The 71,442-nt window shown below is 36.8% G+C and overlaps 5 protein-coding genes across 7 annotated transcripts; 4 read left to right on the top strand and 1 right to left on the bottom strand.

The window, feature by feature from the left end:
• The first annotated feature begins 5,082 nt into the window (after nt 1-5,082).
• On the top strand, nt 5,083-7,815 carry LOC140015979 (uncharacterized). The gene has a single exon (XM_072068816.1). It carries the CDS (start codon nt 5,083-5,085, stop codon nt 7,813-7,815), a length of 2,733 nt encoding a protein of 910 aa, XP_071924917.1.
• A 12,970-nt stretch (nt 7,816-20,785) lies between these two features.
• LOC113714819 (probable L-ascorbate peroxidase 6, chloroplastic/mitochondrial) lies at nt 20,786-29,311 on the top strand. Of its 2 annotated transcripts, none has more exons than XM_027238908.2 (12): nt 20,786-21,031; nt 21,117-21,269; nt 22,936-23,056; nt 23,128-23,228; nt 23,305-23,392; nt 25,703-25,770; nt 25,855-25,941; nt 27,696-27,770; nt 27,862-27,939; nt 28,034-28,138; nt 28,748-28,822; nt 28,947-29,311. In XM_027238908.2, the coding sequence occupies exons 1-12, from the start codon at nt 20,825-20,827 to the stop codon at nt 28,950-28,952; spliced, it is 1,164 nt and encodes a 387-aa protein (XP_027094709.1). In that variant the 5' UTR covers nt 20,786-20,824; the 3' UTR covers nt 28,953-29,311. The 2 variants fall into 2 exon arrangements, with proteins under 2 accessions (XP_027094709.1, XP_027094708.1); XM_027238907.2 differs by having other exon boundaries at nt 20,793-21,031; nt 29,099-29,311.
• A 12,947-nt stretch (nt 29,312-42,258) lies between these two features.
• On the top strand, nt 42,259-48,949 carry LOC113713467 (uncharacterized). The gene is made up of 4 exons (XM_027237194.2): nt 42,259-44,490; nt 45,556-45,770; nt 47,147-47,370; nt 47,858-48,949. The coding sequence occupies exons 1-4, from the start codon at nt 42,741-42,743 to the stop codon at nt 48,654-48,656; spliced, it is 2,988 nt and encodes a 995-aa protein (XP_027092995.1). The 5' UTR covers nt 42,259-42,740; the 3' UTR covers nt 48,657-48,949.
• Nucleotides 48,950-54,345: 5,396 nt separating this feature from the next.
• On the top strand, nt 54,346-60,542 carry LOC113713482 (protein disulfide-isomerase). 2 transcript variants are annotated; one of them, XM_027237209.2, is made up of 11 exons: nt 54,346-54,634; nt 55,424-55,454; nt 55,563-55,850; nt 55,985-56,173; nt 56,266-56,391; nt 56,927-57,064; nt 57,145-57,264; nt 57,538-57,655; nt 58,257-58,369; nt 58,941-59,150; nt 60,177-60,542. In XM_027237209.2, exons 1-10 carry the CDS (start codon nt 54,441-54,443, stop codon nt 59,127-59,129), a joined length of 1,506 nt encoding a protein of 501 aa, XP_027093010.1. In that variant the 5' UTR covers nt 54,346-54,440; the 3' UTR covers nt 59,130-59,150; nt 60,177-60,542. The 2 variants fall into 2 exon arrangements, with proteins under 2 accessions (XP_027093010.1, XP_027093009.1); XM_027237208.2 differs by having other exon boundaries at nt 54,348-54,634; nt 60,171-60,542.
• Nucleotides 60,543-60,695: 153 nt separating this feature from the next.
• Nucleotides 60,696-61,860, bottom strand: LOC113713483 (protein DOG1-like 4). Its single transcript, XM_027237210.2, has one exon. The coding sequence runs from the start codon at nt 61,732-61,734 to the stop codon at nt 60,811-60,813; it is 924 nt and encodes a 307-aa protein (XP_027093011.1). The 5' UTR covers nt 61,735-61,860; the 3' UTR covers nt 60,696-60,810.
• Between the last annotated feature and the right edge of the window lie 9,582 nt (nt 61,861-71,442).

Here is a 71,442-nt window from a genome sequence, read left to right as displayed (position 1 = left end):
CATGTGGAATTAAAATTGTATTAATTCCACGATTTGGTTTACTTTTCTTGCTCTCGATTTTTCTTTTTAAAATAAAAAAATTTTAAAAATTTTATGCTCAATTTGAGATAGAAATTACATCCCCTATAAAAGTAGAGTAATGATATTCTTACTAATTTAATCTAGAATTATTGGCAATCCGTCCAATATATTAATGTACTTGAGTTACAAAATAAATCTAACGAAAATAACAATTAGTAGAAAAGGCAAAAATTGAAAATCTAATGCCAATTTTATAGACTGTCGCATTAAATTAAGATTTTTTTTTCTAGAAGCATTAGAATAAGAAACGCATTATGCTGCCAAAAAAGAAAATCAAAAGAAATGAATGGAGTAAAATAGCATGTTTTAATAAATTAAATAAATTGTGATAGTTGATAAGATTATAATGGCTTTTGTGTCTACCCATAGAAGTGTTTTTAATCGATTTTTTGGACTTACTTTAAGCTTCTTTTCTAGAAACTTTGCTGTGTAATAAAAAAAATTTGTCATATAATATTCTCAATTTCCTTTTCTCTTTAATGAGCTTTTGATTCTTATAGATCCCCAAAAACAAAAAACCCTAACAAGAAGTTACAAGATAATTGTTTTTGTTTATATTGTTTTTGGCCTTTCAAAGTAGCTTTTACAAAATAAAATCCGAATCATAAACTCATTTATTGGCCTTAAAAGCCAAAGGTCCTAAACAATTTTAAAATTTGAAATGCCATTAATGCTACTTATAAAATATAAGAAATCAAATATAAAATATTCTTAATACGTTTACGTGTTTGACCGAATGTGTAGTAGCTCTTAAGAGTTCCAAATCCTTCGTAATCTTAAACTAAATCCGCGTCTTTCTGAAGAATGAGAAGCGGTCCCGGATAACAAAGTTTAGTTAAACAAATCTCCAATGTTCATCATAATGGTAAACTTAATAGCGTACCCCGAACAACCCAACGAGGTTAATTCGGATTATAAGATTATAATTGTTTAGGATTAAGGAAAGTGACATGAGGAAAAAAAAAATGTGTTTATAAAGTTTTAAACTAAGTGCAAGTACGTATGTGTAAAGTTATGATGACAATTGGTTGGATGGAACATGAATTAGGTGGTAATGGTTAAGAATTTATTAATTGGTTAACTACTTATCGAGAAAAAAAAAATTTTCTTTTATACTAACAGGTTTTGAGCATGCAAAATATGACATGTAATTATTATTGTTCGTCTTGAAAACATTAATCCAATCATAACACAAAAAAAATGTTTAGTACTACTGTTGTCTAGACCATTACATTAAAAAAGCCTTTTAGGTTTTTTTTTTTTTTTAAAAAAAACGATTTTTGTGCAATCAAAATAAGATTATAAAATTTCAAAACTATCCTCCTCATTAATTTTTAACCTTTTTTTTTTCCTCGAGTCAAGAAGAAACAACACACACACAGTTAGATTAAACACTCAGCGGGAACCTTTACAGGTAGATTAATTTTTAGCCTTTACAGGTGGTTTGGATCTATGTGGAGTTTTGTTTGTGCAGTAATTTACCAGTTTGGATATTAATGAAATGGCCGTTAGGAGATCTCTAGTTCGACTTTCAAATTCTTCCCTTTTTTTCCTCAACTATCAGCTACATAATTCGAATGACAAGTAGAAAAACTCTAAGAGCCCGATCTCTAGTTCGACTTTCAAATTCTCCCCTTTCTTTCCTCAAATTTCAGCTACATAATTTGAATTACAAGTAGAAAAACTCTAAGAGCCCTTTCGTGGCTACTGTTATATCACAGTTATTGCCTACTTTTTCACTGCATGCTTTATTTTACCTCCCACTACTTCTTTCTTTGTTCCTCTGAATAGTTATTGCCTGCTGTTTTGTTTTATTGCATGTTTTATTTTACCTCATTTTGTTTTATTCTCAAAATAATACTACTATGCTTTATGGCCCGCTTTTGAAACCTTCATTCATGCTTATCTTTGTCCAAATGCCTGTATATCACTTCCAATCATTTTTCATTTTCCACGTACGGATTAGTATTAGAACTATTATATTACACTTTCCTTTCCTTTTCAGCAGATGCAAACATGCCTTAGGCAGTTGACGGAATCATGCGGAAGATGCTTGCGTGTTTCGTTTAGTCAACCATACGCAACGGCTAGGATACGCCGTAGACGGCAGGCGTTGAAATTCATGCCACCAAGTCCATGAAGGTGGCGTTTGGTTGCCAGTTTTTGCTGAGGTTAGGTGTTTTTGTTGGGACCTTTCCCTGTCGGTGATGTCAAGCTGGTGTAACGAACGGATATGGAATCTTTTCCACGCAACTAGATGCTTCTGTCAGATAAATATCTACATTTTTTTGTGAAGAATTGATTTGGTGAGAAATTATGTGATGTAAACTGACTTGTATTCTGTTTTTTCTAGTATAGGATATTTAGATATGCTTTATCATGACAAAAACTAAACACTAATTGCTACGTGGAGTGAAAGGAACCCAAAGATGGATTTTTAGGGATTTTGCCCTTCAATCAACTTGGACAACTTCATATACGTAGAAGTACAATATATAGAGTCCATATGGATTAAACATCTAGGATTGTTATTTTTAGAAGTTTTTGTAAATAATGTATTATAACAATTTTATGTATCTGAGCTAAAAAGATTATTGGAAAATATGCTCACAGAAAATGTATAAATTTTTTTTGTAAAAAATCACAATCCAAATAAGCAACTGAAAATATTGAACTCTAATGCTATATTTTAGGCACTTTATCCCTATGCTGAAAGTTTTCTTACACTGTCAGCGTTGGATAAATGACAACTATATAAAATTTGAATTTAAAATTCAACTTTTGCACATATATTATGCATCAAACGATAATAATATATATACTATCAGTGTATACAAGATCTACTTTTTATTTTTTTTTCCTCACTCTAATAGTGCCAAGAGAATAAGAGCCAGAGGGATTCTTCATCCTTTTTTTTTAGTCTTATTAATACCAAGAAGCATAAGAGAGAGGGAGGGTGAAAACTCAATTTTGGAAGGAAGAAATATAAGGTAGATTACAATGTTCTCATCATTATAAAACCACTCATTACTCTTTCAGCTATCATCCGGCTCCAATTTCGAGTTTTGACTACCATTTTCATTCCTTTTACCACCTCTAGAAATTGAGCAATGGAGGTGATAAGGTCGTCTCAGTTAGAGTTGGGTGATAGATGGAAAAGTAAATACTAGTCATCTATATCTATATGTATTAAAGAGAAGGTTTTTGAGGAGAAGCTTTCACAAGTGTAAGAAATCTGAATCCCTTTTTACTATAATTTTGGATTTATTTTAATTTAATAATCCTTATCTTCTCCTTATCCTTTCCCACTCTTCAATTTACGTGACCCACTAATCCACAAAATCAAAACTCCTAAATTTTAACTAACAGATGATAACCACTCCTACAAAATGATATGTGCAAATTATAATTCTGGTCTCATATTTATTATTGACACTTACCATATCACTGATAAAAATAACTAACTGTTATTTTGTTAATTTAAGAAACTCACAACTAGAGGTGGCAATATGGATAAATGGTTCATAATTGGTTTTGACTTAATGGATGGTGGATGAAATTTATCCAATCCATTTAGATCCATTTAATAAATGGATCTAAATGAATGGATCTAAATGGATTAAATAAAAACCAATTATCCATTTATAATCCATTTAAATATTTTTGTTACTTTTTTTTTTGTATTACCATTTCTTGTAAATTCAAGCCACAAAATACCACGGATGTAAATTCAAGCAAAATGAACCTTCATTTCACTAAAAAACTATCTGAAATTATTATTATTATTATATATATGTATATATATTACATATTACAGAGTAGCCATATATTGCAAAATTGCCCAAACAATAGAAGTCCTGCATAGACCGTATGTAGGGTATCTACAAAAATACCAACACTAGCTTTTATTCGTACTCACACAACATTTGCAATGTCTACTACTAAAGCCACGGATGACTTTTGAACTCAACATCTAGTAATCAGGTGCATGTGCATAGGTGTACCAAGCAGGGCATGTTCCCTTTGTCCTGAGCAATCTGATAAACGGTGAATCAGGCATTCTGGCTCTCTCTTCTTCTTCTTCAACGTTCTCAGGGGAATTTCATCAAGCGCTTCATAAACATAATAAGCAGAGTGCTAGTCACAACACCTTCATGAATTGCTAAACAAATTAGTCTTGTTTAATGAATCCCGACCCCAAATAGATATTGCGAGCTTGTAATATAAAAATGTAGAGTGAGGGTGTTCACCTCGGCCACCCCGCGTGTCCGAGGTGAAGTCACCTCGTCCCTCTTCGGAGTCCATCTGTCTTGAGCACAACCCCAGAGCTCGGCTTCATCCCTAGTCCACCGTGTAGGTGACCTCGGCACATCCACCTCGGCTGCACGCTGATGATGTCAACCCACCTGACATCATCCAGGACCAGCACTTTATCTGAAAAGCACTGGAGGCACTTAATGGCACCTGCACCATATCCTCCGTCATCACTCCCAGGCGGCTACAGTGTCAGAGTCAGACCTCCTGACAGGAGACAGAGCCGTAATGCCAGAGAGTGGGTCCCGCTAGCATGAGCCTTCCGTCTTGACCACCTCTCTTCTATAAATACCCCAGACACACTCCCAACAAGTAAGCATACACTGTTCATTTGCTTATACTCTTATTATTCTCGTTCTCATACTAACTTGATCGTCGGAGTGATACCAGGGGAGAAGCCCCGCCACTCACTTCGGACAAGGAGGTTCACTTCGGACACAGGAGTTCACCTCACTTCATCTCAGAGAGGACTGATCCAGGTCGGTCTAGTTACCAACCAAAAATCGCCTCTTCAATTGGGCGCCGTCTGTGGGAACGAGATCACTAAAAATGAGATCCACGCGTTCCAGAAGCGGAAGAGTTCCCTCAAACGGGGCTGGGCAGACCTCCGGAGCCCAGCAAGACCGCATCTCTGAAGAACCAGGGTCCCAAAGGACCCAGCCAAACAACGATGATGCCATCGCCAAGATGGCCGAGTTCGTATCGCACAACCCTACCATTTTTGAGGAGCTAGGAAGGTACCTCAAAAGACAGGGGAAAGAAAAGGCCGAGTCTTCCAAGAGGAGGCCGATGAAGTCCCCTGAGGCACCTTCAGATGAAGACTCCGATGAGGGGCGTCTCTCTCGGAGTACCTCCAGGCGTGCCTCCTCCAAGGCGACCTCTAAAATTGCCTCCATCTCCCGAGCGTTTTCTCGAGGACTCCTAGGGAAACTGGCCGAGGACCTACCTCGGCGCCCCGGGGGCCTAGCTTCGAACTACATGAGGGCCCCGCCCTTTACGGATGACATCAATGGGGAAAGGGTACCCCCGAACTTCAAGCTTCCAAACTTGCCCACCTATGACGGCCGAGGTGACCCCGAGGATCACCTCCGCGCCTTCATCTCTGCATTCCGACTCTATTGCGTCCCCGACGCCGTGATTTGTCGGGCTTTCTCCATTTTCCTACATGGGACTGCCCGGAAGTGGTTCTGGAGTTTGGAACCGGGGAGCATCTCCTCCCTGGATGAGCTGATAGACCGGTTCATCCACCGCTTCATGTCGTCTCGACCAATCACGAAGACTTCAGCTTATCTCTTGAACCTTCAACAGGGTCAGGGCGAGTCTCTTCGCTCGTATGCTCAAAGGTTCAACGAGGAGAATGTGCAAATACCTGATCAGAATGAGCAGGTAACTCTCGCGGCCTTTACCAACGGGTTGGTGGCCGGACTCTTCAATACCGAAATCCATCGGGATTACCCCCGTACACTTCACGAACTCTGGGAAAGAGTGGACCAGGGAATCCGAAGTGAAGATGTTAATCGCATGAAGCGAGAAACCCAAGCCTCTCGTACGGGACAAGATACCCGGAGAAGGAAAGACATCGGCCGAGGTGAACCCGGCCCAAGTGGCACTTCAAACCAACTCCGAGACCGCCGGAGTGTCTTTGATCGAATAGTGAAAGGGAGATCGTCCACCTCGGACGCCGAGCTGACCCCGCTCAATTCTAGTCGGTCTCACGTCTTGGCGGTGATGAGGCAAAATCACCTCGGTCGAACACCTCCTGAGATCCCTGGGAGGAGAGATAAGAGGAACTCCAACCTCTACTGCGCCTACCACCGAGATGTTGGGCACGAGACTGAAGATTGCAATGATCTGAAGCGAGAGATCGAAAACCTGATCCGACAAGGATATCTGAAGCAGTTCGTCCGCAAAGACGGAAGCTTCAACCGAAGTACCTCCCACCGGGAGAGCCGAGGTCCTCGCCGAGAGGACAGGCGGGACACCAAGCTTAATTGCCGAGGTCCTGAGGACCACAAGGGGGATCAGAGACCTCCACGTGACGGATCACCAGGCTATGGCCCAAACATAGCCGGGGTGATCAACACCATCTCAGGTGGCCCCACGGGAGGAGACAGCCAGAACTCTCGAAAGCGGACCTACCGCCAAGCCGGCATGGATGTGGCCGAGCCGAGCTCGAGGCTGTCCGAGGTGATAACCTATGGTCCCCGTGACCCTGTCTCCGCTGCCTCCAACAATCACGAGGCCCTCGTGATTGAGGTTCTCACAAACAATTATATAGTCAAAAAGGTCTACGTTGACTCCGGAAGCTCGGTAGACGTCCTGTACTACCGAACTTTCGAGAATTTGAAATTGACCCGGGAGCAACTCACTCCGGTCAGAACTCCCCTTGTTGGCTTCGGGGGACACGTCGTCCACCCGGAAGGCATGGTGAGTTTAATGGTGACTATCGGGCGTCATCCCCGTTGCCGAACTGTGCCTGTCAGCTTTGCGGTGGTCAAAGCGGACTCTCCTTACAACATGCTGGTAGGCCGGCCGACGCTCAATGCCTTGAGAGCCGTATATTCTACCTACCACCTGAGTTTCAAGTTTCCAACTCCAGAGGGTGTGGCCGAGGTGAGCAGCGACGTGGGCGCCGCCCGAGAATGCTATCTCGCCACCATCCAAGACGCAGTCGGACCTCAGCCCCCGCCAAGGTCAGAAGAAAAGAGGCCGGCTGTCCTCTCCATAGACTGCATCGACCCTCATAAGGCAGGAGAGCCCAGCAGGCTTGAGCCCGGGGATGAAGTGGAACAAGTGGTCTTGGATGAAGCCAAGCCTGACCAAGTGGTCCAAGTAGGGGCTGGACTCCCTTCACCCCTGAAAGAAGAAGTGATCTCCCTGATCAAGGACCACCGAGACATCTTTGCGTGGTCCGCAGATGAAGTGGTCGGAGTGCCACCCGAGCTTATGACTCACCAACTTAACGTTAACCCACAGGCCCGACCTGTGCGGCAGAAGCGAAGGCACTTCGGCCCCGAACGCAGCAAGGCCATATCGGACGAGGTCGACAAGCTCTTGCCGGCCAAGATGATCCACGAAGTCCAATATCCGACCTGGCTGTCCAACCCAGTCATGGTCAAAAAGGACACCGGCGGATGGAGAATGTGTGTAGACTACACCGACCTCAACAAGGCCTGTCCCAAAGACTGCTATCCCCTCCCGAGGATAGACACCCTCGTCGACTCGGCGATGGGGTACGAGATCCTTTGCTTCCTAGATGCCTTCAAAGGGTATCATCAAATAGGAATGAGTGAAGAGGACCAAGAAAAGACGGCGTTCTACACCGACCAAGGTGTTTATTGCTACACCACCATGCCATTTGGGCTAAAGAACGCCGGGGCGACCTACCAAAGGCTGATCAACCGACTCTTCAAGAATTAGATCGGCCGTAATGTGGAGGCTTATGTGGATGACATCCTCGTCAAAAGTCTCGCCACTTCATCCTTCCTGTTAGACTTGAGGGAAGTCTTCGGGGTCCTGCGAGACTCGAGGATGAAGCTGAATCCCAAGAAGTGCGTCTTCGGCGTCACCTCGGGAAAATTCCTGGGGTATCTGGTTTCCCACCGGGGAATCGAAGCCAACCCCGACAAAGTCAAGGCCATTCAAGATATGTCCCCACCTCGGAACCTCCGAGAAGTCCAAAGACTGAATGGACGCCTGGCCGCACTGAACCGCTTTTTGTCTCAATCAGCTGAGAAGGCCTTGCCCTTCTTCAAAGTGCTGAAGAAGTCTGATCAGTTCGCCTGGACGGAGGAGTGTCAGTCTGCTTTCGACCAGCTGAAGCAGTACTTGCACCACCTGCCCACTCTCGCTTCACCTCGGCCCGAGGAAAAGCTCTACCTCTACCTCTCTGCAGCAGACGAGGCTGTCAGCGCTGTGCTCATCCGAGATGAGGGCACCCAAGTGCCGATCTACTACGTCAGCCGAGCTCTTCGCGGGCCGGAGACTCGATACACTCAGGTGGAGAAACTGGTGCTGGGACTAGTCCATGCCGCTCGGCGGTTGAAGCCCTACTTCTTAGCCCATCCTATCTCGATCAGGACTAACCAACCCATTCGGCAAATATTGGTGCGACCCAAAGCTTCTGGTCGCCTCACCAAGTGGGCTGTCGAGTTGGGAGAGTATGACTTAACATACGAGCCTCGCACAGCTATAAAGGCACAAGCCTTAGCCGACTTCCTCGCCGAGCTGACCTTCACGGAAGGTCCGGAGTCCGCCTCCGCCGGAGCTGAAGTGTCCACTTCATCCCCATGGACATTGTATGTGGATGGATCTTCTAATGGAGATGGCAGCGGGGCCGGACTTCTTCTGGAAGGACCTCAGGGAGAGGTGTGCTCCTACGCCCTCCGCTTTGGCTTCTCGGCCACCAATAATGAAGCCGAATATGAGGCTTTAATTGCTGGACTCCAGCTGGCCCGAAGGCTCGGCGCCCAGCAAATCCACGTCCGCAGTGACTCCCAACTTGTTGTGCGCCAAGTTCTCGGTGAGTATGAGGCTAAGGATGAGACCATGCAACGATACCTCTCCAAGGTTCACCATCTCACCGTGTACTTCGAGTCATTCGAAATCCAAAGAATCCCCCGGTCCCAGAATAAGCTAGCCGACGCCTTATCCCGGCTGGCCTCCACTTCATTCTCTGACCTCAACAAAACGGTCTTAGTGGAAGTTCTGAGTGAACCCGGATATGTGGAAGAGCTGGCCTGCCCCGTGCACTCCGAAGATACCTGGATGACCCCGTTCATCCTTTTCTTGGGTCAGGGAACACTCCCTGAAGACCGAGCCGAGGCGAGAAGAATACAACGCAAGGCGGCTCGGTACGCTCTCCGCGATGGAGAACTGTACAAACGCTCTTACCTCGGCCCATGGCTGAGGTGTGTCACTCCCGAGGCCGGACGTCACGTCCTCCACGAGATCCACGAAGGCCTGTGCGGAGCTCACGTCGGCCACAGGATGTTAGCCAAGAAGACTATGCTCCTTGGATATTTCTGGCCGTCACTTCGGCAAGACTCCCAGGACCTCGTCCTCGACTGTCCTTCCTGCCAAGTCCATGCACCCGAGCATCACCAGCCCTCAAATTTCATGGTCCCCATCACTTCACCTTGGCCATTCGAGCAATGGGAGACAGATATCATAGGTCCTTTCCCTAAAGCGGTCGGGGGCTATACCTTCCTGGTGACTGCTGTGGACTACTTCACTAAGTGGGTCGAGGCCGAGCCACTTCGGACCATCTCGGGGCTGGCCATTCAAAAGTTCTTTTGGAAGTGCATTGTCTGCCGCTTCGGCATACCTCAGATCATCATCTCGGACAATGGGAGACAATTTGCCGAGAATCCATTCAAAACCTGGTGCGAGAACCTCGGCATCAAGCAACACTTCACTTCGGTTGGCCACCCCCAGGCCAATGGTCAAGCAGAAAACTTCAACCGGACTCTCCTGCATGGCCTCAAGACCCGACTACACCAAGGTGGGTCATCTTGGGTGGAGGAACTCCCCAGTGTCTTGTGGTCATATCGGACCACGCCGAGGTCAGCGACGCAAGAGACCCCATTCTCCCTGACCTATGGCGCCGAAGCTGTCATCCCGGCTGAGATCCTTACTCCCAGCCCTCGGCTGGCAGCCTATGCCGCCGAGGTGAACGACGAAGAGAGGCAGTTGGACATCGACCTCGTCGAAGAACGAAGGGACCTCGCCTCAGCCCGGATAGCTTCATACAAGAACACACTGGCACGCTATTACAATGCCCGTGTCAGACATCGTAGATTCCGTCCTGGAGACTTGGTTCTCAGGAAAAATTCAGTCAGCCGAGCTGAGCCGCAAGGGAAATTACGCCCGAAATGGGAAGGTCCTTACCGAGTTGTGGAATCTGACCCTAAAGGGTATTGTAAACTGAGCTACCGAGATGGCTCATTAGTGCCGAGGTTTTGGCACGCCGAGAACCTTAGGTTGTATTATGCTTGAAGTTATGACTTCATTCGGTTATTTCATCAAAGTTGGCTCTATCCAGTTATCTTGCCAAGCTATGACTTCGGCTATTATGTTATTTTTCAACATCGTTATTACGCAGTTAAAAAATAAGGGGGACAAGCAAGGGATGAAGTCAAAACAAGAAACAAGAAATTAAAGAGCTGAGATGAAAAGAAACAGACTTTCATTCAATAGAAGTATTACAAAAAATATAAGGCCGAGGTCGGAGTGCTACTAAACACTTCACCTCGGCCACCCCCTCGAAGCATATGAGCCTAGACCCCCGTCTCGGCTCCATTCCCGGTCTTGGCTCCCTCCTGGGCAGCCTCCTCTTCGGCCTCTTTTCCGCCGGGGTGTTCATCTTCAGGCTCTTTGCCGATGTCCCCTCCGACTTCGTCCTCTCCGGATTCGTCTCCCCCGGCATCCTCTCCAGCTTCTTCCTCTTCAACCTCCTCGAGCACCTCGTCGAGCTCGGACAGCCATTTGTTGAACTCGGCCTGGACCTCGGTCAGGTTCCTTCCAGCTTGGAGGCCCTCGGCCATCCGGTCGCACAACTCCTTGGAGTCCTCATTGTAGCTGGCATGGTTTTTCAGGGACTCCAAGGCTTCGGAGGAGAGGTGAGCTGCAGCCTCATCTATGGCCGATGTGAAGCCAAACATGAAGTTCGGCGTGAGTAGTTGGCCGAGATCCCTGGTGAAGGCCTCAGACCTCCGAAACGTTTCCACTGCCGAGGTTCTAGCACTGTCAAGGGCTTGCTCGTGGGACTTCTTCACCTCGTCCCCCCTCTTCTGCTCCTCCTCGAGGGCTGATCTCAGACTATTCATCGTAGCCTCGGCCTCCTCACCCTTAGCTTCAGCCTCTTGAAGTTGCCTCTGAAGCTCCGACTTTTCGGATTCGGACACCGCTAGTTGTTTCTCCAACTTGGAGATCTGAGTCTGCAGCTTGCCGGTGTCCTGCTCCTCGACTAGAGCACAGTATCTGTGAGCCATCTCGGCCGCAAAAGCTGAGTTGGAAGCCGTGGTCACCATCAGACTTTGAACCAGCTCAGCCGGGCTCAGTTTCTTCATGAACTCCAAATCCCTTGGCAGAGTGGAGTGCATTACTAGCTCTTGAGCGACCCGAGGATGTTGGCACCTGTCGTTGACCGAAATCTTCCAGTTCGGACACCAATGATTGCCGGAGTGCGTCTTCTCGTCTCCGGGAAACACTGGGGGGCTATGGAAACGATTCCATAGCGAGGTCCCCGATACCGGATTAACTGGAGGCTTCAGCTGCTTGCCTCGGCCAGAAGGAGGTGTGACTTTTGTAACAACTCCAAGGGGGACTCCCTCTGGTACAGACGAGGTGGACCCAGTAGCCGCAGTGGCCGAGCTGCTCTGGCCAACCTTGGTGGGAGTGCCTTTAGGCGCCGAAGTCTTAACGGCTGGTCCTTGTGACTTCTTCTTCTTTGGCGGAGGTGCTGAGGTCTCGTCAGTGCTCTTCCTCTTCTGCCTCTTGGCCACTTCAGACGAGCCAGAGACGACGAGGTCGGACAGTTTAGTCACTGCATAAGAAATAAATATTATCATATGCTTTAGCCGAAGTGAAAAGAAAAGTCATGAAAGAAAATTACAAGGCTTCTCAAGTTCAGTGGAAAAGAAGGGAGCTTTGGTAGTATTGATCACGGCTCGACTTATCCCCCCATCCACGAGCACGGCTTCGGGGTAGTCATGGCTGAACAGCCGAAGTCCCGACTTCATCAGCTTCTGGAAGGACTCCTCTTCGGCATCCCCCGCTGAGGGGTCGGCCTTCGCCTTAATTGGCCTCCACCAAAAACCCCTCGGAAAGTCCACTCCGGACACGAAGAAGTAGTCGCGCTTCCAGTTCTTGATCGAGTTGGGAGCACCGATCACCAACTTCGGGATGGCATTGTTCCGGTTGCCAACATAAAACCATCCCTTATCAGTCGCGTGCGCCTTGAGGGTGTAGCATCGGCGGAAGAGATCGACGGAGGGAGTCACCTCCTGATGTCGGCACAGCATCTCAAACCCCACAATGATGCGGATCGCATTCGGGGTGAGTTGGGTGATTCTCACCTGGAAGTGACGAAGTAAGTCCCGGAGGAACCTCGACGTCGGCATCCTCAGCCCGGCCTCCAGCTGTTGAACGTAGACGGCCACCATGCCAAAGGGGGGTTCCGCGGCTGTGTCATCCACCTCGGGCGGCAAAACTTCATACCACGGCCGGAAGGGGTACTTGTCTACCACCTTCTCGGCCCTATCCCTTCCCACGCGACTCCTAAACTTCGGCATCTGACCGAAGTTGATGTTGGCTACGTCCACTGGAGCAACTGGCTCCGGCACGCCCTCGTCATGGGGTATCTCGGTCCCGAGCTCGGTATTGTACTCGACCTCGGAACCACCCTCGCTCATCTCAGACGATTCCAATCCCGAGCCTGCCTCGCCGACTCTCACTTCGGTTGATCTTTCTTCAGAACTCGGTGTCGACCCCTCCGAACTGGATGTCGTCGCTTCTTCTTCCGGACCCGGCCTCACCTCGGTCTGGTATCTCGGTGTCACAGTCTCCTTGTGGGTTTTAGCCGTTTTGGCCATGAGTAAAAGACGAGATAAGGAAGAAAAGGGGTACTTACTATTGTCTACGGAACTGGACGAAGTGGATGACTTCGGTTGTGATCTCGGCTGGCAGGATTGATCTCGGCAACGGACGAAAACTCGGCACGTCCCAGGCAGAAGAAGGAAATGATGGGCCATGCGGTGAAAAAGACCACCTATTTATAGGGGATGGCCAGAATCTGAAGAGGCGGCAAGAATACGAAAAGACGACCACGATCGAGTTCAAAACGCCATGCCTCCCTCTCTCCTCATTGATGCCCCGTCCTTTCGACTGACACCTTCTGCACGAAACGTCCCACTACTTCACGACGCGACGGTTATCGGTGACCACGTCCTATCAACTGATTCGCCCACGTGTCACGTCCCCGCATCTTCCGGAGTAGTTTTGGGACCCCGACTCTTCACGACTTCGGCACAAAGAAGCCTCGGTACCTCCCTGGCCCGAAGCCCCCGAGGCTTGGGGGGCTTATTGAGGGTGTTCACCTCGGCCACCCCGCGTGTCCGAGGTGAAGTCACCTCGTCCCTTTTCGGAGTCCATCTGTCTTGAGCACAACCCCAGATCTCGGCTTCATCCCTAGTCCACCGTGTAGGTGACCTCGGCACATCCACCTGGGCTGCACGCTGATGATGTCAACCCACCTGACATCATCCAGGACCAGCACTTTATCTGAAAAGCACTGGAGGCACTTAATGGCACCTGCACCATATCCTCCGTCATCACTCCCAGGCGGCTACAGTGTCAGAGTCAGACCTCCTGACAGGAGACAGAGCCGTAATGCCAGAGAGTGGGTCCCGCTAGCATGAGCCTTCCGTCTTGACCACCTCTCTTCTATAAATACCCCAGACACACTCCCAACAAGTAAGCATACACTGTTCATTTGCTTATACTCTTATTATTCTCGTTCTCATACTAACTTGATCGTCGGAGTGATACCAGGGGAGAAGCCCCGCCACTCACTTCGGACAAGGAGGTTCACTTCGGACACAGGAGTTCACCTCACTTCATCTCAGAGAGGACTGATCCAGGTCGGTCTAGTTACCAACCAAAAATCGCCTCTTCATAGAGAAAAAAGAAGGGAAGGAAACGGAAGGAAATGAAAAAAGGAAGTGGGAGGCTGAACCGCAAATTCTGTGGTGCCAGGTTACTATTCACGGGGACGGCTTTCACACCCTAACTGCAATTTTAGGATGGCTCCTTTTTTAGTCATTTCCTTTCCCTCTCTTTTATTTGGTTTTTAAGTAAATGGATGTATATGGTTTTTGTGGATAATCCATATAAATCCATTTAATTTAATGGTTTTACTTTGGTTAATCATTTAAAACCAATACTATAAATGGATAATCCATTATCCATTTAATTATGGATTATATGGATGGATAAATGGATCTCAATCCAAATTGCCGCTTCTACTCACAACTATGAAAATCACATATCCAAAATTTAAGAGCCTGTTTGAATTACAATTTCCGCAATTCTACATATTTTATTATCATAATGTATTTTACTCTCATAATTATTCACAAAACTAATGATCACTAACCCATTTTCATTTGTCATTACACAAATAAAATACAGTGAAAAAAGACTATGTATCATACTCTCACCATAGATGAACCCACTTACAAGCATTTCAAACAATGACGAAGCCAAGATTTTCTTTTCTGGAGGGGTTAAAATTTTTCCTAACATAATTATTTTTATGTGTTATATTAAAATAATTTTTATCTATTTAAATATATGACATCTAAAAATATCAAATTTTAATTTTAATTATAAAGGGATGTAAAAAATAAATAATTTTTTTAAAAATTAATTCAAAAGTAGTAATACACACACACACACACACACACACACACATATATATACATATATATATTCTTATAATATAAACTAAAATTATAAAAAAATTAGGAAGGCCAACTTTGTTTTACACAAATATTTATACAATATGAATTAAAATTTTTAAAACTTAGGGGGAGGGCTATGACCTCCATTGGTTCCATCATTGATTTCAACAACGTTTCAATTATAAACATGCAAGATTACAAAGGAGAAAAAAAATTATCACAAAACAAATCTTACACCATAGTAATCCTATTGAAATATTTTAAAAGGTTCAGCAAGTTCACTTTCAAGAAATACAAGTCTCACTGAACATTTTTTTTGTAGTACGAACTCCACAAAATTCAACAAAATTAATTAAACCACCAATATTGATTTTCACACTAAAAGTTGATTGATGTAAAAATGTTTGCACCTTTATACAAAATTATCAAATTGAATGCATAATGTTTGTAAGTATTTCATTTGAAATAATTTTCATCTATTTAAATACATGACATCTAAAACATCAAATATTAACTTTAATTATAAAGGGATGTTAAAAATAAATAACTTCTTTAAAAAAATTAATTCAAATGTAGTTAATTCACATACATACACATATACATATATATAAACTCTTATAATATAAAGTAAAATTATAAAAAATTAAGAGGACCAACTTTATTTTATACAAATATTTACACGATATGAATTAAAATTTTTAAAATTTAGGGGGGCTATAGCCCCTATTGGCCCCTCTTAGTTCCACCATTGATTTCAATGGCGTCTCAATTTCAAAATTGCATGATTACAAAGGAGAAAACAACTTATCACAATTTGAATTCTATACCATAGTGATTCCATTGAAATATTTTAAAAGGTTCAGCAAGTTCACTTCCAAAAAATACAAGTCTCGCTGAACATTTTTTTGTAGTACGAACTTTACAAAATTCAATAGAATTAATTAAACCACTAATATTGATCTTCATACTAAAAGTTGATTGGTGTCAAAAATGCTCACACTTTTATACAAGATTATCAAATCGAATGCATAATGTTTGTAAGTATTTCATTTTGAATTCAAATTACCTATGCAATTACTTTTATTTCTATCCATATATCATTCATTTTATAATATAAATTTTTTTTATTATTTCAAGATCCATCTTCAACAAAAATGCAGTTCCTGAATGATCTACACATTTTGTCATACTTTGAACTACTATTAGACAAATCTTAGATTTTAATTGTGTTGGTACAATTTTTTAACTTTTTTCAAATTTACCCTCTTTTTAAATTTCTGTTAATAACGTAAGTACTATGCGTAGGACGGGTATTCACACTAGTTTTAAAGTATTATAATTAGACTAAATCTTTCCTACACTATTTGTGTACCCTAAGTTTACATTGAGGGCGCCGCCTCATTAATAAGAGTGGGTAACTTCTTGTATCTTTTTCCATTAAACAAGATTTGGAGATTGATATTAAATAAAACAATTAGCATAATTAACTTAGATGCGTTTCATAAAATTAAAGTCTAAAGTTTAAATTCCTTAAGTTGTTGAATTGTTAAGTATTAAATTTAATACATTTGAGTGTATATCACATTTAGTGATAAGTGAATAGCTTATCACTTAATTTTGGAACAAGTTTTGTCTAGAAAATTTAGTGTTACCTAATTAATTCAGATATTCAATTTTTTATTATTAAACGGTTTGAATATGTTGAAATCTGAATTCATTAATTTTAAGTACTGAATTGAATTATCAAATAGGGTGTTAGAGTTTAATATCATGTGAAATTCTGGAACTAGGAATCTATACAAGGGTGCGGATGATTGATGAAGCTTTCTTCCCCAAAGGACCTCCAACTCTCTCTATTCCTCTTGTTCTCCTTTTATTGGTTGAAAACCATACCACTTCTATCAATCTGAACCCTGTCTTAGGTTCCGTTTGATAAAACTGAATCTAAATTTTGAAATCTGAATTCTGAAACAATTAATTTGCTGAATTTTAAGTACTGAAAAGAAATATATGAATATCTGAATTTTAATGTTAAACCTATTTATACGGTTTGATAAACATTTATAACTGAATACTTAATAAGTTGAATTTAACAAATTTGCCCTTATATTTTTTCATCCAAAAAAAAAATAGAACCTATGATTTGATTAGCTAAAAATGTTATGTATGAAAATGATAATATATATTTTTAAATCAAATTAATATAAAAGATAAAATATATTATATGAGGAATATGAATAAAATGTGAAAATCAATCAAAAGGGAACAAAATAGAAAATCATTAGATAGAAAATATTATATTGTTTAATTAGATAAGAATTTTGAACATAATTAACAAACAAGGGTAGATTTGGTAGATAAGATAAGGTAATTGAAGTAATTCTATTGATTTTTATCAGAATTAAGCATTCAGTTAGGATTTTTATGCTGAAAAAAAGATACACAAGTTCAGCATTACTTAACAAATTCAGCAAATGGATTTTCATTTATCAAACACTCAAAACATCTGAATGTCTGAAAAAATTCAGATTCAACACTTTTTTATGTTATCAAACATACCCTTAATCACCAGATTTTTTTCTTTTTTCACATCCAATTATAAAATCCTAAACTCCTCCAAATTTCATAAAAATGGGGGTAAGTTAACTCTCCTAAAGGAATCGGAAATGGCTGTTTACACACGTGGATGTACATTGACCTGATTGGTACACCTATCCAACTTCTTTACATCAGTAGGGTTGGATTGTTAAGTATATATTAAAGTTGGGAACAATTTCAGGAACCTCAGATTTTCAATCTTGATTTTTGCGTCCACCAATCAGGTTTCTTTACACCAAACTTCTTCTGGATATATTTTACATAGTTTGAAAACAAAATCACTTTTCCCAATCGAAACCCCAAATCCATGCCCACATGAATCAGCAAAATTTTCTTTTTTTACACCCAATTCAAAACTTCAATTTCGTTTAAATTTCGTAGGAGGTTTTATTCAACACACTTTGATTGCAAAAAGAACATTGCTTGAGATCTACTGGGGATTTGGGAAGAGCAAAAGTAGTAGTGAGATGGTTGAGGCAGGAAAGTGACGGAGAAGAAGAAATCATTTGAGAGATCAAGGAATTTTATGTTATTTTTAAGGATTCTTTATTCAAAATTAAATAATTTTGATAAGATAGTAAACTGGCTAGAAGAGGTTACCAACTTCTATTAGTGAGGTGGCGCAATATTACACTCACGGTGCATGAGAGATTTACTTTTAAAACTAGTTTTGTACCTTAAACGGGAATCATCGAAAAATAATAAACTATTTAATTAATTTTATAAAAATGTTGATATAAAATAAAAATTTAATGTATAATCTATTATAACTTATCTTAAGTATATTACTATGTGCGCATTGTAATACAAAGTATTCTTATAATATAAATTTGAACATCTAATTCAGTGAATAATAATTCAAAAATAAAAAAAAATATCATTCAACAATACCATAACATTAAAAAACTTAAAAATAAATAAAAAAGTGTATTAAATAGTGTCAAATAATATTCTATTCTTCATAAACTTGTTTTTGTTTTTCTTCTGTTTGAACATTCTCCTTGATCTGTCTGTGCAAACCAGCATTTATTGATTTTCCATTATCGCTGCATGATAGCAAAGCAGGATAACTAAGTAATGGAAAAAAATGATTTATCGCATTCAAAGTTGTGTATAACAATACGTAAAGATTATAATTTAAGAAAGTAAAATAGTATATTAAATCTACCTTCGCATGCAAATCTTTTTATGAGCATCAATATGTTAAGATCGAAATCTATTAAGTTTAAGTATTGAACTGGATTATCAAACAAGGTCTAAAAAATGAAAAAAGAGAGCAAAAGAACCCTTTTCATTCTCTTTCTTGGCATTAAAAAGAGAGAAAAAGAACAGAAGAACCTTTTTAGCTTTTGTATTTTCAATATAAAAGAGAGAAAGGTACTTTTGTCCCAAAAAAGTTTTAACATGCCTGTTTAATTATAGTAAAGTGGCTAAAAATAACATTAGGGATAAAGTAATGGTAGTGTTATGTTTTATCAAGGTAACCACATGAAATGATTCACAAAGGTTAGTTTCTCCCACCATTTAGGTTCACAAAGATTAGGGGTGCGAACGAATCGAGCCGCTCGCAAGCGGGTCGATTCAAGCTCGACTCGAATTCAAAATATTAAGCGGCTCGCGAGCTCGAGTATATATATATATTTATTATATTTTTTATTTTAATAGTAAAATTACATAAATATCCTTAATATTTTATTATTTATTAAGAAAAAATATTATTTATTTATTTTTTAAAAAATAAAATAATTATTTTTTTTTTTTCGAGCTCGAGCTTCAAAATTGTCAGCTTGTTGAGCTCGAGCTCGAGTTTGAATTCGATGAAATTAAGTCAATGCTTGACTCGATAAAGGCAAAACTCAATTCGACTCGCTTCGTTTGCAACTCTAATAAAGGTATAAATGGGCTGATGAGCAAATAAAGAATGTAGACATAGGTCCAATCTACAAAGCATGATTCTAACCAAAACTAGAGCATTACACAATTGGAATGCGGGCATGAGCAATTATATATAATTAATACATGCTATATACACTAGGTTTGGACCAATTAATGGATCTAAACAGTTTGAAAGATCTACTAGCACTCATACCAGTGGAAGCTATGAACAAGTAGTTAATAGATAGTGCGACAATTCTTTCTTTGACTTAAATAGCATTAGATTCTATGGATAATGCTATGCTTTATCATCTAGTACTAGTGATAGTACTGACTATGGAGGGTTTGAATACTATTATGATGTTCAGGAATTTACAACTAATCCACTACTTCTTATGCATTATAATTATGAAATATCTAGTCAATCATTACAATCAACAAATGCAAAAGATAAATCTTGCGTGTTTTCAAGATGTTGTTTGTGGTGGCATGATGGGAAATGATTAAAGATAGCCACCGTTCTGAATATAGGTAAAGTTAGTACATTCTAGTAATTTATTTTTACTCATTTTGTTTGTTATTTTTGTTTTGCATACTGCTTTATATTTTCAATAAATTTTCTCAAATTTTAGAATAACTGCTACTGATCTGCAAAGAGTTATATGGAACAATATTGATAGCCACGATTGCAACCATGAATTTGAACGTTGATTACAATGGGATGAGAGGTCACAGAGGTTGGGCTGCCAAAAGACGAGGAACTGTGTTGTCGAAGGAGGAGAAAAGAAAGGGATGTCGATTAGAAAGAAAGAACTAGGGTGTACCTCCATTCTAGCTTTCCTCAAGTTGATTTGAGCAATGTGCCTCAAATTCAATTCTTGAATTATTTTATTTCATTGCTGCAAGTAGAAGTTTAGACTCTTTAAGGAACAAGTTTGAGATAGAGAATACTAGTTCAATGAACCACTGGGTCAATGGCTCAGTGGCCATCAGGGAGGGGCTTAAGTCCCTCCTTGGGTTGTAGGTGAGGGGCTTAAAAAATCTAAGAGTTGTGTCATAGCACTTCTTTAATCTAGTTGGATCTGTATACCCACTAACCCCCTACCACAGCCTCTTTAGGCTTCCCCTCCCCCCTAATTAGGATAGAGTATGTTATATACAAATGTATCGTTGCTGACAAAAAAAAAAAAAGAATAGTTCAATGGACATATTGCAATTAACCCTATAACAATTCTATGAAATGGACATCTCTATTGCCAACCAAATTAAGGCAATATTGGGTACAAAAACAAAATTTGTAGGACGAAAATATCTACAATCCGAAACCTTATAGACTACATTGAGATTTGATAAACATTTGAAGGAGTAAGACGTAAAATGGAATTCACTGGCGCTTCGCCATTGGCCAAACCCAAACACCAAAAGCTCTTACGCCACGCACGCTCCCTAAATCCGAATCAATTCAGCAGACCCGACCATTTGGATCATTTTTGATGGCTCAGCGTCTCATTCAGTTTCCACTCACTTATTCTTCCTCTCCTCATTCGACGATGACGTCTCTGACTCTCGGTTCCGCCGCCTCCCGCCTCCTACCCTCCGCCACCGCCGCTACCTCTGCCGCCAAACTTTCCCTGTCCTCTCCACATTCTGTCAAACTCTTTCGATCCTCTCCTCTCATCTCCCACCTCTTCCTCCCTCAGGTTTTCCGCTTTCTGAATCTTATTTCCTCCCGCATTCACATCTCTTATCGTTGCTTTATTGTTTCAAAATTCTTTGGTTTTGCAGAAAGGAGCTGCGGCGGCGAGTAGATTGTTGCGGAGTAGAAGTTCAAGTTACAGCACGGTGACGAAATGCTTCGCTTCGGACCCTGAGCAGTTGAAGAGTGCCAGAGAAGATATTAAGGAACTCCTCAAGACCAAGTTCTGTCATCCTATTTTGGTAATTTTACATCTGCTTCTAGTCCTTTTTTGTTATATTGAGTAGTTTCTTTTTCTCCCTGAATTCTTCACTGTAGTCTGCTTAATTTTCATTGGCGTTTTGTTCGCGAATTGAATGTTGAGTACATTTTGTTGGATCAATTTGGTTTTAATTGAGTTAGTGTGTTTTAAATTGTTTGTTTTGGTTAGTTTTCTCTATTTTTTATAATTATTGATTTTTAGTTTCCCAATTTTGGCGCTTTATTAGAGGTTTATTTATCTAAGTTGAGAAAGCACCACTCCACTGTGAAGCCATAAGAATTGAATAAATTTGAAAAAATTGGTTTAAGCACGTAGTGTACTATCTAATGCTACTGGCACGAATGGATTAAAATAGCTCAGGATTATTTTCACTGTTCAACACATGACTCGTAATTAAGTATGTCCCTGCCAGCGAGCTGTTTTGGCTTACTTAAGCTCTTTGATTATCAAATGAACTCTTGCTCTAGTGATTAGTTCTGAGTGCAGAAATTTCCTCCCTCTGCTTTGTGCTATGTAGACTTGTGCAGCTTGCATAGCTTATTTACTTTTAAATAGGCAGTTAAAACGTTATGTATGTTAACTTCATCTAAGTTTTCTTAATATTCATGGAGAAAAGTTTTCTCTCTTTTTTTTTTTGGGGGCTGCTGCAGCGGGAATTGGGAGAAACCTTTCAGTAAATTTGCAGTTGAGTTCTAGTCCATATACAATCAAGTAGCTGAAATTTAATTTTTTTAGCAAATAAATTCTCTTGGTCGGCAAGCAGTATATCAACAGTTTCAACATTGTAATTCTACTATAAACATGCTAGTTAATGGGAAAAAAAGCATTACAATTTAGGGACCAACTTTCATAGTTCAACACAACAACATGGGGAAATAGAATAAAAAGGAAAATCAAGTTGTGGTTTTGCGTTGTCTACTATCCCAAAGAGGTAAAGATGTTGTAGCTGGAGTGTAGAAATATGAAGAAGGAGAAGTAAAAAAATATGCACAAAAAGAAAAGCTTTGGGCACCGGGAAAAGGGATTGATATGGCAAGTCCAAAAGTGAATTAAAGAAAGAAGTATTGGTTGATGTTTAGTTGCATAAACGAGGAGCAAAGTGAAATAATTGGAATAGTGAGTTGAAAATCCTGGAAGTCGGCGACTCTAGTAGTTAAGCAAATGTCAAGATCAAAGAATATCCTATGATGAGGTAACCACCAAAATGAGTGGTCAAGAGCAAAGTAGTGCATATCTGGTTCTTAAGAAAATGTCAGTGTTTGTAAAAAGGTTTCAAAATAGTTGCACGCTTTTTCTTTATGCTTGTTTTCTCAAATCTGTGAACTTTAATGTACTTTGCTTTAGGGGGCAGAAAAGTGTGTTCGACTGCTTTTTGTACTTTATGGCTGCCTCTTGATGATTCTGTTAAAGCTAAGAAACCTAACTTCCCAACCGGAAAACAGGACAGGGAAAGAGCGAATGGCAGGGAGGAAAAAAAAAGGTTGGAAAGCAAAAGGAGGCAAAAAAAAAATCATGAACAGATGTAAAACCCTTTCGGTCATCTAATTGTACTACTCTGGGGTGGTTTGAGTTTAGTACTAATATTGTGAGGACAGTTCAGAGTTATAGATCACTGAAATCTAATTCTTAGGATTTTATGTGAAAAGGTTCGCTTGGGATGGCATGATGCTGGTACTTACAACAAGAACATAGAGGATTGGCCACAAAGAGGTGGAGCTAATGGAAGTCTAAGATTCGAGATTGAATTGAAACATGCTGCAAATGCTGGTATTTATTCTTTTCTCTTTCATGTACTTTGCTACATCAATTGTATGTTTCCTTACAAGCTGGCGATACAGGACTTGTAAATGCGCTTCAACTGCTGCTGCCTATCAAAGACAAGTACTCTGGTGTCACTTATGCAGATCTATTTCAGTTGGCTAGCGCCACTGCTGTGGAGGTAATGATTATTATGATTGCAAGAGTAAAACGCTTACCAGATTGATTGAATTGTCATGTTGCATTAAACTATACAGGAAGCTGGTGGGCCAAAAATTCCAATGAAGTATGGAAGAGTGGATGTCTCTGGACCTGAACAATGCCCAGAAGAAGGAAGGCTTCCGGGTAAGATGAGTGTTTCCATTGCAGATCTACTTGTGATTCTTATTTGTGTCGAATAAGAGCGTCCTGCATGACTTAACAATGAAATGTAGAATATAGGCTTCTCCTATTCCTAATTTTATGATGATTAAGTTGATCATTATCAAGTTGACAAAATATTTCCGTGTTGAAACATGATGGCATCTGATGGTTGGGTATGATCGGTGATTATCCATCCATTTGTGTTAACTTGTTCCAATGTTCTTTTTCGTTCTTTTTGAACACTGCAATTGGAATGACTGGATGACCTGGCTGAGCATTTTATACTAAAGACTTGAAGACTTTATATTATCCTCTGTATTACGTTGCACATTTTTTTTCTCCCCCTTTTCCAACTGAACTATGCTACTTTAGGGATAAATAACTTGAAGGAGGTGCCTGGACAAGGTCATATATTTTTCTTTTACAGAAACTAAAACAGATTTAGAAAGATTTTGGTGAAAATTAAGCATTGGGAAGAAAGAGGATAGGACAAAGTAGCAGGGGAATGTATGCTAATTATACATTTTCACAGGCAAAGGCTTATCATATTCAGCTGATACTATTGCTATCCCCTTTTACGAGCATGGGTTAAGTACTGTAGCTAGTAGCTTGTGTTCCTTGGTATATTCTAGTTTTCATTTGCCTGCTAAAGAACCAATTTTCTCCTTTCTAAATCAGTACACATTCTTTGGTACGACCGGCATCTTCGAATGAAATTTTGCAATCCAAGTCAAATGCTGAATGTCAATTATTTTACTCTTTCTTCAATTTGAAATTTTGCAGACATTGATAAGGTTTTATCTTTAGCGGGGTGAATTATTTCAACCTGGTCGTTCCCGTAAACAAGTCTGTAGTTTGTATCGCTGTATGTTTTGATTTTGTTCCTCCTTTGCCTTGTTGGTTTTGTTTCATGAAAATTAACCTTTTATAACTAGTCTTTTTGGGGTATTTAGATTGTCAAAGGTCCTGAAGATTATTAACCAAATTATTCAGGTTTCATGTGTTCTTTTCTGTCAAATACATTGTGTGAATTCCAGTGAAATTGGGCTGAAGTTTTTGTTTGTTTGTTTATTTTATTTTATGGGATTAGGATAGAGTTTCATTTTCTTGGCAATGGATATCCTGTTCAAGTATAAAGCTCATCACCCACAAATTTTTTTATTTTATTTTTCCTATAGAAATCCCCAAGTTTTATTAAAAATTTGACTTCTGGATGAAAATTAACCTTTCATAACTAGTCTTTTTGGCATATTTAGATTGTCAAAGATCCTGAAGATTATTAACCAAATTATTCAGGTTTCATGTGTTCTTTTCTGTCAAATACATTGTGTGAATTCCAGTGAAATTGGGCCGAAGTTTTTGTTTGTTTGTTTGTTTATTTTATTTTATTTTATTTTATGGGATTAGGATAGAGTTTTATTTTCTTAGGCAATGGATATCCTGTTCAAGTATAAAGCTTATCACACACGAAATTTTTTATTTTATTTTTCCTATAGAAATCCCCAAGTTTTATTAAAAATTTAACTTCTAGATGTAGAATCTTTATTTTGTCGCTATATTGCTGCTATGTCATAGACCAGAGAATACATATTGCTTCTGTCTGATTGAAGTCCGTAGGATGTATTCTGCTTGAGAATTTTCTTTGCAGTGTTATATTGAATTTTACAAGGATTTCGTTCAGGACCCTGTTGATGGGCATTTTAATCACAGAAGAAGGGGATTTTCATTTTTCTGGACAAAAATTAATGGGTGTTACAAAATCAGCTTACTGCTGGAAGTTATCTCTCCAGCATTTATACCAATTTGTGCAAGCAATTGCAAGGATGACGGTGTCTGTTCAAATTCTACATACTTGGTGCGAACTTGATATGTATTGGATCGATCCAGCTCAATTGTTTACCACACTGGAAGGAAATAGACAGAAAACTGTGTTGAAGAGTCAGAGCGCACTTTTTAACCTTTTTTTAAGAAACTTATTCAAAACTCTTCTGAAATAAACAGCAGATGAATCCTATTTAACAATATAGTTACTCTGAGAAGGATCAGAAAGCCTGGTTTCAGCAGTGTGTGATAGGAATGCAAGTATTTTGGATAATATAAGCAATGTTCAGTTGGACGTATTATCAGGAATTAATTAATTTGCATAAGTATTCTACTTTCAATGGAATGTGACGAACACATATTAATGTTCAGCCACTATGAACATATGAATCTGAAAAAGTGCATCATTGCTATCTATTTCCTAGTGTGAATTATCTTGTTCTCTGGCTAAAATTATGTCCCATTGTGCAGATGCGGGCCCTCCTTCACCTGCTGCTCATTTACGTGATGTCTTCTATAGGATGGGTCTGAATGATAAGGTAATGGCTGTCACACCATCTATTTGATTGTTCTTTAAAATAGATAGCACACTGTCCGTCATTATTCTCATCTGTTGCTTCCAGGAAATTGTTGCACTTTCTGGTGCACACACATTGGGAAGGTCAAGACCAGAGCGTAGTGGTTGGGGCATGCCAGAGACAAAATACACGGTAATGTGCCAATCTTTTACTGTCAAAGTTACAGATTATATGGGCCAGGTGCTATATAAGTCAGATATTTTACTTCATTCTTTAGCACGAAAAAGCAGCACCAGTGAAATTTAAGCTTCATAGATTTCACATGTCAAACTGATGATTAACATTCTTCCAGTTCTCTTTGACCAATTTATTTATTCATTTGTTTCAGAACCGATTGAATTGCAGAGATTCATTGATCTTCTCTTTTACCTGCACAAATAATCATAGATTGGTTAATGTTTCATAAACAGGCACAAGATGGGTGGCCAAGCCTGCTTTTGATTAAACTTTGATTTTTTTGATGAATGAAAATCGAAGTTTCATAAATGATCATGGACTGGTAACACTTACTAAACAAGCACAAGATGGACAGCAAGCCTGAATATAAGATACTAGAGTTTGGACTTCTTGTTCTCATCTTAAAGCTTCACTTGAAAGTTCTGTTAAGTAACTAAATCCAAGGAAGAAATGAAAAGAGATTAGTAGCTGAAATGTGGATTTTAGAAGCTTAACCAATCTGATTTCGGAGTTACCTCTGAATAGACTGTATCTGAAAGAGATCTGTTTTTGCAAATACATGGTTGCTTGCTTGAGATCTAATTTCCAAAGTAGTTAAAGTTGCTCATTTTAAGAGAATTGTTGGATCGACAAGCTGAAAGAATAAAATCATGAAAGGGCAAAAAATGTGTACAGAAAGTGGTACAGTATTACTAACCTCGGTTTTAATATGACCAGTAACTAAATTTAATTTATGTTAGTTAAGTTGACTTGCAGTACATGTTAATCGCTTCGACCCCTTCGTGATCTGAAATAAAAGTGGATTGATGTCAATCTAAGTTATGCCAAAAACCTGTAATTATGAACAGTTGATGTACCTGTAGTAATATATTGTTAGCCTTTCAGTACCAGTGAAGTTATTAGGTCATATAGCAGTTACCCTTATATCTCATTTTATATTAGCTTAGCTCTGATCACATTCCTGATCCCTATAGAAGAAGTTAATCCAGAGCAAAAAAAGCCAGGAAGAAAGGACAAAAATCTTCTAATAATCGTTATACTGGAATTCGTACTGTAAAAGTAATTTCACAAGTACGTGATGTATGGTGATATGAAGTAATAATGCTTGAGTTGCTAAAATGAACTTAGCAAATCCCATTGTTTAATCTCAAGAAGATGTATAGTTAAGCTTCTGGATTCGTCCACTTCTATGCAGAGTTCAATGTGTTTGAGTTTGCACATGCTTAGTTAAGCTTCTGGGTTCTTCCACTTGCTTCCATGCAGAGTTCAATGTGTTTTGAGTTTGCACATGCTTCTTGTTTTTGTCATTTTCATTACCTTCCTGAGTTCCAGAATTAGTTTTGTTCTTTCTGAATCTTATGTTTAGCAGTTTTAACAGTCCGTCTTACTTTTAATCACAAGTAACAAAATTCTAAAGAATATCAATAGTCAATTTGGAGCTTCTTGTAGATGCTCCTTTCAGTGTCTGTTCTTCATTTGTAGTCTCTCTCTCTCTCTCTCTCACAGACGCACAAATGCAGACATTGTTCATGAATTATAATGAGTTTAGCCTTTTCTTTTAAGTTATTTCCAATTTTTGATTCTGCATTCTTCTCCAATGCTTGTTGAGTCCAACATCAAGCATATAATTTCTCTACAAATTGGTCCTGGTACAATTAGTTTTTCGCACAGTAAGTCTGAGTTTTATTTAATTACTTCTTGTTTGACAGAAAGACGGCCCAGGAGCCCCAGGAGGACAATCTTGGACTGTCCAGTGGCTAAAGTTTGATAATTCCTACTTCAAGGTGCAATCTTTATGGTAAATGAATACGTTAAATTATGAAATGCAAAAAAATGGTCTATGACATTTTTGGCATGTGATTTTAATCAATGTAGGATATTAAAGAAAGAAGGGATGCTGAGCTGCTAGTTTTGCCAACTGATGCTGTTCTTTTTGAAGATCCTGCATTTAAGGTGAAAGAGATCAGACATTGGCTTTTAAAAGAAAATTTTCTTTTGGATATTGTGCCCTTTTCTTTCTATTCATGTGCTTTTTATGTATGTGCAGGAATATGCTGAGAAGTATGCAGCAGATCAAGAAGCATTTTTCAAAGATTATGCTGAGGCTCATGCTAAACTTAGCAACCTTGGAGCCAAGTTTGATCCTCCTGAGGTTGGTTACCTTGTGATTTATCATCTTTTATTCAAGGAGCGTGTTCTTGTCCAAAACTATGTCTTAGCTAGTTGGTTCATGCTGATACAAGTTTAGTCAAATCTAGTTATGAACTAACCCTAACATAGCGTGTTGCTCTCAATTATTTACGCCTAGTGTCTTGACAGAGTTGAAGGGACTTGCGTTATTTCCAGTTTCATAATCCAATCTTACTTGGTTCTTGAGTTTCATAATCCAATTTTACTTGGTTCTTGAGGAAAAAGTAATAGGAAGGCAGAAAAACCCAATACTGCAAAGAAAAACTTGGTATTGCCATAACTGTTTATAAAATGACAAACATTCTTCTGACTTTTCTACTGTACTGTTTGTCATTTCTTTTTTAAGATCGGTATTGTTGCTAAAGTTCGAATTCTCTTTCAATTCTCATCCCCTCTCAGTTCCCAACGGGATCTTAAATTTAACAAAAAACATGTAATAGCTTCCTGATGTTTGAGCTTTTCGCGATCACCTACTTGTCTATCTTAGTTTTCATGTAAATTTGCATCAGAATAAATTGTATATCTAGTGGACATGTTCAGTACATAATCTTGCTGTGGTTCTTTTTGATAGGGTTTCTCTATTGATGAGGGTACATCACAACCTCAGCCAGAGAAGTTTGTTGCAGCCAATTACTCAACGGGAAAGGTTGTAAGCAGTTTTGTATTTCTCAGTCTTGGTCAACATACTTTGTCCTTTTCTCTTGCTTGCAAACATTTCAGGAGAAATATATTCAGTGTTTTACATGATACACTTTTTATGGTTGGTGCAGGCTTAGAAATACAAGTGTCTTCTTTTCTTGCCGTTTGTTTTAATAACACAAGATGAAGCAATTTCCAAATCCTGTGAACTCAAATCTAAATTTTGGAAGTCTTGTTCAAGGAGAAGAATAAATTCAATGAGTATTGCCTATTTGACTTGCAGAGCGAGCTCTCAGAAGCTATGAAGCAAAAGATAAGGGCAGAATATGAAGGATTGGGGGGAAGCCCAGATAAGCCTCTCCCGTCAAACTATTTTCTCAATATTATGATCGTAATAGGTGTCTTGGCTATTTTGACATCCTTGCTTGGAAACTAAGATGATTTGGAACTTTGTTGATTTGCTTATTTTGCGTGTTTAGCATTGTTATTATGGGAATCATTTGTGCCAGTTAGTTTACAAATCATGGTACAGACTCTGCTACACCAGCACGCACGGTGGCTTTTGCTTTGGCAGAACGGAAATCGATAGTTTCTACTTAATAAAGCAAAGGCAGAGTGAGGAGACCAGTTTAGCAACCTTATCTATAATTAGTAGCAACAATTAGAGACGTGAACACCATTACCGTGTAAATGTGTAGCAAGCAAGGGATACCTATGCAATAGCCATTCAGCAGTTTGAGGTAAAGAGACTAACACCCAATGAAGTAAAGGGTCTTAATAATAGATCAATAGTGGAGTTGATGACTCAGTTAGTTGCCTTAGTTTGACGGGATTATGATCAATATTATGATCATAATAGGTGTGCATAAGAATGGCCCAATATTATTATGAGCAACTTGCAGGCCACCTAATAAAAGGGCAGAACATGAAGGATTTGGGGGAAGCCCAGATAAGCCTCTCCCGTCAAACTATGTTCTCAATATTATGATCATATTAGGTCATTCTCATGCCTAGGACCAACTTGCAGGCCACTGCTGTTTTGATCTCTTAATAACAAGAATGTAAAATCCGGTTGATGATGAATAATGCAGGTTTGTGAAGTAAACTGTGGATCTTAAGATGTGGTTAGTGTGCACCTCAAAAAGAACAAAAAAAAAAAAAAAAGTACTTGTTTTGTATTTTCAGAATGGGAGATAATTCAGAATTTACTGAATGCTGGCTTTATGACCTATGAAGTTCTAGATTTCGTTATAATATGAATTTGGTTAATTCTGGGTTAGATTAGTTATCATGTGCTTTTTTTTTGGGGGGGGTAAAAGTGTACCTTTTGTTAGCCGGATCTGCACTTCTGTAAATTTCTGGTCTACGCTCATATAAAAGAGTGGTATATTTGAAGTTTAAAATTCATCGACCTTGAAAGGTGTATTTTCCGTGGGCTGGGGGTATATGAAGTAATTGCTGATATGTGGTTGTGTTCGTTTTCTTTTTCAAGCTCCAAAACTCTTTGATTTTGCAACTGCTTGATATTTTTTGAAGGTAAAATCGTCATATTCATGAGATTATGATGGCAATAGCCCATCCGACTGAATTTACAACAATCACTCTGTGTATTGCAATCGTAGCCAATGCACAGAGTGCAACTAAAATTATAAAATCTAGTGGAAGTTAAAACATGAACAAATTTACTTGTAACAAAAACAACAGAAAGATTGGGCTGCATTATAGAAATGCGGCAAATGATATTGGAACTTCAGGTTTTTTTTTTTTTTTTTTTTTTAAAGGAAGAATGGAATGCTATAGGCTATCTTGAAATGCCAATCATCTTCCCGAAAACACTAGGTACGGTGTTTTCAATTCATTTGCCAAATGTACTGCTTATGTTAACCTAACTGAGTGTGCCTTTTTTTTTTTTTTGGTTGAGTACTTGCATAGGTTTAGATCACAAATCCGACTTGGGTTGTTGGGCCTTACAAAACTGGCCTTTGGTATGTATATAGTGTTATTTTGGGAGAGAATCGGAAAGTGTGGAGCAGTTGCGAGGAAATGTGGTACCTATTGTCTTTTTGTCCACACTTGATTTTAGGACGACCCGCGCAAGGATATGCAACTCAGTTAAGATTTTTGTTTATGTGGACTTAAAACTCTCAGTTGTTGTGAACACATTTTGGTTAGGTGACAAACCTAGTGGCTGTAAGGACTAGTGTCTCCCTTAAATTGGAAGTGGATTATTTGCCTTTTTTTCATTTGTTTACATCATTAACACATTTTTCAATCACCTTTCTATCTCATATATATTGCATCAATAAAGTGTTACAAAATATTTTTTATTTTTTGAAAAATTATTCCAAATAATCTACTGTCCAAACACTGCCTTTTTTGCCTGTAAATCCCAAAAATATTTCGGTTTTTGCAGGTTGAATTGTGGCTTTCTAAATCCTAATAAATCTGTAATTTTGGCGAATAAAAAAAAAAATCTAGGAGATTTAACTTTTTGCCTGTCAGTCCTCGAGCCATTACAGTAATGTTGCGGTATGGTTGGATACTCTGCCCTTATTCGTACGGACAAGCCTGCCAAAGTTTTCAATTGCCATGCGATAACACATGTGAGGCAGTTCTTTACACTGACTGAACTTTTGATTGGATCTATAATATTTGAAAGTGAGCTACGATATAATATTATGTTTGAGTCCGAACAAAAAACTTTTGAAGTAATCTAGTTGGTACTCGTTAGCAGAAGATACACCTTTCAAGCAAGACAGAAATAATTTCAAGTAATTTGTCAGCATATGTTAACCAATAATTGATAAATCAGTATAGAAACACGATGATCATTCTGTGGTATTAGCGGTTAAAGAGCAACAATCAACAGAAATGAACTAGGAATTCAATCAAATCTTGCTTATATTTTTTTTTAAAAAAAAACATTTGAGAAATGATCTATTTGTTTGGGATTGAATCATCAATCCATCAAGAAAACATAAAAATGGACAAGCAAAAGTATCTATAGCACTGAACAATAAAAACTAAACGAGCTAAACATGTGAGAGTAGAGAGAAAAGTTAAGAAGAAGATGGTGTGATCAGGCAGTCAAGGATCAAAACGTAACGCTAGATGATGCTAAACCCTCTATCGTACAAGAAAACAATAATCTTATCTTCAAAGAATTCTGGGCCTTCCAATTGGGTCTTTTGTACAGATTTTCTTGAACAGGTCTTCATGTCCATAGTCTCTTGCATTGCGGGTGTTATTTACACACGATTCAAACCAAAATTGACTGACTGAAGAATTTGGAACTTTGTATTGTGTGTTGGTTCTCAACTAGATTCGAAAATTTTAGAGAAAGAGAAAGGTTTGGGACAAAGACAAATTGGTATAATTGATGGTTTTGAACGTCAAATGTCCAAATTTATAGTGAATGGTGGCTGGCAAAGTAGCTATCACGCCCTTGTTCCCCAAAAGCTCAGCCATAGTTTGGGATCAATTCAAAAGTCAATAAACGTTCATATCTACAACCCAAAACTTAACAGGCCAATATCCTCTCAACATTTCAGTTATCAATGCCCTGTCAATATTTAGCCTCGGGATTGGCTCGGCTGGTGCGGGAGGTGTCTCCTTAGGTCCTGGCACCGTGTGGTAGTGGTTCGATCCCTGTTATCGTCTTGTGTCTTTTAGGAGGTGGGGGCACAAGCAAAGTGGGAATAGTCAGGTTCGGAAATATAATCCGTCGAATCTCGGATATCCACTGCGTCAGAAAAAAAAATGTCCTGTCAATATTTCACCAAGTGTCAGCAGGCATTATCAAGTCAATACAATTGGTTTATCTCTACAAAAATAACAGAACAAGAACTCAGAAATTATACATAGTCCAGCAAAAAATAACAAAATCATGTGGAAAAGCTATTCCAAATGGATGCATTCGTGCAAAGAAAGAGCTGAAAAATATAGGTTCAAGTCCATCAACAAGCAATCAAGAAGATTCAAAGAGGACTTGGAGGAGGAGAAAAATACAATATACACTATAGTACTAGTCATAAAAGTGGCTGCTTAAAAAAAAAAGGGCATAAAAGTGTTGACATTAACCACTGAGCTTAGCTCAGTGACCACCAGAGAGGAACTTAAGTCACTTCTTAGGCTGTAGATTAGGAAAATAAAATAAAAGTGTTGACATTGCCTGAGGGATTAATTGAGGATTAATCACAATTAATCCCCTTAAAGTACAATTCATTTCTCACTTTACCCTAACCATTTTTTTGTCTCACTTTACCCCCCATTGGACAAAATTATCCCTCTATTACTCTAAACTCTTATTTTTCCCTTTTATTTATTAATCACAATTAATCCCCTTAAAGTACAATTCATTTCTCACTTTACCCTAACCATTTTTTTGTCTCACTTTATCCCCCATTGGACAAAATTATCCCTCTATTACTCTGAACTCTTATTTTCTCTTTTATTTTTTTCCTTTCCCCTTTTGTGCTCCTTTATTTTCTTTGCCTCTTCTTATTTCTTTAATTCTTTCTCTTTTTCACAAAAAAAATCTTCATCTTAATGATTGAAATTAAAAAAGAGAAATTGCATAGATCTATTTTCTCCTTAAATGATTACAAAATATTCAAATCACTTTCCTAAAATACAATTTTTTTAGCATTTCAATTTTTTTAATTTTGATTTTTCCTCTTTTTCTTTCTAATTTCTCATTTTATTCTCAAGAAAATATCATAAGATGAAATTGTGACCTGATTAATAATCATCATTTGAAAATTGTGACATGTGGTATCATACCAAAAATCAAAATTAGTTTTTGAAACCTTTTAAACCTTCACCCAGAAATGCAATTATAAATTCAAGATAAAAATTTCCGTTGAGATAGATTTTTCTATTGGGAAGGATGAAAGAGAGAAGAAAGAAGAAAGAGAAAAAGAAATAACAGAGAGGAAAAAAGATAAATAAAAAGTCAAAATAATGGAAGGGTAATTTTATCTTATTAGGAATTAAGTGAGTAAAATTAAAGGTTATGGGGTAAAGTGAAAAATGATATATACCTTGAGGCGATTAATTGAGACTAACCCTTGCCTGAAAGGTGAAGGGCCTTTGATGAAAAAAGTGAAGGAACCAGTCAGGCGAAAAGATTGATTTGGGCTGGAAGTTGAGTGGGGCATATGGTCAACGATGTGGACATGTACGGAGTTTTGAATTTCATGTCCCAACGGGTGGGCCTACCAACCCAAGTTGGTCGTCCAGAAGTAGAGGTAGCCCAACTGATTTTTGGTAACTGTATTTGCCGTCTTAAACAGGTAGTAAAGGGTATTGCTTTTTGAACCGAAAAAATGATAAAAGGAAAAGAGTCAAAAAAGTGGGAATCACAAAAAAATAGTTGGTATTTCTAAGTTCTACCTTAGCAAAATCTATACTTTAGGAGACAAGGGTTTAGAAGGATACACATCAAAAGCTTTACTTATAGGAGTCTAGGCTCCGTTTGATAAGTGAGTTTTTTTTTGTGTTTGTTTAAAACTTTACTATATAAGTTATAGAAAAATTTTTAAAGTGTGTAAATTTTTTGATATTTTGAATTGTATAGTTTAAAAACTTTGAGAAGTTAAGCCTTATTTGGCAAGTTTGTTTGCTACAAGTTTTTTTAACAACTTTAACTACAGTAATCTTACAAAACTTCTCAAAAATTTTAAGCTATACACTTCAAAATATTCAAAAATTTACACACTTAGAAAAAATTTTCTGCAACTTTTACAGCAAGTTACAGTAAAATTTTAGACAAACACCCAGAAGACTCACTTGTAAAACAGGCCATGGTATTATAAGAACCCATTGTTTTTTGTTTTTTGTTTTCAGCCAATGGTCGGAGAGTATTAACTTAATCTCTGGCACTACTGTTTGGATTGAGGGAATGGAAGGGAACGAAAAGGACAGGAATTGGAAGGACTTGATTTTGTTGTTTGGACTAAAATTTGAGGAGGAAAAGGAAAGGATAACGAGGAAAAGGGAAGAGAAGGATCTAGTTATTTTTTTTTTCTCTATCCTTTCTATTAAATTAGCACATAATATTTTGCTTTTCTTTCTTCAATCCAAACAAAAAAATCACTATTTCCTTTCTTTTCCTTCTTGAATCTAAACAAACATTTAAATATTTCCTTTCTTTTTCTTTCATATTTAATCCAAACAAAATGGACGGAGACCACTTTTCTTTATTCTCCTTTTTTTTTTTTTCCTTTTCCATTGATATTCTCTCCTTTCCTTTCCCTTCTTTTCCTTTAACCCAAATGGCGCCTTGGATTATGAAAAAGAGAGTAGACTATTATTCTATTCTTCTACTATGAAAGGAGGGAGAAGCAAAATTAGGCCTTGTGGGGAGGGAGAGAAACTCCTCTTGACCAGACAAATATACTTATTGCAATCAATTGAATATCTTGTTAACCCTGACTGAGATTCAGGCTGCTTGAAGATTCTCTTCAAAGCCACTAGGTCAAAAATTATTATATATATATATATATGTATTAATTTTATATTTTTAGAAAATATAATATCTAAAATATATCTTAACAGGTGTCCATTAACTAACCCATTTATTAATTCTAAAAACTTTCTAGGATTATAAAACACCAACTTAAAAGCATTTATTGAGATGAGGGAGACTATCTTAAATAAATCCGAATTTGCACGCATCCCAGAAGTGAAAAGTAGGTAGCACAACTTTCTCGGCTGCTGCAAGGTTTGGTTATTAAAATAATTTGTATTAATAGAAAAGGATTGCGACTTTCAATTCCATAAAAGACCTAAATGGGACCTGCACTTAGCCTCTTTTTGCTCTTAACTAATTTGTACTTAACATCAACAAACACCTTTCATCCATGCCATCCTTTTCTAAGACATGGGTTGAGAGGAAGACAACTACCAATTTCTTTCCTTTTGTTCTTATCCAATTCCAGTCTGGTTTGGAATCTTCTCAGGCCAGATCTACATCCCATGTTTAGTTGTAGTCATGGAATATAAAATGTATCATATACACATGCAATAGCAATACGTCATTCTCAAATCTTTTTCCCTAAATTATCTATCTACTAACATTTATTAAAAAAATCTCAGTCCAACTTTATAATTCTTTCTCAAGATTATTGGTCTCAACAACTTTTCCACTAGAACACTTTTTGCAAGATTTCCAACGGTTTCTGAGTTCCTAAACAACTGCTAATACTAAGGGTGAGTTTGATAAAACAGAAAACTGAAATCTGAAATTTGAATCTATTAAGTTATTATATTATTGAATACTAAATCCGATACGTTTAATCATATATCACATTAAGTAATAAGTGAATAACTTATCACTTATTTTTTGGAACAAGTTTTGTCAAGAAAATTCAGGGTCACTTAATTAATTCAGATATTCAATTTTTTTATTATCAAACATATCTAAACATGTTAAGATCTGAATCCATTAAATTTTAAATGTTGAATTGAATTATCAAATAGGGTCTAAGAGTCACTATTAAGATATATAAGGCCTGTTTGGAATCTGAATTTTTTGGAAGTTTATATAAAACTTTACTGTAGTGCACTGTAGAAGTTTTGAAAAATTTTTGTAGAAGTTTTTGTAAGGTGAAAAACTTTTTTATAGAAGTTTTTGTAATGTGAAAAATTTTGTAAAAGTTTTTGTAAGGTGAAATTTTTTTTTTCCTTTTTTTTCTTCCTTTTTCTCTTTTTCTTTCTTTTTCTCTTTTTTTTTCTCTTTCTTTTTCTTTCTTTTTCTCTTTTTTTTTCTCTTTCTTTTTCTTTCTTTCCTCTCTTCTTCTTCTTCTTCTTCCTTCCCCCTCCCCTTCCCCGTTACCTCTGCCTCCCACCTCCAGCACCTCCGCCAGCACCACCTCTCTTCTTTTTTTTTTTTTTCTTTTCTCCTCTCCCCCCTCCCTCTCCCTCCCCCGCCACCCCCTCCCCCTCCCTTCCCCGTTCCTCCCCCCTCTGCCCGCCACCCCTCCCACTCCCTTCCCCACCACCCTGCTATGCCCACCATCCCTTTCCACTCCTTTGCCCCGCCACCCCCTCTGCCCCGCCACGCCCTTCTCCCGCCACCCTCTCTGCCCCTTCCCCCTCCCCTGTGCCCCTTCCCGTTTCTCACCTTCCCTCTATCCCTTTTTTTTGTTTCACATTTTCCCTCTCCCTCTCCTCCCGTCTCCTTCTCCTTGCTCTGTCCCTTTTTTTGTTTCACATTTTCCCTCTCCCTCTTCTCCCATCTCCTCTCCTTGCTCTTGCTAGCAGATGAAGCAGTGAAATGAATTTTTTTTTTTGGCAAATTTCCTTCTCCCCCTTCCTCCCCTTCCCCCGCCACCTTCACCCTCCCCCGTGCGATCTGGTCTAGTGACTAGATCGGCCAGAGGGGAAGGGGAAGGGTGGTGGGGGAGACGCAGAGAGAAAAAAAAGACAGAGGGGAGGATGGCAAGGGAGGAAGAGGGGGAGAGGGTAAAAGGGCAAAAAAAAAAAAAAAAAAAAGAAGACCGGCACCGGAAGAGGTGATCGGCGCCGGAACCGGCGGCAGAGGTGGTGGGCGGCGAAGAAGGTGGTGGTGGATTGGGGTGGAGGAAGAAGAAGAAGAAGAAAAGGGGAAGGGAATTTTTTTTTTTGGTGTGTTTTGGATATTTTAAGTGTGTAGGTAAAAAATTTTGAGAAGTTTTTTGGGGTTCCTGTAGCTAAAGTTGTTAAAAAATTAGTAGGTAAAAAACTTGTTCAAAAACCTGGCTTTCAAACAAGTCCATAGTTATATCAACTTCACTATTTTTAGAAAATGTATTAGCAAAAGTGGATTACATAAGGAGAAAAACGCATTTAACTAATTGTTGGTGTAGTTTTTTTCAAAAGAGTATTTAACTCTATTTATTTAAAATAGGGATGTGTTGGGGGGTTTGAGAGAAGGGAGAATAAGTAAGAGATTTCGGGTTCAAAAAACTCATTTTAGTCATTCACCACCCTAAAAACTATTTTTTTCTAACAAAAAAGGACAAAAAATATATATGTTTTATTCCCTCAAGTATCATATAAAACTTAGAAATTTCAGGAAAAGAGATGAAAAAATAATGACAGCTAATTCCTCTCTCAAAACCAACAGGGATTTGAGAATCTTGCTTGTATTGTGCTAGTTTGCACTCTATATGTCGTTTAACCAATATTTCCACAAATTTCGAACAGAAACAATAAAGGCACTCATATAAATAAAATCATACACTCGCAGAAAACCTTTTTACTCACTTAGCAACAATTCTTCAAATTTATCAGTTAATTTTGTAAGGGAATGAGATTTGGAAACAACTTTGTTGATATCCATTTTGGACTCAAGAACTCATGAAATTTCTTAGATGTTATTCACTTATTCCCCCTTCCTCTTCCCCCTAACCTAAGGGGTCCTAAATGTGGATTCCACCCTTTCAGTTTTGTCATATGCAACAAAATATGGGAAGATGATACCAAAACCACATATTGTATGTTCTTTACCTTTAGGTACACAAAATGGCCTTACTATTTATGAGGTTTTCTTAGCATAGACTCTCCACCCTTGGGTTAAAAACCTAAGGCTACATTTGGAATGCATGTTCTGGAGAATTCTTTTGAGAAAAATTACAGTAGCATTATTTTAAGATATGATGTATGTGAGGTAAAAAAAATTAAAAATATATAAAAAAAATTTTCCAAAAAATGGCAATCCGAACAGGACTTACTCTTCCCGGAAGTCTCTGAGTTGTTATTTGGATTCCAAATAAAAGATTTTTGTTGTCTTAAACCTGGGTGGGTTCTTTTTCAGGCATTAGTGAAATAAAGGTAAGGATTGCACCATAAAGGTGTCTTAAACCTGAGTTCTTTTTTAGGGATTTATGGGGTTAAAGGAGAGAAAGAGAGAGGGATGGTTTTAATTTATAATACTAGCAATTATGGAGATTCCAAAAAAAAAAAAAAGTTAGAACCTTCTATAGCTAGAAAATGAAATGTTATTTATTTGATGTGTAAATTTTCTCCTAGTACCTTTTATGAGTTCCTTTGGTTGGAGATTTTAAAAAATATATATATATATATATATATATATATATATATATATATATATATATATATATATATATATATATATATAGAGCCTATGTATCGAAATCTAAAACAATTTTAGAGTTACATATATTTTTAACTTTTAAGTTTTTTGGCGGAGAATACTTTATGAGTTTTCAAATATTAGCTTATTTTCCAAATAACTCAAAGAAAAAAAGTCACCCCTGCTTCTTAATATAGCTTTTAGCTAACTAATAAATTCGCATATTTAGTCCTATAACTTTCAAAATCACACTTATTCTTCATTCCTCAATCCTCCCTACTCAAAACCCATTATTATCACATTAACACAGATACTAGACCACCTGGGTATCATCTTGATAATTATGCTAATAGTTTGTTTGACAGAAACAAATGCTATATTTAATTTGCAGACCTTTGGCAATTTTATCTAGCTTAATATAGTGTCATGCATACTTTTAGGCAAGTGACTTTTCACAATCATCCAATATCAACAGTCAAGAACAAAGTGAGAAAAAGATACCTTTTTTGTTCTTTTAAGGAGTAATATATTTTAGAATTAATCTTTTTAGATCCTGTAATGATTGTTAGTTTTTTTAAGAAAATTTTAAAATATTTTAAAAATTTTTATTTTAAATACATTATATTGTTACAGTATATTGTTAAAAAGTATCTTACTGATGCAAAAGTATATGTACATTTAACGAGACTTATAATAGTTGAGAATAATAATAAGTACTATTAATTTTGTATATATTATTACTATTGAATGTATGATATTTAATTTATATTTAAATTTTAAATTATATATATTATATATCTAATCATAATAAATTATATATTTTTAGTGTATATAAAATTAATTCTAATAATAAACTACAAATAACCCGAAAGAAGAATTGCAATTTCACTGCTAGAAAAAGGGTAATAATGAGAAGGCAATGGTGATAATGATGACAGACTTGGTTAACAGTGGCAGGTTCCACTAGCTTGGATTCCCAGTCTTTCTTTTTTTTCTGCAGCTATCTCTGACACCAATTCATGAAAGCCAGACCCCATCTTCCTGCTTCCTTCATTTGATGCAAAAAGACAAAAACAAGTGCATTATCAATTGATTGCAGTATCCTGTGTGTTTTCTACCATTCTTGACTCTTTCTAATTACATTGATGGGAATTAGGGTGCAAACGAGTCGAGCCGAGCTTTGACCTTTGACCTTATCGAGTCGAGTCTTAACTTAATTTCATCGAACTCGAACTCGAGTTCGAGCTCGACGAGCTGGTAATTTTTAAGCTCGAGTTCGAGTTCGAGCTCGAAAAAAATAAAAATAATTATTTTATTTTTAAAAAAATAAATAAAATAATATTTTTTCTTAATAAATAATAAAATATTAATGATATTTATGTAATTTTACTATTAAAAATAAAAATAAAAAAAATAAATATATATATACTCGAGCTCGCGAGCTAACGAGCTTAATGTTTTGAGCTTGAGCTCGAGCTCGACTCTGGCTCGAGCAGCTCGAGCTCGACTCGAGCCGTTCGCGAGCGGCTCGATTCGTTTGCACCCCTAACGGGAGTGAGGAGAAAAGATAAGGGATAATAATATTAGAAACTTCCTTTGAGGTTTATCTTAATATCATTATAACATTTTTAAGGTTTTAAAAATATTATTTACCTCCTTTATTTTTGTTATTTATGTAATAAAATTTATTAAAAATTCCAAACTACCCTTTTTGCTCATTTTGCTAAATAAAAATAATCCTAAACCATTTTATTTATTCCAAAAAAATCATCTAAAAATAATCTTTAGTTGCACCACCATATAGCAAAATTATAGTCCATACAAATATAAATTTGAAAAAAAGGATATATTTATAAAGAAATATACTAGTACTAATTCAACTCTGTATACTTAAAATCGACTTCTTGTGAACCATTTTTTTTCTCCCAACCTCTTCTCAATATGTGGCCCAAGCCTTTAGGCTGTAGTAAATCACTATAAATGTCAACTCACAATAAACAAAAAAAAAAAATCATACCTTGCCTGATTGCAATTACAAAAAGAAAAAGATAAATAAAATTTAATTTATTGTGATTTACAAATAAAAGATCGCATAATCATCCAAAAAAAATAAGTAAAAGAGAATGTTGGAGTAAGGGAAAGAGAAGAAAGTGACCTTTGATTTTTTTATATATATAAAATTTTGAGCTCTATTTATTTGATATATAAATTATATACTGAGTGAGAGTTACTATATTCATTTTACAATGACTGGATGGATGTAAGTGATACTTTCAAAATTTTAAAAGTATTAAATGATATTAAGAGAAATTCAAGAGGATGTTTTTGATATTATCCCAAAAGATAATGCAAATCTTGTAGATTGAAAAGTAAAAAAAATTTTTTGATTCACTATGAATTTTGTGAGCTAATGAGTAGTAATTGTTGCCCTCAATGATTGAGGAATAAATTCTTCTCCATTCTTGAAATGAGTAAGAACAAGGCGAAAGAAAGAAATAATGGACAAATGTTGAGGTAACAAATGAAAAATGATCTATCATTTCAACTATTTTACAAAAATTTCCAGAGTCAAGTGTCCCTATAATTTAACATTTATTTGTTTGATAATTGACTTCCTCTCACCAATAATTTACTTCAAACTTACCCTAAACACATGCAACCCTCCAAATCTACAACCTACAAAGCCTCCGGTTTGGATCCAAGTTTTTCAAAGAAAATTTTTACATTTCTGATAAATATAATTTTTAATAACTTTTTATCTCATATACATTAAATTATATCTTTCTACGGAAAAAAATAGCAATCCCAATGAAAACAAAGGCTACCAAACAAATAATTAAAAACACACACAATTTTTTAAAAACAAAAAGACAACCACACCCCCATTGGCCAATTTTCAAACTAATTTCGGACAGCGGACTCTGCAGACGAACTTCACTGAATCCTACATCTGACTTCTTCTTCCCCTTCTACACTCTTCTTATCTTCTTGCAACAACAACAAACAACAAAACATTAAATCTCACATAGTACACACACTACAGACACACACTCACACATCCCCACCCTCTTCACAGATCTCAAAAACCCCCATTCTATTTTTCTACTAATAAAATTCCCTCGAATTCTCAAAATCCCGCTAAAAAAAATAAAAATAAAAATAAAAATAAATTTCTGAAACAAGTACCATAAAATAAAATAAAAAACACGCACCAACACACACAAATTTCCACGCACTAATTTCCATGGATGGTACTGAGTCTACTGACTACTGACTGATGAGTCAATGCCAATTTCCCTAATTTCAACGGTCAGATTTCTACCTTTGATTCCCCACCCCTTCTTATTACTAGTATTAACTGCGTAATTTCGCTGACAAAGAAGTTAGCGCGTAAAATTTCCTTCAACATCTCCTGTATTGTACCTCCGGCATTAACTCTTGTACCTTCCGTATCCGCTTTTCAGCAGAAAGCTCACTACTTTTTCCTCCCAAAATCCCACCAAAAATTTCCCTTCCTTTTTTCTCCACCCAGAACCAGAAAGCTCACTACTTTTTCAACCACTTTCTTCCCCTTTTGTTTCAATTCCTTCCAAATCCTGCACACAGAAACACCCACTGTTTCTATATATTTTCACCCAAGAAATCAATTTCTTGCTTCTTAAGGTTAAGGAAAAAACAAAAAAAAAAAGGGTGATTTTCCTTTCTCCGTTTGAATTTTCTGCTCTGCACAATGCAACTTTACGGACAAGTACAGACATGAATTTTCTGCTTCTTGGGGTGAATTTGGAATCGGGTTCGGGTTTGGATTTGTGTTCAAGTTCGGATTCTCTGCTGCTGGACTGTCCAGATGGGTTGCTGTGCCTCCAAAGTTGACGACTTGCCGTTGGTTATCCGTTGCCGGGAGAGAAAGGATTTGCTCAAAGCCGCTGCCGACCACCGGTACGCTTTCGCAGCGGCGCACCTGTCGTATTTTCTCTCGTTGAAGGACGTCGGAGAAGCCCTGAGGAAATTCGTCGACGAGGAGCTCGTTGTTGCCGCGTCGTCGTCTTCCGACACCACGACGTCGTCTCCAGTGATCACATTGCACCCCCTCGACGACGAAGATGATGATGGGGAAGAAGAGAAGAAAGGGGTATTTATGGACAAAACCAATAGAAGCTTGGGTAGTGGTGGAAACGAGGGTAAAAGTAAGAAAAATAAAGGTAAAAAGAATTCGGGTGGGTCTGGATTCCATCACCATAGCCATGACAATGATGACAATGAATCGCATTTGCATTTTTCTGATCATTCAGATGATAATGGCAGTCACATACATTCCCCTGGTGAGGATGAGGATGAAGATGAAGGTGATCCTGGGCATAATAGGGGAAGAAGAGGTGGCGGTGGCGGGGGAGGGGGAGGCTGGCGGTATTCGTATCCTGAAGATTATTCAGTTCCATATGGTTATGGTATGATGAATGATCAGCCTACTCCTCCTCCTCCACCGGCGGTTTACTGGGGGCCTTTTGGAAATTATTTTGGAATGGAGCCTCCCCCGCCTTACCAAGCTTGGGCGCCGCCTTCTTATGAAAATCCCTATGTTAATTACCGTCATACTAATGTTCATTACATGAAAAGTTCGTCTCCGGCGACAAAGACGGTGATTCATGGGGCGGAGCCAGCGATGAATGGGTTCTCGAGTTCGTTTTATAGCTACCCTTATGAGAATGAGGGGTTTTATGGGTTCCCAATGGGGCCTGGGCCTTCTCCTTCCCAGCAGGGGAGGGAGTTTGAGGGTAGAAAATCGAGGAGTGCCCGGGCTGATCCGCCACCTCCCCCGTCTCCCAAGGCGTCTACTTGGGATTTCTTGAATCCTTTCGATGCCTATGATAGTGGTTATTCGGGGTATTATGGTTTGCAGGCTGGATACGGGAATGGATATGGAAATGGATCGAGTGTGAGTAGTCCGGATTCAGCTGAGGTGAGAAAGAGGGAGGGGATTCCGGATTTGGAGGAGGAAACAGAGCACGAGGTGTATAGGGAGGTGGAGAAAGGGAAAACAGCAAATGAGGATGTGAAGAGGAGTTTGGCAGGGGAAGGTAGTTCGCGGTCTAGAGGAGAGCCATTGCAAAGGAGTGGTGATCAGGATGTTCCTGGGAGAATGCCGTTGAGAAAGGGTACTGAGGGAAGCTCAAAAAGTGTGCCATTGCACAAGAATGATGATGTTAGTTCAAGATCGGTGCCCATGCCATCAGCAGAACAACATTTTAGTGAAAGAAGTTCGAAAGGAGTGACCTCGGATAACAATGAGGGTACAGGATCAAATCATTTGACTGATGATATGAGCAGTTCTGAGACTCTTTTATCGTCGAAGAGCCCTGATGATGTGAATGTGAAGAAGAAGGAAGTTAGTTTTGAGGTGGATGAGACCTCAAAGCCCGATGTTGAGTCAACAAAATTGAGTAACTTTACTGCATTATCACCTCATGGTACTCGGGATCTTCGAGAAGTTGTTGCTGAAATCCGGGATGAATTTGCGATTGCATCTAATTATGGGAAAGATGTTGCTGTGATGCTCGAGGTTGGGAAGCTGCCTTATCAGCCAAGTTTCTTTAGAGGTATGCGCTATGTTACTATTTCCAACCCTTTGTTCATAGTCAAATGTTGTTTGAACTGCTTCTTAGGGGCGTGCAGCAGATGGCTTATTCTTACTCCATTGTTATTGAGTTCATGAAATGAGCCTAATTGGATGGATTACATCTAAATGCAATCAGCCTGTGATATTGGTAATTGTTAGATTACTTGGATAAGGTTTTGAAACATTTACATCTTAGGTATGACAAACTTTCAATTTTCTCTGGAATTTTATTAGTTTGTTCAGATTATTGGTCATAATCCATTATAACCTAAAATATGAAACGTTGACCTGTGCCACCTGGCTCACTTAGTGGCTTACTTACTGAAAGCTGCTTGCAATATCCAATTTCTTTCAGATGTACTAACTTTGATTGCCCGTAATTAGGCTTGTTCTGTACTGGGGGCTGGAATAGCAACTGTCATTTAAACAGTTCTAGTCATTTGATAACTGCGCAGTTGAAAACTAAAGATGAAACAGGAATGCTAACTTGGTGTCTATAAACTTGAATTGTTTTCTGTAGGGACCTTTTTAAACCTGGTAGGTCAGTATTAATTTTCTCAGAAGCATCTAGGAAAGATAATGAGTTGAATCATGTAATAGACTTTCTTCTTTTCCTCAAATGTATCTGCTAAAAAGATCTGTTATGAATCTGTGGTTTTCATCTGATTTTGAGAACTTCGATATTCTAATGGCAGCATGACGTATATGGCTTTCTGATTAGTATCTGTAGTGAAAAATCAATGGGTTGCTAATGACAGCATGAAGTATTCTGGTGTACTTAATAATTTCAAAAACATGTTCCTGCCATATAAAGTATTTGTAAACAGAGTTGTACATTACTAACCTGAATCAGTATTATTGATTATATTAATGTAGTTAATGAGCATCATAAAAGCTTGACTGCCTCATGTTGCTTCTCGTGCAAACCACCTTATGTCAGAGTTTTGATTGGAATGGATAAGAAAAACGTTGTCACTTTGTCAGACTTGATATTTTCAGACCTGGTAGACATTTATGCTAATACAACTCATGTGTCTCTATACAGTGGTTTTATCCAGGATTCTATACCTGAGATCACCATCCTCGTCATCTTTATATCAACCATCTACAAGCTCCGTAAGATTAGCTGCTAAAGCAAATAAATTTGCAGAGTCCTACTTTGGTGAACTTTGGAAGGACATTGAGTCAAAGCCAGGTAACCTTTCAGCTACTCTGGAGAAACTTTATGCCTGGGAGAAGAAACTGTACAAGGAAGTAAAGGTAAAGTGTATAATCAATCTCATCTTAAAACTTTTTATGACTTGAAGATTTTCACCTGAGTTGTTATATTGCTAAATGTCGTGTTCTTTCCTTTATTTACTTATGCATTTTGACCACCCTTCAGAATTGACATGTTACAAGTTAATAATTTATTTGTTCCTGTATATTAACTTAGAGATTTACATTTCAAAAAAGGAGAACATGAGTAAATGCAAAACATGGTTAGAATAAAGACTGGTGCTATTTTGTGTGAACCTGTCAATGATACGGTGCACTGTAGTAGGATTTAACGTTCAAGTTTCATTCTTCGTAAAAGTTTCCTTGATGACTATCTCTTTCTTATCTTGAATGACCAATGCATATCTTGATTCCTACTTTTTTTTCTTCTGAAAAGTTCCAAAGAAGAGATTATATGTGGGGACTTGAGTCTTGTTCATGGTGGAAACAATACTATCGTCAAGGTGGCATCTGAGAGTGCATCACATTTTATGATCAACTGAAAACAACTTCAAGCTTAGCTCTATGCATGAAATACTTGAATAGAAAAAATAAAAAATTTGAAAACAATCAAGTTTTCATGCTTTTAAGAAAGCGCTTTTGCTTTTTGGTTGCAATATATACAAATAAAGGATAGTAAAGCATTAAATCAGATTCCCTTCTTGGTTGATTTTAGTTATCCAGTGCCAACTGGTTCTCTCCATTTCGCTCTCTCAACTACATGTGTGTTTGTGTCAATCTGGATGTGTATGCACATATGTATTGTACTCATAGCTATCTATAATCAAACTGAATCTTAATGGAACTACAGCAGCAGCCAAATGCCTTCATTTATTTCTCTAGCTATGTACAAGAATATTTCTGTTTACATACATGTATGTTTTCTCTAGCTATATGCATATGTTCACAGCTATTGTTTTAGTCAGTTTTTTGAAACAGCGAAAAATGAAACTCATACTACATTCTATCCAAGTTGACTGGTTTTAATAAATTATTTTAGTGGAATTGGATTCAAGTTAAGATTCATAGACCAATCCGACCATTATTTTGGTCTACCTTTTGCTTAGCATGATTCATGATTTCGGTATTTTAGCTTATCAGTAGCTCTTTTATGTCGTTTATTCAGTGATTGATCAATCTCTTATTTGGAGTTTACTGATTTTCCCTGCAAAATTTGTGAAAAGACACTAGGGATATATTAAGGAAAAAACCAAACTTAATTGCTTCCATTAAGGAATAAAGTCTACATTTGTTAGGTCCAAGGCAATTAACATATCTTATTTCTTGGTACTTAATATTCACTGTGTATATGTACCCATATGGCTTCTGAATTTCTTTTTGATGTCGTTAAGTAACTAAAATTATTGCTTTGGTTTTAGGCTGAGGAAAGACTTAGGGTTATTTATGAGAAGCAGTGCAAGAAGTTGCAGATTTTGGATGAAAAAGGTGCCGAACCTAACAAAATTGATGCTCTTCGGGCTTCAATTAGGGTATTGGTGACAAAACTGAATGTCTGCATGAAAACAATTGATGCAATATCAAGCAGAATACACATGTTGAGGGACGAGGAGTTGCAACCACAAGTCGCTGACTTAATTCATGGGTATGTTCATATTGAAGTACGTTAATATGATTTATGTTCAAACTCATATATTACTTCACCTTAGGAAGCACAAGTTAAATTCTTTGGCTGTGTGCTGGCACTTCATTCTTTCTTCTGCTCCTTATATGCTCCAACAAAAAAATTTTCACGCACAAAACTGAAGGCTTATGGGAAAAATTGACTTTCCTGGCTGTTTTGGCATCCTGCACAAGGTCATTAATTTTCACTAATGTCGTACGATTCCCAGCTTTGTGTTCTTTACTGAACTTCCATCTTTTTGGGTCGCTTCATGCTGTTGTTGGTTTGATGTGCTTTTGTTTTCCTTCTTTGTGATGTGCTTTTGTTTTCCTTCTTTGGCACAAAGATGGTAGTAGCATTCATTAATTATGTGGATGTTTGTTACCTTCAAATCTTTACTATTTCTTTAAGTAGATTTAATAAGGATGAATTGTTCATCTTTCTTAATTATTGGAATTATGATGGACAGGCTAATTAGAATGTGGAAGGCGATGCTTGGTTGTCACCAGAAACAATTCCAAGCTATCATGGAAAGCAAAACTCGCACTCTAAAGGCAAACACTAGTTTTCTAAAAGACTCAAGCTTGCGAGCCTCTCTTGAGCTTGAGATGGAACTCCGGGCATGGTCTGAACGTTTTAGTGACTGGATCAAAACCCAGAAGTCTTATGTTGAGTCACTAAATGGGTGGCTTCTGCAATGCTTACAGTATGAACCAGAAGAAACCCCTGATGGACGTGCTCCTTTCTCCCCAGGGCGGCTTGGAGCTCCTCCAGTTTTTGTGATATGCCATGATTGGTATCAAGCAATGGAAACTATATCTGAAATCCGTGTAGCAAATGCGATGCATAACTTTGCTTCAAGTTTGCGGGAGCTCTGGGAAAAGCAAGATGAGGAGCAACGTCAAAGAATAAAAGCACAGGACCTCTCAAAGGATATTAAGGACCGACTGAAAACCATCCAGATGGAGAGAGGAAAAATACCTCGTGAACAAGATGCAATGTCAGACAAAACTGGTGTTTCTATTGTTCCATCAGAAAGTGGAATTTCACCATTGGATGATTTGACAGTGGACTTAGATTTGGTAACAAAGAAGTTGGCAGAGGAGAGAGCAAAGCACAAGACTGCCATAAAAATAGTGCATGATGCAGCTTCAAGTAGTGTACAGGGAGGTTTGGTTCCCATTTTCAAGGCCTTGGAGAACTTCTCTTCAGAAGTCCTGAAAGCACATCAGCGAGTAAGGTTTCGTGTTGATGGGCAGAGTCAATAGGGTAGATAATCAGTTTTTTGGTCTGTGGGCTAGTTTCTTGCAACTTGAAAAGAGCCCCTGCAAAGCCCTTGTAGCAGTAATATATAGGGATGATTCTTCTAATGTTTCATTAGGAGAAATTTTTGGAGGTAGGTATAACTTTTTGTAGGGTTTTGAAGGAGCAGGCTCTAGAGATCATTGTGGGAAAATCCAGCTAGTGTCTTAGTTTGAGATTTTGTAGATCACTACAATCGATGGGATTAGCTAAGATCTTGTACAGCTATTCATTGATTTATTAATTTCTTGTTCATTTAGTGGATGATTTACTGATAGGCTGTTCATGTGGGCAGATTTTGGGGTTGTTGTATGGAAAGCTTAGAAGGTAGAATTTATCTTTAGTAGTTGAAAGAACCAAAAATTTGATTCTTAGTTGAGGATTTAACTTATTGCAGCTTTTTTGTTTATTCATCCTCTGCTACCTAATTTTTTTCAATTGATTCTTTAAAAAAAAAAAATTTATTTTTTGTTCAGTGCATGACTCAACAGAAGTATCTTGTGATTTTTACTCAATGAGAAACTTAAATGGCAGTATGGCACCAACAAACGCTGTTTCCCTCTTGTATTTGATGAATTGCATACATATTCATCTACACTGTTTTCTTTTGTGTCCATCTATAAAATGAGGATGCAGAACAGGCCTCCAGTTTTCTGTCCAAAACATGAGATGATCTTGGCTTTGTTTTTCCACTCACCTGGGCTATATGCTTGTGCGAAGCCCTTTACTATACTGAGGTCCATCCCAAGTTATTCCTTTTGCCTGCCTAAGATGTAATGATCAGGTCCAGTTGAACTTGCAACGATTTCTCTCAGCATCTTCGGCCATGCCTGCGGAAGTGCCAGATTGATTTCATGTTCTTAACAAAGGGAGGATCCTTCTCTTTTCCTCAAACATTCTGGAAAGAACTATTTGGGATCTCTCTGAAACCAACTTGTGGAAATTGGTTTACGGTTGAGGACAGCAGCTGTGTTTTCAGGTAAAAAAAAAAAGGAGTAGAAGCCTATCAATCTAGAGTCTTGTTCGGATTGAAAACTATTAGAAAAATGGTCAAGCATTATACTGTAACGTTTTTTGTAATGTGACAGAATGGCTATTAGAACGAAACAAGAAAATCTGAAAAAACTCGACTATCTCGACACACTTTTAAGGTAGATCCACTGTGAAATACTCCCATAAGATCCGATGCCAAAAGAGGCATCAGAACGCAAGTGAGGATCAGGAAGCAAATTCACTCCCCTAAGCATAGGCTACCAGAAGTTGAAAGTGTGGCCGAATATTGACCTCGAACTGAACCAAAGTCACCCAAATTTAAGGATCATTTCTGGCGCTGGATCCCTGAGTAATAATGCTTCTGGTACAGGCATATTACCACAACATGTTTCAGTTTAAAAAAAGGAGTATTTGAAACTACATGATGGTAAATGAAGTAAATAATCATACATTTTTCTTTCCCACAATTATAAAATCAATCATTAACCAGTATGAAACTTTAATTGACTGGGTAGAATTCCAAGCCCACTAGCTAATGTCCAACCAGAATTTTACTAGTTAGGTAATGGATTAGTCTCCAAGTCCCTACACCACATCACAACCACTAGTTTAGGAGCAAGATTCCAAGTAAAAACCCACCAATCAAATATCTAGTTATGTTCTAGTTTCAAACTTTCAGGTACTAATAATCTTCTTAGTTTTCTTGGACGTACAATAATGTGATTGGAGAAAATTTTAGACCATCATTGAACCCTTGGAAACTTTCCCCAAGCACAACGTGTTGGCTAAAACTTTGGTATTACAATATATTTTTCTTCATTCTCATCTTTCTTTGATCAGTTACCGAATCTTTTATTTCCTTTTGATCTAAATAAGCGCTCCTTTGTATCAAATCTTATCCATTCTTTGTCAAAGGTAGCCACCCCCAGCAAGACCAATGAAATCTTCCCATGTTCCACTAGAAAATGTAGCCAAGCAAGAACAGTGCTTGTATATCCATGAAAAGATCTAAGTGGCTTCATATGTCCAACTAGGAGTGAACTTTCGTAGCCATGAAAGACACATAAAATCATATGCAAATTATGCCCAAGTTACCTTAAACTTTACAATGTTGAGCTACCTTGGGGTTGGTTCGGATGGTTTCGGGGTAACCTAGTTAGGTCTTGAGATCGTGTGTTCGAGTCACCTCTCTATCGCTTGTGTATCCTTAGGGGCGAGGTGCACAGGCACAGGGAGATTAGTCTGATAAAACTGGGATACTCCCTGTGTTGAAAAAAAAAAAGGGAATAAGTCAGAGCTTGTGAACACGTTATTGTTTGAACAAAATCATACAAGATGCATCAGAGAGAAATCAGTTTTAAAGTCCTTAATTATCAGAAAACTATGCTAAAACAGGCTTGCACCTCTCCCTTGAATTCCTTATATTGCTGATGACAACTCTCTTACTCATTCTCTTTCTTTCAAATTTTAGGAGCCTAAGCTACTGCAATTGTGCCTAAAAGAGCTATTTGTCCTTGTATTTATGGTAGGATATGAATGTTTCCTTGGTGTTGAAGGACTCGCGTAATACTACTGATCATTGGCAACGGCATCACCGCCTGCTTGATTGAATTTCCTTGACATGAAAAAGCTTCTTCATATTAGCTGCTGCGTCCAATTTCAGCAGTTGCAAATCGTTGTTGGATAGGTAAGTTTAATGAATTAGTCACTAGGTGGTGTTAGGACAACCGCAAGCAATTAGCACCACCAAGAGAACCTCTATTCTGACTTTTATTTCTACTAGTAATACCTTAATATATTTTCTCAAGATATAACACTTTTAATATATACTAACTTTCTTTGCAATAATTTTGATTGATAATATAATATGATTAAAAAAATCCGCGACAAACAAAAGTAAGCAATTGCAAGTCATATACAATGTTTATTGCATTAAAGAAAAAACCTAAGGGTGTGCTTGATAAAACTGAAGTCTGAAAACTGAAATCTAAAATCTAAATCCATTAAGTTAGTGAATTGTTCAGTACTAAATTTGATACATTTAAGTGCATATCACATTAAGTAATCAGTGAATAGTTTATCACTTATTTTTTTGGAGCAAATTTGGCTTAGAAAATTCAGTGTCATTTAATAAATTCAGATGTTTTAGTTTTGGTTACCAAACGCGTTCGAATATGTTAAGATCTGAACCCATTAAATTTAAGTATTGAATTGGATTATCAAATAGGGTCCAAGTGGAATGAGTTGGAAGTGATGGCCTCTTACATAAATGCAAGAATTCAAGAATCCCTTAGGTCTAAACTCATAGAAGTTTCATAGAAAACTTATACGGGGCTAAAATAACATTTTAAGATTATTTAGGACCACTCTCAAGTATATGCAAATTGAAGTTCCCAATCTAAACCTTCATTTGCTCCCCAAGTAATTATTTTAAATCTTAAAAATAAATATTAAAAATTAGATAAATTGAAAGAAAAATAAAAAAGAAGCAATTATTTTAAATCCTCAAGTATGCCTTGAATCACAAATTCGAACCATACTTCAGGAATTAAAATAATTTCTTCTTTTTTTTTATTTTTCTTTCAATTTATCTAATTTTTAATATTCATTTTTAAGATTTAAAATAATTATTGATTCAAAACTATTTATGGAAGCAAAGATATGGTTTTTATAAAATAATAAGCAAAAACTTTTTTCTATTTTTTTAGATTGTTTCAGGGTTAATAAAATAAAAATATGTTTTTTTTAATGCAACATGGCCTCAATAAGGGCATTTTCGGCATTAAGGGGGGTTTTTGTTAAATGTTTGATCATTCAAAGGGTGAGACCATTATTTGGACAAATTATAGGGATTGATTAGTAATATAGTCAAACCTCAGGGGAGGTAAATGTAATTAACCCTAAAATCTAATATTTGTAAGAAATTCGCTAAGTTAAAACCTTTGACTTTGAGGAACTTTAAGGACTAAACTAAATCGAAATTCACAATTGAGAAACTAAATTAAACAAGGGACTAAATCACACTTTAAAAAAAAAAAATTTTCAACTACCACTTTTTTCCACCCAAAAAAATAAAAAATAAAAATAAATAGTTTCCAGATGGTAGAGGTATCAAGTAGTATTCTTCCACGTAAGCGCAATGACGCATCCGGGGCTAGTTTAGTCATCATCTCTAGTCGCGCGCGTGATATGAAGGCGCGTCGTACGTGGTGACGCGGCATTTCCATGTGAGGTTCATTTTCTAACTTAACAACGTAGTTGCCAGTATTTTCCTTCTGACAACCGGACCCGGTTCACATGCTCTTCGGACCCATTTAGAAAATGATTTCTCTAGCCAAACTATTGGTGTTCCCTCATGCTGTAGAATGACCAAATTATCCATTTTATTGGTTGTTTGTACTAGGATAGAAATTAAATCTAGATCACTAAAATGTGTAAAAGTATTTCACATATTAATTTGATACAAGAAACATCAACCTTTTATTACATAAACAATAACGGATTGTCAATTAAAAATAGTATTGTTACAAAAGTACTGGAGTTTAATAAAGACGAAAATATTATTAATTAGTTTGTATACATTTTTTATTAAACCAATGATGTGATGCACGAAACATGATTATATTATTTAGATAACAAATTATATTTCTTTTAAGATATGTTAAATTGTGAATATTTTGATATACTTCAATATTTTACTAGAGTAAATAAAATGAATATGTTACAATATATATATATATATATATATATATATATATATATATATATATATATATACAAAAAGCATTTAAAGATCGTGGAACAATCAAATATTCATTTCATCACATAAATATTTTTACTTTTGTGACCTTTCTTGCTTAGGACAATGTTAAACTTCCCATTAATTCGTATAATTTTTATTGTATGTCAATTAAATATGGCATAGAATTGTCCTCAGATTTTGAATAAATGGACTTATAATAATCTTTTATTAATTGATTGAGTAAGTCAATTCCATATTTTTTTTGAGCTATATTGATTTCTTTTAATCTTTTCACCCTTCCCATGATGTATAACACAACATATAGTTTTATATAATCATTTTTTTTTGTTTCCCCTCCTCTCTCTCCTAAGCAATTGTGAAGGCAAAAAATAGGAGCAAGCAATCTTAAAATATTTTGAGATGTTATATATGCTTGCAAATTTATTACTTTTTTTTATGCTTATGTTTATTATCATAAAAAAATTTGATTAGGTACTTTAATTTCATGACTATTTAAGTCTTAACATGAATATATTCCAATAAATGGCAAATAAAAATTTTCAATTTAATGTTCGCAAAGGCCAAATTCAACACATTTTGTGAGGAATAACTTACAAATTCAACGCATTTATTACAAAAATTCAACGCATTTTTAAAATAAATGTATTTGGATTGTAAGTTATTTCAATTTAATTTCACATATCGTTGTAACGTGGAAATTCCAAGTTACAACGACATGTGAGGAATTTGAAGTGCTTATAAAATCAAAGAAGTGCTAAGCTAATTTCGGGGAGGGCATCTTCGTCATTTTTAAAAAATCAAAAGCATCATCTGTAGTGGCAATAGCACTTCCTAGGGTGGCAAAAGCCATTTTGACTTGGAAGTGAACTCTCCCCTTTTCTCCTAAATCCTATATAAACCCCTCCTCAGTCGTTTCTCAGATTCACGTTTGGCTTCGCTAAATCTCAAATCTTCTTCGGTTACTCTTCAGCTTTTGTGCAAAAATCCAGAAAAAATGGCGTCCAGAAGTAGGGTTAGGATATCCTCTCTTCTGATTATGCTTTCCATAATCGGATTGGCTGCTGCAGAAAGTGGAACCACCGAAGAAGAATCTAAATCGGAAGAGTTTGTCGTGACTTTGGACCAATCCAATTTTCACGAATTCGTGTCCAAGCACAAGTTTATTGTCGTCGAATTTTATGCTCCTTGGTAAAGGATTCTCATAAAAAGTTCCGGAATCTGATTTTTGTTAATTTTTATTTGCTTTTAACTATTTATTTCCTGCCCTTGTTTTTGTTTGTGACTTTTTAGTTTATTGGTCGGCGAAACTTGCATGTGCATGTGATCCTTGGCATGAATATTGAGGATGTATCTGTTGCGATTTGAAATTTAGAATAAAAGAGATTAATTTCAGGAAGGGTGCTGAGTTGTTTATTCATTTCTGTGTTATAAATATTAGGATTTGTTGTTTCGTTTCTTGGAATACTTTTCTTACATTTTCTTGGAATTAGAAGTGGATAAGATTAATTGTTTGCATGTTGGAAGAACTTGTGGTTTTGTCTGGATTGGTAAATTTGGGTTTGGGATGATGGGTTTGAAATTCTTGTACTTAATTAATTATTCTGGCTATTGTTTTCAATGTCAGTGACTAAGGAGAGTATATTGGTTTTGTTTGATTTGATTTGGGGATATATTTTAACAAGGAATGCCAGATATGGAGGAGGATTGCGGAATTTGATTTTTTTTTTATTGGTAGGAAGAATTGAATTTGGTTGTTTTAATTAGTTTTGGAAGATTTTGAAACCCGCAATAATTAAACCTTCAAGCAACTTTGATGGAATTTATGTTTGAATTTAGAACGAACCAATTTTTCTGAAATATTTCCACACAAGATTGACTGTAAACATTATTTCGTTGTTTCTCGCTTCTTCTTCTTCTTTTTTTCAAACTAGGAATCCTAAGTGTCTAAAGCTATTAATTATGCATCCATTGTAACAGGTGTGGGCACTGCAAGAAACTAGCTCCAGAGGTAATTTTTGATTGATTGTTGTGAATTTTTTTTTCCTTACATATACAAGTGTTGGCTGCTAGAATTATCATATATGGCTGGTTTAAAAGATGACACATTAATTTTCAGTACGAGAAAGCTGCATCAATTTTGAGCAAGGAGGATCCTCCGCTCATCTTGGCCAAAGTTGATGCCAATGAGGAGAAAAATAAGGCTCTTGCAACTGAATTTGGTGTCAGCGGTTTCCCCACTATGAAGATCTTGAGATTTGGAGGTAGCGTTGTTCAAGATTACAAAGGACCTCGTGAAGCTGATGGTATTGTTGCTTACGTGAAGAAGCAAAGTGGTCCTGCATCAGTTGAAATTAAAACTGCTGAAGATGCTACCTCATTTGTTGATGAAAAAAAGATTGTTATTGTAAGTTCCATCCTCCACCCCTTTGGAAAATTAACTGAGAAAAAGGGCAGCCTGGTGATTGATCTTCCTTTATAATCGTCTAATCTTGAAAGTTAAGCTTACACTAAAAATGGTCTCCATATCTGTTCTAATAGGTTGGGGTGTTTCCCGAGTTTTCTGGAGAGAAGTTTGACAACTTTACTACTGTGGCTGAAAGGCTGCGTTCTGATTACGAGTTTGGCCATGTTTTGGATGCCAAGCTTCTACCTCGTGGAGAATTATCTATTTCGGCTCCTACCGTTAGGTTGTTTAAGCCATTTGATGAGCTTGTTGTTGATTTTCAGGTATAGTTTAGTTTATTGTGTCTTTTGGATGGTGAACAACTATCACTACTTTCCGCACAGATCACTAATTGAATTTTTTTGTGGGATGCTAGGAATTTAATGTGGATGATCTTGTGAAGTTGATTGAAGAGTCTAGTGTTCCTTTGGTGACTCTGTTTAACAATGACCCAAACAATCATCCTTTTGTCATAAAGTTCTTCAATACAGAACATGACAAGGTGAGATGCAATTCAAACTCTCTCCATTGGTCCTGCTGAATTTTATATTTTCTTTTTTGATCTCTTTAGCCTTGTTTAAGTTGGCAAGATTGTGATTGCATGTTTTTTGGATGTTTTTTCTTTCAACCTATTTGCTCTAAAGGAAGTGGGAATCAAGTAAAAGCACTGGATCTACATGGTTTCAGTTGACTATACCATTACTCAAAAATTGCATAATTTGTTCAAAAATTTTATGATTCACTTGAGTCTTAATCTTGAACTGTTATTTGACTTTGTAACCTGATTGCCGCTTTCCACCTCTTGCAACCCTTACCTTTCAATCCGATGTTAACCAATTTCTTGAATGTTTTAATAGATATAATCCATTGTAGTTTGGGGATTATGGTTTTTGTTGCACGTATTATTTGACAGCTAATCTGTTATCTGAAATAATAAACCTTCTTGACATATTCCTCTTTGCCTTTTTAAAGGAAATGTTTGTTTTTCATTTCCTTTACTTGCATATGCATTGACACTTTGTGTTCCAAATGGGCAGGCAATGTTGTTTCTGAACTTCAGCAGTGAGAACATTGATGCTTTTAAATCAAAGTATCGTGATGTCGCTGAGCAATACAAAGGAAAAGGCATAGCCTTTCTACTTGGTGATCTTGAGGCCAGCCAAGGTGCTTTCCAGGTTGGTATTGTTTTACTGCATAAATCTTATTGATTTTGATCTATTGACACACTGACAACACCATTGGCTTTGATGAGCAGTATTTTGGACTCAAGGAGGACCAGGTGCCTCTCATTGTCATACAGACAAATGATGGAGAGAAGTATCTCAAAACTCACTTGGAGCCTGATCATATTGCTTCTTGGGTGAAGGATTACAAGGTACTTGCGCTTGATTTCTTCTTCCTTTCATTGTTGCCATTTTTGGAGGAACCGCATTTTAGGAAATGAGTCTTCTGGATGGATGGGAAATGTAGGAAAACAGTAGTTGCCTATTAAACTACATTTTTTTTTCATATTCATTTGTTTGTTTATTTTGTGTTTATTTTGGGGCCATATAGCACATATCAGTTCATATTTTCTCAAGGGAACTGGCAATCAGTTTTAATTACAGATTTCCTGGTTTTCTTTAACATTTGAAGAATGTATTTACAGGATGGACATGTGAAACCTTACAAAAAGTCAGAGCCCATACCAGAAGTTAACAATGAACCTGTTAAGGTCGTGGTAGCTGACACACTCCAGGACTTCGTTTTCAATTCTGGGAAAAATGGTATGCAGGACTAATTTCAGAGTTTGAGTTTGTTTCTCGGTTGCTAATTTTTCCTGCCAGTTCCAATCAAACATACATTGGTTGTCTATAGGCTGTTCTTGATGTTTTTCCTTTTTTATTGAACTTTGCTTCAGGAAAAAAAAAACGAAGAAAACATAATCGACATTTAAAGTAAAGTGAGGAGAATTTTTTTTTTTTTTTTGAATGTGCTGCTGTCACTGTCTCTCTGTGTCTTACCCTTCTTTTGTTGGGGTTAAGGGAACCTGCCATATAATTTTCCTTGTTTTAATCCTTAGATTTCAATTTTTTGTTAATGTTATCTTCTTGCTTTCTTGTTTCTTAGCTGAGAATTGATAGCTGTGTCTCTCCTTTGTGTTTCTGCATTGCTGTGTTTGTGGTATGTGCACGTGTAGAGGATGGGCACATGTGCAGGGATAGGTGTGCAAGCAGAAATGTTGGGCATAAATGGTCTATCTATCCTTTCAATTGTTCTATAGCTGTGGCTGAATAAATGGTTATAATGGTTGAGGCCATTATAGCAACGTGGTCATTACTTAAATGCTTTGTGATTGCTGATTTATATGCTTTATTTCTGGATCAGTTCTACTGGAGTTTTATGCACCATGGTGTGGACACTGCAAAAAGTTGGCCCCAATATTGGATGAAGTTGCTGTCTCACTTGAAAATGATGCTGATGTGGTCATTGCAAAAATTGTGAGTCTGTTTACATCTTAGAAATCTTCTACTTAGTAATTTGGTTTAATCTTGTCACAGTCCACCCTTTATTTGTTACTAAATGTTGACAAATTTTGCTTTTTGTGAATTTTGGTGCATGCTGTGCAATTCCATCAGCACTGTTCTTTGCTTCATCTCTTGTTGGAGCTACTTTAAGAGATTGGATTGTGGAAAAAATTGTTTTAAAGATAAGCAGCACGTCTTTGTTACAGAAATTTGGGAAAGCTAAAACTTGTTTCAAAAGATCTCTAATGCTAATTTGGGTTGGCTTTTATCAGATTCCGATAAGCTAAAATTAGATTTCAAAAGCAAATTAGAGCGTCTTAAACATCTGTAAGCTTGAAAGAGGCTATAATCAATCTTATTGGTTGGCATGGTATGACAACCGGGTAAATCTAAGAATAAAATCATGCACAAATTGTCTAGAAAAATAGTGCAGTTGAAGTTACTGATGTTGCACTTTTAATTTGTCCTCCTTTAGCTGCTTTTCATTGCAATGTGCTTTTTTCTGAGCAAAACTGTTACATTTAACTTGACTTCTGATCTGTAGGATGCTACTGCAAATGATATCCCACAAGGAACGTTTGAGGTCAAAGGTTACCCAACATTGTATTTTAAATCAGCAAGTGGAAATATCTTGCAGTATGATGGTGACAGGACCAAGGAAGACATAATTGAGTTTATTCAGAAGAATCGAGATAAGGCAGCTCAGCAAGAATCTGGAAAAGATGAGCTCTGAAGAAGGTCATAATGTTTCAAGGTACCATTTTTAACCAAAATATTTTAGGTTCATCATCTGCTAATCGAAAAACAGATGATGCCTGGATATTGCTCCTTTATCCTCGTTGACTAAGATGTTGCTGTTTTTTTTTTTAACACATCCCTTATTATCCTGCACATGGTTAACCTAGACACTGTTCCAGATAAAAATGGTAGTTGGTACTCAATCATTGTAGCTGTAATCTCACTCAGATGCAACAAATATGTACCAACTATAAACCGAGTAAATCAAGATACCACTTGCACGAGCACACACGCAAGTGCAGAACTGGAGATTTACAATTTACAAGCTTAAAATCATATGCCATGCAAGAGAAAATTCTGGCTTCTGGAATTCTTCTGTGTAAGCTTTTCCAAGTCCTGTAAATAGAATGGACCTGGGACATACACCATACTAAGAGAAAATACACCTGCTTTTCTGAACATGCACAGGAAACATTTGCTGTAATCTTTTGACATTTAGAGCTCATACACCTAATTCCAGAGTAAATTCTGGTTTTGCAAATCGTGCAAGTTTTCAAATTCTGTTTCAATAATTGGATTTCGGTGTATGCTTTATGTGAAGAATACTCTCGTGCATTTGAGCAGAGCAATTCACTTTTTGGCTGTTGCTTTAATTTCATGGAGTTTTGGCAATATGTTTTCGACAAGAAGCTATATTTGTACTACATGATGTTTATAAAACAAGTTTATGGTCTACTCTAAATGCAATTACTTTCTGCAAGTTACATCATTAAAACATGGTTTTCTCCACGATCTGGTACCTATTTATTCTACGAGATTGGGATCTGGAACTGGCTTCCGAGGGATGCATGTCTTCAGACCAAATTGTGTCACTGCTATTTCTTTGAATATCTCAAGTAAATTTATGCTGCAACGTTAGCGGATGATGTAATCTCTCTGGTGGATACTTTCTTTTCAATTCTTTTGAAGATATGCATCTACTTCTCCTCCATTTTTACGAGTGGCATTAATTCAATTCTTCCTCTTTTCTTTGAAGGCGCAGCATTTTTGTTGTTAAAGAAGTGGTGCACCTAATGAACAAAAGGAGTTACTTTTTGGCAGCATTCGCCAAACTGTTGGCATTAGAAAAGAGGATCTGTCATCATGCCCTTCTGCTGCTGCCTTTAAATAAATACCTGTAGTGAAGCAGGTTTGTTACTTTAGTTTATCATAGAGATTAGTGTAAGTTGGTTGCGTGCTAGTAATTTTATTGAACTGTTTCTTTAATATATAATCACACAGCCTGTTGCAGTTGCTAAACTTCTCTCTCCCCAAAAGTAGTTGTATTGACTCGTGAAGGAAAACCCTCCTCAGGGCTTTCTTTTTGTATGCCTCTGTCTCGAGTAAAACTTGTATTGGTTGGTTGGGAGTGGTTTGTGTATTCTTTTCACTTGGTTCTTCTCATATGATTTTCCGCAAGTTTCGAGATGGCAGAAAGTTTATGGTGACCATTGGTGACCACCTAGACTAAGAAAGCTGGAATGGGAATATTAACCAAGATATGGCCTGTCTACTACTACAATTTAAACCAACGGTAATTAAGGTAGTTTTATAAACTTGAAGCCCTAAACAACTATAAGCTGCCAAGAAAATAAAAACCCCTCCCTCTCAGAAATCGACACAAACAAATACAATCTTCAGGCTTCTTGTCGGAAAATGGGATGGCCAGCTCCGCCAGAGAGTTGCCCTTCATCCCTGGCTTTTCCCCACTCGTGTAGCCTCAGGTGAAGTTCAGCAGCAGCAATCAAGAAGTGAACAGCCTGTGTTGCAGATAATGCGTCAATTATACTCTTAAGGGTTCTCAGCCTAAGATTATCGGCCTTTTCTAAGATCTTCTTGAACCCTTTCTCCTTGGGACTCAGACTTGACTCAGCCTGGCTCTGTTCAGCTTCGTGATCCCTTGCTTTCGTTCCCTTTTCTTCTTCACGCAGTGCCTCACTCACCAAATGACTCAGCTCCACCATGTCTGCACCGGCCGCCTTCTCCTGCTGCTTGGCCATCTTTCCAGTTATTTCCTTCTCCTCAATGATTGTATTCTTCTGCAGCTCGTCAATTAGACTGATTTGACTCTCTGTCAAATCGCCAAGATCATGCTTAGTCAATTTTCCCTGCATCCAATCATTGAATTTGGATTCGAACTGTAAACTTGATTTTGAGTAGAGAAGATGGATAGCCATAGTGGGTCTCCATCCACCAATCCAAAGGAATGCATCCTCAAGAGAACTCGTCCATGGGGGTGACAATATTTGCAATATGTTTTTGTCTGCCCATTCTGACTTGGTTTTGTAGTACTCTTCATAGTGTTCGACCACACGTTTTACCAAGTTGTTCAAATTTGTTGCCGTGATCCCGTCTGTTGGTGGTGGTGGTGATGAGGAGGAACAAGCCGTGATCCCCTCTGTTGGCGGTGTTGGGGAAGAAACTTGTTCTGATGCAGTGATGAGTTCTTGAAGATGCTGGTTCTGCTGCTTCTTCCATGTCTCATAAAATTGCTCAAAGTTTTCCTCTGTTTGTTGTGCCTCGTGATTTCCATTTCCGGTGGCCATGCTGATAGTATGCATATGTGTCAAGGAAAGTGAATTTCACACACACACACACACACAATCTCAGAAAAGTTGGCTAAACAATGAGATACCTAGACCCCATATTTATAATTGACGAAAAAATAAGTGATGAAAAAAAAAACCCCCCATTTATCAGAGAAAATTATTCTCTGTAGAAAAAACTCTTCAACTAAAACTTCCTTTAATTCTCCCATGGGAGAGAAATCAAATCTTCGTAATCTTTCTCCATGGAAGGAGCCTTCTCTATAGTTTCTTTTTATTTATGTGAATAAAATCTCCTCGAAGATTTTTTAGTGAAAGTTTTTCCTCTCCTTATGATTGTCCAACGAGAGTTTCCTTTTCTCTTAAATTTTTTAGTGAGAGTTTTACTCTCTTCTAGAGATTTCTAGTGAGAGTTTTTGATAATTTTTTTATTTTTCTTTTATTAGATCTGAGTTTTTTCAGATTTTAATTCTCAAATCTGAAATTTCTTAGATATATTCGGTAGATCTTGTCATAATATCAGGACTTGAAGCAGTTAATCAACAGATCTAATAATTGGAGGCATGCATAAATATCCATGGAACTACAATTATTTATCTCATTTTTTTTTAAATTTGGACCTTTATAATGTACTTTTTATTGTTTTTCAGATTTATAGTATTCTTTCTTCGGATATATTCTTTGATATCTGAGTTTGTTTGACGATGTAATTTTTGCTATTAGTATATATTTTAATGATATTATGATGTTTTATCAAAAAAGTAGAAAATTCTAAAATTTGTTTCGCAATTTAATATCATTCAAGAGTGTTTTTTTTAATTTTTTGTCCATATTATAGACAGGAAAGCTGTCGCGGTGCTCTCACCACATGAATCATTTCCCCACGTAAATGCAAGTGGACAAAATCGGAGTTAACTAATCTCTTCCCCACGTATTAATTTTATATGATGTTATTAAATTGGGATAATTTCTAAAACCTCCTCTGAGGTTTTCAAATAGTTACAGCCACATCCCCTGAAGTTTGAAGATTTAGACTAATCTCCCTCAGTATTATGCAAAGACTATATAGCCCTCGTGAAATCTTGATCTACTCATAAAGAGCTTTTACAGAAAACTAAAAGCACAAAAAAAAAAAAAAAGAACCTCCTAAACTGCCTTTTGTTTTTCTAGTATATATATATATATATATACATACATATATACATAGAAACACCCTTAATCTCACCTCACTACTGATCTTCACTTACAACGAGCAACTTTCAAGTCCCAATCATATTCATCCTCCACAATTGAATTATATTCCCAATAATACAGTCATCAAATCTCATCAATTTTTCCTTAAATAGGGGTACTTTTCTTTCTATAAATTATTAACTATATAGTTTCAAGAAACGAGATGGAGCCAACATATGGGAGTATTCGCTGTATTTTTTTTTCACATACATTATTGATTGCTATCTAGTTATACTTTGGTAGTGAGGAATGTAATTATTGAAACTTGATTGAAGCTGATTGAAATTTTCAAAAACCTTAGAAAAAGTTTATGAAGTTATCCCTTTTAAGCTCCATCGCTCTCTTAGAAATTTCTTGTATTTATAAATATTATTGTAACCAAGTGGGCAAAGATACTTTGTAGGCTGTGCCTTTTTAGTCGATCCTAGGCAAGTGAACATGCGCTCTTAGGTGGACCGAATGCAATTTGAGCGTGTCGTAAGCCGTGAACTTCGCAGCAGCGGCAAAAAAGAAAAAGGAATAGAAACAAGAAATAAAAAGTGCTGGCTAGCCGTCAGAAGCAAATTGGCAATGCACAAATTCCAAAACAGTATATCAAATACAGTGTATGTGCAGTGAACAAATCCTAACGAGACAATGGGCTTGCGGTCGAAAGTGGTAATGTGGTAATCTGGGGACTTGCAGTCGCTTGGGGTATGGGGCAGAGACGGTAATCAAAAGGACCGTCCTGAGTAGTTCCTTCATGAGTTTTTGTCTCCCCCGCATCCATATTGATAGAGATAAAATGCTCACGTTTTACTTAATGAACATGAAAAAAAAATTTTAAAAAAAAATTGCCTTAGCCGAATAGATTCCACTACCGTCAAAACACCGTTCCAAAAAAATCTCGTCCAAATTGATTGGGCATGACTGTCCATTAAAACTCAAAGCCTAAAATTCTCCTTCCAAAAATTAATCTCTTACTTTTCATCCAAAAATTGTTAATATAACTCAATAACTTCAGAATCAGGGCAAAATAACATTAAAAAAACAAAAAAGTTGCAAACGAGGAGTGCCAGAGAAGAGTCATGAAAATGTATTATCACCCGTCAATCATTGCACTAAGGAGAAGGAAGAACTACTTGCTGAAGGAAAAGGTGTTGAAGATCTGATAATAGAAGGTGATGGGATCTGAGACAGAGAAACACCCAATTGCATCCACATAAACCCTTCAGGTAACATTTATTTGGATAGTGTATTATTTGAAATATTATTTTGAATAATTACTGTAGCACTTTTTGTGATATGATGTATGTGAGATAAAAAGGTGATTGAAAATATAAAAAGGTAGGTTGAGAAATGTGTTTGTGATGCAAGCGAAATATTATTTGGAATAATTTTAGTATCCAAACACTCCCAAATGTTGCAAACCAATTATTTAATTTTCATTTTTTGGTGAATAGTATTCATCTACTTTACTTGTAGTCTCCGTGGAAACCCTTTGAATGGTAGAGTTAAATTAATTGATGGGCTACACAAGGAAGGAGGGTAAAGAAAAATTTTGCATGCCAAATGTTTGCAAATAGAGAAAAAAACTTTCAAACCAATTAGTAGAAAGAGCTTTACTAGGGGATATGTAGGGGTGTTTGTCAACAACAACAACAACAGATCAACAATATAGTCAAGGTTTTAGGTAGATAAAAGAGAGATGGTATGGACAAAGTAAATAGCCTTTACAATTTGCATGAGCAGTGGCTGACGAGATGGTATGGAAAAGGACAAAGAAGAATCCAAGTGAAAAGGAAGAAATATAAATAGGGGGAACCACTGAACTTGCAGAACCAATCCCATCATTTATAATTAGAAAGGAAAAGAAGAAACCAACTTGAGAAGAAGAAATGGAGCAAGTGAAACTCAGCTAATACTACTATTGTATAACTCTTTTACCTTCCTTTTACATATTTTTATTATCACAACATTTGTAAATTTTCAATTTCGATTTATAGAAAATATTGTGTAGCGATAGGTAAGAATCCTTGTAGATATCATTGTAATCGTCGTAGATTTTTTTTCAATTTGTAGATTTGGTTGAAGCATTATATATATCTATTATAATTGTTGTACATATTGTTATAACTAAAGTATACGTTTGATTAATTTTTTTCTTCAATTTTTAGAAATATTTGTAAATAATAAAATTATCTAATAAAGAGGCACTTTGTTATATTTTTAAACTTAACAAGCTCCTTCATTCTTCATCTTTTTTTGAGGAATCCCTTCTTTGTTTTAAATCACACATCATCTCTTTTTATGTATATGTTATTTTTATATGTATCATACCTAATAAACCCAAGGATATTTGTTCAAAAAGGAATTAAATCATAGAAATATGCCAAAATTGATATCATCACCATGTTTCTAAGATTTTTAGTTTGAGGTTTGATAAAAATGGAAATAAGTGATACTATGATTGGGTGTTACAAATTTGCTGATGGGTAATTACTACTTTTTAAGATTATAATATATTGATAACTAAAATTTTACCTAAAACCATTACTTCCATAACAAGTGTGAATGACATTATTGAAAAAAATGAAAATAAAAGGATGAATTAAAAAAGTTTAAAAAATTGTACCAACGCAATTAAAATATAATATCTGTCTAACAATAGTTTGAAATATGATAGAATGTGTATATTATTAAAAATTTATAGTATTTATCTCATTTGTATAGAAGTAAAAAGGATTTAAAGGATTTTAATTGCGATTTAAAGGATTTGTCTTTAATTTATAGTATTTATCTCATTTGCATAAACTTCTTAAACATTTGTCTTTAATTAAGAAGTAAAAAGGATTTAAAGTATAAATAACAAACTATAAACAGTTTATGAAGTAGATAGTGGGAATGTTTTAAATTTTAAATTTGATTGGTGATAGGGTTGGTTATAACCCACTACTTTTTATGTATTAAAATAAATACAAAAATCTAGAAAAAAGAATGAGAAGTTTGGAAGTCATTGAGAGGGTCTCTGCTAAAAATCCCATCAGCAATACATATAGATATAGATAGTGATAGATGACTAGTTAAATTTTTGTTCAATCAGCATGTATGTAACTTATAAATAACCAAATGTAACTAGTTTCCACCAATTTGTGAAACAAAAATCTTTATTTAACAACAAATAGTACTTAAACAATACTTAAATACTAACTAGATTTACAATACTAATAAACAGAATCTAAAATTAGCAATTTAACTTTTTGCCTTTTGTACATTTTAAAATGGATTGAACATATGATAATGCATTAAGAACTAGGTACATTCTAATGAGTGTTATGAGTCTGACACAATGAAACTATCTAATTATCCAATCTAATTTCTTTGTTGCACCAGTGTTGATTGATATCCATTGATTCGTCAAAGGAAGCTGTCTTTGCTCTTGACACGCTGCAAAATAAGGTGAAGAAGATATAATATATTAACAATTATATACAGGACATAGTAATCAAACCCCAATTTGTATGCCTGTATGAACTCTATGAAACCAGTGAACAACTATATAGTAAATTCATTCTTACATTATGTTTATGCACATGATAGTGTGCAAGGACTAACAACCAATTACAAATTCAAACAATAGATTAACTTTTGTAAATTTATGACCATGTAAGCATACATAACATATAGCACTACTCTATACCTACAAACAACATGTACACTCCATAAAAAAATATTAATATCAACTATACCAAAGTTTCTAGAATACATTCCAACTCACGTAATTATTTTTTGCTGCGCTATATCTAATCCCCTTTTTACAAATATACATAGTCAAGTAACTAACGCCTAACATGATGCACATTTTGGTAAACTTATTGTACCTTATAGATTATCCTGTGTAAGGTGCTCACAAATAGAGCTGAGTCGAGCTCGAGCACATGATAATCGAGCTCGACTCGAACCTCTAATCGAACTAGCTCAACCTTGCTCGATTAGTAATTCGAGTTTCACAAGCTGTTCGAGATCGACTCGATGTACTCGATCGAAAACTCGAACTCGAGTTCAAAATCAAGCCAAGCTTATTGAGCTCGAGCTCGTTTGGGAGATGAACATTAGGGCAAGACCAAAAGAGGAAAGAAAAAATTAGGGCTAGAAACAGGAGAATGAATTAGGTAAAAGTATCAAATACACAATGAAATGACGCTAATAACTCTACTATTCGAGCCTATCGAGTTTAAATGAATCGAGCATAGCTCAACTCGTCTATTAAACGAGCCTAAAGTTGAACTCGAGCTCGGCTCATTTCTCTCAGTAAACGAGCCGAGTCGAGCTCAACTTGCGAGTTACCCAATTCGATTAACAGCTCTACTCACAAACACACTAGTACTACTTATACAAGTAAAATTATACATCCATTATAAAGAGATGTATAGTTGATTAAAGGGCCAACCATTCCAAAATTATGTGCACCATTGTACTACTTTTGTAGATATACACAGCAAGTAATAACATCTAAGATGTTGTACATTTTTGTAAATTGATTGTATCTCATAGATCACCCTGTGTAATGTGCTTATAGGCAAATTAGTATTAGCTATACAAATAAAATTACACACCTACTGCATCCTGCAAGGAGATGCACAAATGGGTCAAAGCACCAATAATCATTCCAAATATATGCATATCATTGCACTATGCATGTGACTGCGATGACTAATAGCAATATGCATGTGGACAAATAATAGCATGTTCAACAATTTCTATGCATCATACTTAGTCGGTTACACAGTGTACATTGTTTCAACCAGATTATACATTCACTAAATATTTATATACATGCCACTTATTGAAGTAAACTGCAGTGTATACATGAAAATTTATTGGCCGATGTTACAATGCTAACATTGTTCTTATGGCTGGTTGGATGCGATTCCTCTGTCTTCTAGTAGTAGTGACAGTAATAAACTAGCCTACACAATAAACGAATCACTGTCAATTAAACATAACAAAGGAGGGTGCTATATAAGCATAGGAATGGTACTCAAATCTTTTTCAACAAGTTACAATTACAAGTTATTTGGACTAATAGTGAGACTGTATAGCTTGCTTTTGATTCTAAACTTTTCACAAAATGCAACAAAAATATTGTGAGTGAAAAAGGTTCATTTACAACAACTTATCAGCCATAACAAGTACCTTTGATGATTGTAAAGAAAACTATGTTGCACCCTTGACAAAACTATATTTGTTGTAAAATTTATAGACATTATCTTCTGTATCAAATTCCATTCCTAATTGTGGAGTTCCATCTTTTGTCCACTTGCTTCTTTCCACAAATCCAATTCTTGAAAATCACCATATGTACATTAGTTATCACAATGTGACTTGTTTAGTATATAGGTTGTGCGAAAAGGTTTTATAGGATTATCAATTACATATAGGGCATAGCTAATCAAACACCAATTATACAACTATATGAACTCCATGTAGCCAACGAACAATAGTGTAGTAAATTCATTATCACTTTATATGCCATATACATGACAGTAATTAAGAACCAATAACCAAATAAAAATTCAAGCAATAGGCTAACTTCTATAAATTTATAACTACGTCAACATACAAAACATATAACACTAAGCCATACCCACTAACAATGTGCACACTTACAGAAACATATAAATATCAACTATACCAAAGTTTCTAGAATGGAATCCATCTCACATAACTACATTTATTGTGCTATACAAACTATGTAAGAAAGACAAAGATGAAAACTTAATTGTACTCATACTAACAAATTAACAAACTGCAATGATTAATTCACAAGGTCTATACTTCTAAAAACACAATGGTCATGAGGTAAATTATGTAAATTAGCACTAAATCATGCAAAAGCAAATCCCATCCAAGATGTTGCACGAGTTCGAGGCTCCTACAACTAGTACAAGGGTGTGCATATCACTGCTCTCCATTTTACACTATACTACTCACAGTAATTTTCACCTAGCAAGATGTACATTGTGACAAACACACTATGCACAGCCATACACCATATGTACACTTAGTTCTTTATCGATGAGTAACAAATTACACACTTTGACAGTCATCGAGTACATCGCTTAGTTCTTTATGTATGTCATGCCATGTACTTACTTAATAACTTATGACTTACTCATAAATCATATCTGGTAGTGCATACTCTCTAAAGGTTGATGACCAAGTAATGAAATTTACACATGTGCACTCATACCAAACTAGTGTAACTATTGCATCACTTTTTGTACAAATACATAAACACAATAATTGGCCATCACATAATTGCTTATCATATATCATATGGTCCTTATGCACAAAATTTACAAAATGATTTCTTTTGTCTATTACAATTGTATATCTTTGAGCCTACAAGTAACGACAATTCAATAAATAGGTTAGTGTCATTATCTTCATTGGACTCCTGCATTGTGCTTGACCACCATGCTGTATGTGGTTTGTTTCAAACCGCTGTTCACTTTACCAAATTTTTTGGAGACACATATAGCTATATTTGGTATCTTCTCTATTTCATATCACCCTCAATATGCTTGGTGGTCAAAATATTGTGTGGTACAAAATTATTGTAGCTTTTTTCTTTATGATTCTATAGCTGAAATCCACCTCTAACATATGAGAGACAAAGCGCACCTTTCTTCTTCAGTTCAAATTTCCTCTCACATCTTCTTCCAATAGATTCCCTCTCTCCCCACCTCTTCCCCCCCAAAACTTAATGTATACAAGTTTATCTCTCTACTAATTTTTTCCTTTCCTAGCTAGATAGAGAATGGTGTTTTGTTCAATATTATGGTAGGTGATTTTTCTCGCGTTTCATTTCAAAGTCACAATCCAAATCAAAAAATTCATTTCAAAAATTGAAATTTTGAAAAACCCTTTTGGCTCTAACGGAGTCTATTAGAGTAAACAATCCCTTTTATTTTTGTTTATTAGCCTAACCAATTGAAACAAGTTCATTTTGGCTTTGGTTATTCCTTGGTGATGTGACATTTGCTGGACCTCTTGTTTGGCGATGTGAGAAGATTACTCCTGAACGGTTCTTCTAATGACCATTTGTGCCCCATATCCGAGTGGCTTCATATGTCCGATTATATTAAATGAGGTGAAGACAATTATAGGTTTCTTCCATAGCAAGTTTACCTCAATTGTATCTGTTATAACTGGGTAGTAGGTCATCAAGGAGAGCTTTACAGGTCAAGGGATTTTGATCCCTTGATATACATTCATCTCCAAGATTTTCTAAAAGTTTGACCAGCGATTACAGAGGTACCCGTCTGATTCGATTGTGTTTTAGTCCCCTTCGAATTCTTCTTTGATTCATTTGAGCCCACCCTCTCCCCCTAGCATAGAGTAGAAGTAGATATAAAATAGAAACTATCGTGTAGACAAAAGAAAAAAGGTATCTATCACATGTTTTTTGCTATTAGTGTATATTCATGTAATAAAATTCTGTTTTAATCCAAAAGAAAGCAAAAAAAAAAAAAAAAAAAGGAACGTTCCAAGATAGACCCTTTTCATCTCCTAACTTTTCTATTTTGAGTGCAAAAGATTGTAGGCTCAGTGCCGCAAAAGAGTTCCAAGGTCAAGAATAAGAAAATCATTTTTATTTTGGTTTTCTAAACCGAAGAAAAAGAGTTTGTTTGCATTGCTATTTTCCAAAGTGTTTTTTAAAAAAATTAATGTAATAATTTAATATATGTAAAATAAAAAATAATCGAAATATATGTGCACGCGAAAACGTACAAAATTTTTGGAGGAAAAACGTACAACGGCTTTTAATTTGATTTTCTACCTCTATTTATCCATGTCAGACACTAATTGGTCTCCACAATTGGACCACATAAAGATGAAGACCCGGCCTCTGACAAAACCAGAGTCATCTTCTAACGTCTTCGCCGGTTTGTTCACACTAGTTACCAATTCTTGCAATAGGATTATTTGTCTTTTAAACAAACAGAAGCAAAATAAAAATCATGACTTATTTTTAATTTTTTCTAACAGGGAAGAATAAGATTTAAGAAGCGGAGAGGGGTAGAAGAATTAAAATTCAAAACCTCTAATTCTTGAGACCTTAATCTTAGGAAATACATGATTTATTTGTCCTAAATTATAAGGCCTGCTTGGATGATGGGTTTATTGGATGTTTATATAAAATATTACTATCACTTATTGTCAAAATTGTAGAAAATTTTTGTAAATTATAGGGCCCCTTCGGATGATGGAATAATTTCAGCAATCACCCCACAGGTTTTCAAGCAGCTTCAACCACTTCCCTTGAAGTTTGAAAATCCACAGTAATCTCCCTTAGTATTATGCAAAGACTATATAGACTTCATAAAATGTTGATCTCCTCATAAGGAGCTTTTACAGAACACTAAAAGCACACAAAAAGGAATATCCTAAAATGCTTTCTACCTTCTTTTTTTTTTAAAAAAAATAGTTTCACTTAACACCCTT

The sequence above is a fragment of the Coffea arabica genome, chromosome 10c (assembly GCF_036785885.1).
Source record: "Coffea arabica cultivar ET-39 chromosome 10c, Coffea Arabica ET-39 HiFi, whole genome shotgun sequence".
Classification (NCBI taxonomy): Eukaryota; Viridiplantae; Streptophyta; class Magnoliopsida; order Gentianales; family Rubiaceae; genus Coffea; species Coffea arabica.
Note: the sequence above shows the minus strand (reverse complement) of the source record. Positions and strands in the feature narration are given on the sequence as shown.

What these genes read in the sequence shown, in the direction of transcription:
- LOC113713483 (XM_027237210.2), bottom strand. Translation starts at nt 61,734, where the DNA reads ATGCATACTATCAGCATGGCCACCGGAAATGGAAATCACGAGGCACAA.
- LOC140015979 (XM_072068816.1), top strand. Translation starts at nt 5,083, where the DNA reads ATGGCCGAGTTCGTATCGCACAACCCTACCATTTTTGAGGAGCTAGGA.
- LOC113713482 (XM_027237209.2), top strand. Translation starts at nt 54,441, where the DNA reads ATGGCGTCCAGAAGTAGGGTTAGGATATCCTCTCTTCTGATTATGCTT. An exon ending in AGCTTGTTGTTGATTTTCAG is followed by an intron (nt 56,174 to 56,265) that starts GTATAGTTTAGT and finishes GTGGGATGCTAG; the next exon opens with GAATTTAATGTGGATGATCT. An exon ending in TCAATACAGAACATGACAAG is followed by an intron (nt 56,392 to 56,926) that starts GTGAGATGCAAT and finishes CCAAATGGGCAG; the next exon opens with GCAATGTTGTTTCTGAACTT.
- LOC113714819 (XM_027238907.2), top strand. Translation starts at nt 20,825, where the DNA reads ATGGCTCAGCGTCTCATTCAGTTTCCACTCACTTATTCTTCCTCTCCT. An exon ending in CTAGCGCCACTGCTGTGGAG is followed by an intron (nt 23,229 to 23,304) that starts GTAATGATTATT and finishes TAAACTATACAG; the next exon opens with GAAGCTGGTGGGCCAAAAAT. An exon ending in CCAAGTTTGATCCTCCTGAG is followed by an intron (nt 28,139 to 28,747) that starts GTTGGTTACCTT and finishes TCTTTTTGATAG; the next exon opens with GGTTTCTCTATTGATGAGGG.
- LOC113713467 (XM_027237194.2), top strand. Translation starts at nt 42,741, where the DNA reads ATGGGTTGCTGTGCCTCCAAAGTTGACGACTTGCCGTTGGTTATCCGT. An exon ending in TCAGCCAAGTTTCTTTAGAG is followed by an intron (nt 44,491 to 45,555) that starts GTATGCGCTATG and finishes GTCTCTATACAG; the next exon opens with TGGTTTTATCCAGGATTCTA. An exon ending in AACTGTACAAGGAAGTAAAG is followed by an intron (nt 45,771 to 47,146) that starts GTAAAGTGTATA and finishes CTTTGGTTTTAG; the next exon opens with GCTGAGGAAAGACTTAGGGT.